The 72,089-nt window shown below is 34.1% G+C and overlaps 4 protein-coding genes, 1 long non-coding RNA gene and 1 pseudogene across 5 annotated transcripts; 2 read left to right on the plus strand and 4 right to left on the minus strand.

Moving 5' to 3' along the window:
- Window positions 1-18,203: 18,203 nt before the first annotated feature.
- LOC131612051 (uncharacterized) lies at window positions 18,204-18,911 on the minus strand. Its single transcript, XR_009287275.1, has 3 exons — window positions 18,690-18,911; window positions 18,521-18,604; window positions 18,204-18,437 (listed from the first exon to the last, which is right to left on the minus strand). It is a non-coding gene; the product is annotated as an uncharacterized LOC131612051 (long non-coding RNA).
- A 12,648-nt stretch (window positions 18,912-31,559) lies between these two features.
- On the plus strand, window positions 31,560-34,327 carry LOC131609510 (uncharacterized). Its single transcript, XM_058881218.1, has 5 exons — window positions 31,560-31,682; window positions 32,035-32,169; window positions 32,283-32,405; window positions 33,738-33,840; window positions 33,972-34,327. Exons 2-5 carry the CDS (start codon window positions 32,075-32,077, stop codon window positions 34,203-34,205), a joined length of 555 nt encoding a protein of 184 aa, XP_058737201.1. The 5' UTR covers window positions 31,560-31,682; window positions 32,035-32,074; the 3' UTR covers window positions 34,206-34,327.
- A 1,831-nt stretch (window positions 34,328-36,158) lies between these two features.
- LOC131614301 (F-box/kelch-repeat protein At3g23880-like) lies at window positions 36,159-37,367 on the minus strand. The gene has a single exon (XM_058885909.1). It carries the CDS (start codon window positions 37,365-37,367, stop codon window positions 36,159-36,161), a length of 1,209 nt encoding a protein of 402 aa, XP_058741892.1.
- A 1,231-nt stretch (window positions 37,368-38,598) lies between these two features.
- Window positions 38,599-40,067, plus strand: LOC131614302 (heat shock cognate 70 kDa protein-like; annotated as a pseudogene).
- A 1,819-nt stretch (window positions 40,068-41,886) lies between these two features.
- On the minus strand, window positions 41,887-49,178 carry LOC131614303 (F-box/kelch-repeat protein At3g23880-like). Its single transcript, XM_058885910.1, has 3 exons — window positions 48,017-49,178; window positions 46,437-46,715; window positions 41,887-41,972 (listed from the first exon to the last, which is right to left on the minus strand). The coding sequence occupies exons 1-3, from the start codon at window positions 49,176-49,178 to the stop codon at window positions 41,887-41,889; spliced, it is 1,527 nt and encodes a 508-aa protein (XP_058741893.1).
- Window positions 49,179-54,530: 5,352 nt separating this feature from the next.
- On the minus strand, window positions 54,531-58,238 carry LOC131609511 (2,3-bisphosphoglycerate-independent phosphoglycerate mutase). The gene is made up of 10 exons (XM_058881219.1): window positions 58,074-58,238; window positions 57,630-57,818; window positions 57,370-57,497; window positions 56,569-56,719; window positions 56,278-56,481; window positions 55,730-56,154; window positions 55,418-55,610; window positions 55,235-55,330; window positions 54,954-55,106; window positions 54,531-54,862 (listed from the first exon to the last, which is right to left on the minus strand). Exons 2-10 carry the CDS (start codon window positions 57,789-57,791, stop codon window positions 54,698-54,700), a joined length of 1,677 nt encoding a protein of 558 aa, XP_058737202.1. The 5' UTR covers window positions 57,792-57,818; window positions 58,074-58,238; the 3' UTR covers window positions 54,531-54,697.
- Window positions 58,239-72,089: the final 13,851 nt, after the last annotated feature.

Here is a 72,089-nt window from a genome sequence, read left to right on the forward strand (position 1 = left end):
GACTTCTAACACAAAAATCTTGGAAATTTGAATTGTGAATGATTGATTTGATTGATTGTACAAATCACTGAGAATTGTACTGTCTGCAGTCTGGCTGTCAACTGACTGTTCGTGTACTGAAGCAGCAGTTAAAGTGAAAAATCAACTGTCAAAGTTAATTTTCTTTTTTGTTGTTATTTTTGTTTTTGTTTGGTGTGAAGCATGAAAATTTATTTACATGACTTGTTAGAAAACAGAAACATAATAAATAACTGATATTTACGGTATGCGGGCAAAATTACCGATAATAACCTGAAAATTGTTTACTGCACAGAAATAGAAATATTTGACTGGCAGAAAACACACAAGTTAAGATTTGATTTTTGAAAAAGAGATTTGAAAAGATTTTGAAAATAATGGAATATAGCACAAAAGTTAGTGGGAAAACAAAAACAATTGTTACCAGTACAGTGTGAGTTTCCTGCTTTTGCGCCTGCAAAAAGATTTAACCCTGCATGAACTGTGTTAGTACTATTTATCTGTAAAATAAATAAATAGTATTTGTGAAGTAAAGAACAGTATTTGGCGTTTGCGTAAGAATAAATTCCACTGTAAGCCAAGTTACTGTGTAAGAAAAATTCTGAAAACCAAGTTCTTCATATGTCAGGATATTTTGAAAAAATCCATGTTTATATGAGACTCTTAATTTTCATATTGAAACTTTCCTGAAAAAAGAAGTGGGCAAATTTTGGGGTATAACACAATGCCTACCTTTGCCTCAATATGTGATCAATAAAATAGAATCTATGTGCAGAACTTTTGTTTGGACAGGTAATATTGCTGCAAGCAGGAAGAGTCCAATTGCATGGAAAACTATTTGCAAGCCCAAAGCACAGGGTGGATTAGGGGTGATCAACCTCACACTGTGGAACAAAATTACAATGCTAAAATGTTTGTGGAATATTTGCATGAAGTCTGACAATATGTGGGTCAAATGGGTCCATATGTACTACTTGAAGGGGCAAGATGTGATGGCAGCTAAGATTACTCAGAATTGCTCTTGGGTGATGAAGAGGATCTTAGATTTAAGGGGGGTAACTCAGCATTATCTCCAGATTTGGACTAACAATCTACACCAGCAAAAATTCAGCATGCATATGCTATATGATGATATGATTGAAGAGTCCCCAACTGTGGAATGGAGGTGACTGTTCCAGAGAAATGCGGCAAGGCCCGGGGCTCGGTTCATTACTTGGCTCCTATGCCATGGTAAATTAGCTAAAAAAGATAGACTCCATCGATTCAATATGATTATGGACACTGAGTGCAGCATCTACCGGGTAATAGAGGAGACTATTCCCCATCTGTTTTTTGATTGCAATGAGAATGCTGCAGTGTGGATTCAGGTTTTACTTTGGCTTGGTATAGTACACCAACCTCTCCCTTGGGTGGATGAATTGAGGTGGGTAATTCGTGAAGTAACTAGGAAAGGATGGAGAGCTTGCCTTCTCAAATTAGCATTCACCGAGACTATCTATGGGATTTGGCAAAGGAGAAATTCCATCGTTTTTAAACAGACGACAAATAGAGATATCTTACAAAGTATTTTAGATAATATTGTATATAGGGGCTGGCAATACAAAAAGACTAGGAAACATATGGCTCTTTTGATGTTATAGGTTGTTTGATGGGTTGGATCTAGAATCACCCTTTGTATTAAACTGTTTTTTGATAGTAATATATACTTTATTTGCTTCAAAAAAAAAAACATTTCAGTCTTGGAAATATTATTTTTGGAAATATCATTATAAGGAAATTATTCACGTCAATTTATTTGGCGAGTAATTTAGCTTCCAATAAACATTTATGAAATATATTTAATATTATTTAGGAGAACACAAGAATAGTTCATATTTAAGACCACATAATAAATTTGTAATCCATGAAACAAACGCCACTTAGACAAAGTTAAAACTATACATCAAGAAAATATTAGACAATTATTTTAAATTAAAATTAAGAATTTTGTATAAGAAATACTTAACATTCACACTTTTCCCACCTTCAAAGTAAAACTCTCAAGTCATAATTGTCCTTGAGGCACATGTTTTTTAAGGAAAAATATATTAATTGAGAAATAGAAAGAAAAAAAACAAACTAAGCTTGAAAAACCAAATCATTCTCACCTAGAACCGGCCTACACTAGCACAAGCAAATGCGTGCAAAAAAAAAAAATAATACCCATCTAAATATGTCTGTAAAATAATCATCCAAAAATATACACCGGTTTAATAGTAGGGACTAAAACTAGATACATAATAATTTTGTATGGACCAAAACATGTTATTTTTTTAATCGGGACAACAGACATAATTTGATAATTTTAAAGGGATCAAAAACATATTTAACCCTAAATTAAATGAGATTCTAGATAATTAAAAAAAAATTGAAATTAGTTTTAAAATTTAATATGAGTAAATATATTTATTATTTAAATTGTATTCTATACTAAGATAAATATTATGTTCATAAAATATTTAATATGTTGACTTATTTAATATTCTTAAAAAATATAAAATCATTATTTGAGTAATTATTTAAAGTTTTAATATAGAGTAAATTGGTTGAATTCACTCACTAACTAACTCAGAATATATATATATATATATATATATATATATATATATATATATATATATATATATATATATATATATATATATATATATATATATATATATATATATATATATATTTAAAATAGTGTTCTATTGATTTGATAACTTAAAATGGTTTATTAATATATCTAAAATTATATTCCAATTAGAACACCCCAAGAAAAAAAACTGGAAAAAGAATACATATATAAAAAAATTAAGCTTTTATTTTAAAATCTAACAGCAAATTGAGGTTTTAAAATCTAACGCAATATATTTTACATTACTTCTTTTTCTCGCCCTCACAAAATAAACTCACACACCTACATACCTATATATTTATTTTTGAGAATATAAGTTCACCTCTTACCAATGTCATTCTCTCACAACAACAAAATAAGAGAAGAAGAAAAATTAAAGGAAGAACTTGTGGGTAAGTTGTATATAAACTTTTTGAATCATTTGAATTTCCATTCACAATTTTTACTAACTACAACTCTAACAAATTTATATGTGTTTTCTTATGTGTATTTTTTTTAATATTCAATTAATTATACATGTTTCACTAACATGTATAAGTGTGGATGGTGTAGACATATGAATCATTTAAACAACAAAAAAAATTCAGAAAAACAAACAAAACATTGTCAAAAATCAAATATAATAGAGGTCTGTCTCATAATATTGTCTTGTGTACTTACCATGACAATACTCCATCTGGCAGGATTTATAAGGTAACAATGAGATGCATTTAATTTATTATATTTTGTTTCCTTCAATTCAATAGATTGAGGATCAAAGGTGCGTCCTTCTTTCTTTTGATATATTTATTCTAATTGTGTAGTACTTCTTTGATCTAGAAGGAAATCTTTTTAAAAGCAAGAGTGTGGTTAAAGCAACATGGGAGGAAGATGGGTTGGTGCTCATGGACTAAATAAAAGTTGATGTGATGATATGTGATATAGTCAGTGTTATTTTATATCTAATCTCTTCTTTAATAGTTAATGAACTAGAGATGTTCATTAATGAGTGTTGTATTTATGTCCATTATGCTTCTCAAGTCAATTATATGATTAGTTCAGAAAATATAAGACTATATATTTCTCAAAGCAAATTTCTTAAGGTGTGTTCGTTTTAAGGAATAAAATTACAATCTTGGAAATATTATTTTGAGAATATTATTATATGGAAATTATTCACCTCTATTTATTTGGCGAGTAATTTAGCTTCCAATAAACATTTATGAAATATATTTAATGTTATTTATATATTTTTTGGTTTCTCACCACCGATATAATCCGGTTGAGGGTCAGTTCTAACATTAAGTGGTTTCAGTCCCCCTCTTACCACAATTTCGTTGAATCAAACGGTAACAAAGTTCAGTGCCAATCACTACTGAACCAACTAACGATTAGTTTATTTAGTGTTATTTAGGAGAACACAAGTACAGTTCATATTTAAGACCACATAATAAATTTACAACCCATAAAACAAACACCACTTAGACAAGGTTAAGACTATATATCAAAGGAAATATTGGACCATTATTTTAAATTAAAAGTAAAAAATTTGTATGAGAAATCTTTAACATTCACACTTCTCCCATCTTTAAAGGAAAACTGTTAAAATTATAATTCTCCTTGATTCAAGTTTTTTTAAAAGGAAAACTATATTAATTGAGAAAAAATTAAAGGGTTTAAGTAATGTAAACTAAAACCAAAAGTGCAAGAAATAAAAAGAAAAAATAAACTAAACTTGAAAAACCAAATCACCCTCAACTAGAACCTGCCTACACCAGTACAAGTAATCGCGAGCAGAGAAAAACATTACACATCCCTTCAAAGGATGATGTAGAGGCCCCTAAAGATATATTCTAAAAATAATTAATTACATAAATTAATTGAGATTCTAGATAATTGAAGAAATTTTTTTAATTAGTTTTAAAATTTAATATTAATAATTTTTTTTAATTTAAACTGTATTCTATATTAAGTTAAATATTATGTTGAAAAAATATTCAATGTGTTGACCTATTTAATGTTCTTACAAAATAATAATCAATATTTGAATAATTATTTAATATTATAATATAGAATAAATTGGTTGAATTGTGTCATAAACTCAAAAAATAATATATATATATATATATATATATATATATATATATATATATATATATATATATATATATATATATATATATATATATATATATATATATATATATATATTTTATAATGATTTATTAATATACCTAAAATTGTATTCAAATTAGAACAAGCCAAGAAAAAAACTGGAAAAAATACATATAAAGAGAAATTTAGCTTTTATTTTAAAACCAAACGACAAATTGAGGTTTGCACGCAATATACTTTACCTAACTTCATTTCTTCGCCCTCAGGAAATAAACTCACACACTTACACACCTATATATTTATTTTTGGAGGATATAAATTCACCTGTTACCAACGCCATTCTCTCACACCAACAAAAAAACAGAAGAAAAAAATTAAAGGAAGAACTTGTGGGTAAGTTGTATATAAACTTTTCGAAACATTTGAATCTCCGTTCATAGTTTTTACTAACTACAACTTTAGCAAATTTAGATGTGTTTTTCTTGCACATTTTCTTTAATATTCAATTAATTATACATTTTTGACTAACATGTATAAGTGTGCATGGTGTAGACATGAATCATTCAAACCACAAAAGTTTTTCAGAAGAAACAAATAAGACATTGTCAAAAATCAAATATAATAGAGGACTCTCTCATAATATTGTCATGTGTACTTACCATGACAATACTTCACCTGGTTGTGAATGGTTACTGACAACCTGGGTGGCAGAAGAACGTGGAATGAAGTCTGATATGGTTTATAAGGTAACAATTAGATGATTCTAATTTATTTTATTTTCTTTCCTTCAATTCAATAGATTGAGGATCAAAGGTGCGCCTTTCTTTGTTATAATCTTAACTTTATAACTATAAAAGCATTCATATATATATATATATATATATATATATATATATATATATATATATATATATATATATATATATATATATATATAAATATCAAATTGATATATATTTATTTATTATGGAGTACTTCTATAACCCAGAAGGAAATCTTTATAAAGTGGGGTTAAAGAAGCATGGGAAAAAGATGAGTTAATGGTCATGGACTAATTAAAAGTTGATGTGATGATATGTGATATAGCTAGGGTTATTTTATATTTAATATTAGAGTTATGTCTAACTCATTCCTACAAAATCGACTTGTAAGGTGAGGGGTGTTATTCTATATAAACTCGCCCATGCTCTATCTCCAACCCAGGTGGGACTTTAGAATCTTTCCTAACACACCCTCTCACGCTCAGCACTATTTTGGGCTTGGTGCATTGATAATAACGGTGGGCGACCCATGGTCCGACTGATTGGATTTGATACCACCGTTGGATATTATACCAAAATTGAAGTAGAATGTTAATTTTACATATAAATACTCCTTCCATGCAGAACTTGATTCTTTGCAAGATTAATAGCTAACTTGTTGTCGATCTACAACACTAGAGGTTTCTTCACTTCGACCTCGATCTCTTCCAGTATATATCTTATCCAAATTTATTGGCATGCAACATATGATCCTGCTATATATTCGGCCTCACACGATGACAATGCCACCACAGGTTGCTTTCTCGAGCACCATGAGATTAGGGTACCAAAGACTTGAAACAAATAACCATTTGTGCTTCTTCGATCTTCTTTATCTCCACGCCAATCAACATCTGAATAACAAGTTATTGAAGCTTCTTTACTTTCAGAGTCTCATCAAAATAGAGTTCTATAGTTTATCGATCTTTTTAAGTATTTCATGATTCTACTTGCAGCCATCATGTGTGATACCCATGGTTCACTCATGTATCTGCTCACTAATCCGACTCTGAAATCTATATCAGGTAAACTTCTGCAGACATACCTCAAAGATCCAACAAGGAAATAATGGATAATTTTTATAAATTAAAATTAAGAAATTGGAATGAGAAATTTGTAACATTCATACTTCTCCCACCTTCTATGAAAAACTCTTAAGTTATAATTCTCCTTGAGTCATGTTTTTTTTAAAAATAAAAATATATTAATTGACAAAAAATCAAAGGTTTTAAGAAATCTAAAGTCAAACAAAAAAAGCAAGAAATAGAAAGAAAAAAAAAGCAAACTAAGCCTGAAAAAACATATCACTTTACCTAGAGCCTTCCTACACCAGCACAAGCAACCGAGTGTAGAGAGAAACACTACCCAACCCACCAAAAGGGTGACGTAGAGGCCTCTAAAGTTTGTACTTTTTCCTTTGTTGATTAATCTAGTGTTTATATATCAAAAAATATATTCTAAAAATAATTAGTTACATAAATTAAATGGGATTCTAGATAATTGAAGAAAATATTTTTAAATTTTGTAAATTAGTTTTAAAATTTAATATTGATCAATTTATTTATTATTTAAACTTTATTCTATACTAAGATAACTATTATGTTGATAAAATGTTCAATATGTTGACATATTTAGTGTTCTTATAAAATAAAAATCAATATTTGAATAAGTATTTAAAGTTTCAATTTAGAGTAAATTGATTGAATTCAGCCACACACTTAAAAAATAAAATATAAATATGTTTTAGACATTACTTATAATGATTTTATAACATAAAATGATTAATTAATATACCTAAAATTGTATTCAAATTAGAACATCTCAAGAAAAAAACTGGAAAAAAATACATATATAAAGAAATTAAGCTTTTAGTTTAAAACCAACTTCTAACACTGATAATTATCATCTAATAGTTAAATGGTAACATAATTACATGTGTGGGAATGACTAAAATATTATTTTTACTTAAGTTGGGCTTAAACAAAGAAATAAGGGTAGATTGGTCATTTCCACCTCCTAAATGGAATAAGGGCGTTATGGTAATTTCCACCTTTTAATGATAGGACTTGGGATTTGTTTAGGTTGAATAACCTCATTCATTCTCATTTGATAACAAATATTTTGAGGAGTAGAGAGAGGAACACGTGAAACAAGGGAAAGAGAGGAAGATCAACTCCAATTTCAAGTGTTCCACTTTCCATGCATCAAAAACTCATCCAAGTCCGAGACTTCTCATCATCCTCTTCTGTTTCAGCATCATCATCATCGTCATCGTCATCATCATCATCAATAAGGTAAGTTCCATTAGTTAGGAACTTGGGTAGGATGTTGGCAACCTTGCATGTTAAGGGTTTAGATTGTGATTAATATGTTGCATGCTTAATTAAATGCTGAAAATGTGTTCATATAATGACTTTGTATGCCTTGGAAAGTTGATACAAATTAGGGTTCATATTGGGATGGATTGAGATGAAATAGGGGACTTTAGAACCCTAATTTCATGTTCTGCTACTGTCAAACTTCGCTTAGCGAACTCTGACTCGCTTAGCAAAAGTCAGCAGACTAAATCAAATTGTGTTTCCACTAAAATGGTCATATCTTGAGTTTTACAACTCAAAATGGAAAACAGTCAGAAGCGTTGGAAAGGTATTTTAATGTTCCTTAATTAAGAATATGCTTAGATATCATGCTTTTAGTTCAGTTATGACATATGGAAAATGGATGTTTAATTGCATGAGGCTGAATACGCATAATGGCCTTAAGAATATGTTTATATGATGCTACCCCTTTTGTTGATTTCATGTCATTAGGTCAAGTCTAGGTATTTCACATTACTAATACTCTCTTGACTTGATTAATGGATGCATGGTTATGGTTTAGTTAGTTATGGTGTATATTTGAAAGTTATGGTTTTTCTGAGTTTCAAGACTTTCACTTAGCGAACTACCCAATTCCCATAAATGGGTTTGTCTTTGTTTGAGTTTGCTGGAACTTTGCTACACCTTGCTTAGCAAACTTCCCTGAACATAATTTTATAACTTCCCTCCCTTAAGTGCAGTTTTGTTCTGTAATGCAAATCAGATGCCTCTTTTGTCCATTATGACAAATGTGATGTATTATGAGATGATTAATGGCGTGTTACGATCACTTGCTATGCTTCTTATATATGTGTGCTTAATGTAATGCACTATGTTGATAAATGCTATGATGTGATCACTTTCTTTGCATGTTTCTCGTCCGTTCCAGTTGCATATTCGGATGAGATTGTGACATGTGATTGCATCGAAGTAGGCCTAAGTTACTAGGTGGTAAATAACTTGCATACTCACTATAGAAATCGAGCAAGTGCTTATGGGGGTCGTATACTATAGGGTGTTTACCCACTTGCGGTAAACACATTAGCATTATCAATTTGGTGTACTTGTGTAGCCATTTAACATATTACAATTGGATACTTACCATAGGTGTGCTTGTGTAGCCATATAGGCGTAACTCACTTGGATACTCACCTAAGTTGTTGATTCGTGTGCTTGTGTAGCCATGCAGATGTTTTGCACTTGGTGTCGCACCCGAGTTGGTGTGCGTTACCGGTGTATCGATTGGTGTGCTTGTGAAGCTATGTAGACGTATTACACTTGGATACTCACCACATATGTGCTTGTGTAGCCATATCGGCATAGATCACGTGGATACTCACCTGACTCGTCGAAAGAGGTTTGATTGTGTAGTATCTTAGTGTTGTGCACTTGGATACTCACCAATGGTGTGCTTGTGTGGCCTAGTTTAGATGACAGATATTACATATGGATTCCTCATACGCGGGTACGGGTCTGCATACTTGTTTGTGCTAACCTTGTGTGAATTGGGGGTAGTTTTCGACAGCAGATAGGCATGTTAACCCGGAAGACCTGACCTTGAGGGTAGCTCCCGAGAGAAGGCAGTTAGGTAAACCCGGCGGTCAGGTAAACCCAGGAGACCTATTAGATTGTGATTAATATGTTGCATGCTTGATTAAATGCTAAAAATGTGTTCATATGATGACTTTGTATGCCTTTGAATGTTGATACATGTTGGGATTCATATTGGGATGAAAGAGGGGACTGTAGAACCCTAATTTCGTGTTATGCTATTGTCAAACTTCACTTAGCGAACTCTCGTTTGCTTAGCAAAAGTCAGCAGACTTAACCAAATTGTGTTTCCACTAAAATGGCCATATCTTGAGTTTTAAACCTCAAAATGGAGCACAGTCAGAAGCGTTGGAAAGTTCTTTTAATGCTCCTTACGAATATGCTTAGATATCATAGTTTTAGTTCAGTTATGACGTATGGAAAATGAATGTTTAATTTCATGATGTTGAATAAGCATAATGGTCTTGAGAATATGTCTATATGATGTTACCCCTTGTGTTGATTTCATGCCATTAGGTCAAGCCTAGGTCTTTTACATCACTAATTCTCTCTTGACCTTAGTAATGGATGCATGGTTTTGGTTTAGTTAGTTATGGTGTATATTTGAAAGTTCCGTTTTTCTGAGTTTTTAGACTTTCGCTTAGCGAACTACCCAAGTTAGTGTGGATTATCCGTATATCGATTGTTGTGCTTGTGTATCCATATAGGCGTATTACACTTGGATACTCACCACAGGTGTGCTTGTGTAGCCATGTCGGATTAAATACTTGGATACTTACCTAACTCATTGAAAGTGGTCTGCTTGTGTAGTCTTCTGGCGTTATGCACTTGGATACTCACCAATGGTGTGCTTGTGTGGCCTATTTTGGATGGCATATACTAATTTTGGATTCCTCGTACGTGGGTACGGGTCTGCATACTCATTTGTGCTAACCTTGTGTGAATTAAGGGTAGTTTCTAATAACAGATAGGCAGGTAAACCCGGAAGACCTGACCTTGAGGGTAGTTCCCGACAGAAAGTAAGTAAACCTGGAAGACGTATTCTGAAGGAAACGTACATCCAATAATATGTTTGCATGTTGTGTGATATGAATATCCCAATTAGGAAGGTCAAGGGACTCCCTAATTGTGATGCTCTGTGTTGTTTGAATTTCTTGTACCTGGCAGTGAGGAAACCCTGGATCAATGGTGGATCAGTTTTGATGCATGTACCCTGTAAAGATTAGAGAATGCGTAGGATAGGGAGACTCACTGAGATTTAGTAATCTCACCCCATTCCAATTATCTTTTTTCAGGCACATATTAGAAGTAGACAAATTGCTAGGAGGTCTGGAATAAAGAATGTTGATGGGCAAATGACAGGAAGACCTTATCAAATCTTATCTTTCCGCTGTGCATTGTTGTAGACGTATGTATTGTATACACTCGTATCTGTATTATTGCAATGTATACGATTTTATTTATGTCATTTTCCTAATTTTGTATGTTTTCATGTACCATATTATCACATCACTGCATATTATTCTAGATGTATATGTACGGGATGTTACAAATTACTTCCAAGCTGGAAGGGGAAAAATTGTAATTCCCACCCAAAGTTTTATTTAAGTGTTTTGCCTCTTTTCTCCTTTCATTATCCATACTTTGCATTCAAGAAATCAGAATTGGGAGAGAAGGAAAGAGAAAATGTGGGTGGAAGATTAGAGAAGGAATAGTGGAGTCAAGTGCTTCCCATGAATGCATGCATGAAGCTTTTTGAAGAACCAAGATTAAGTGCATAATCATTATATCATCATCATTATCTCCATCATCCAGTCATGAACAATCAGAATCTCCATCTCAATGTGAGTTCCATAGTTAGATGCTTGGGTAGGAATGGGGGCTGGATTGCATGGTTAATGGGTTAGTGTGATATTACCTGCAATGAATCTCTGAATGGGTTTTTGTTGGATTCTTGTTATTGCATGTACTGATTCTGATGTGTTTTTGGTACCTGTCATACCCCAAAATTTGCCCTCATATAATTGCAAATGTCATTTTATTTCGATTAAGTGACATAGCACAGTTGGTAAGAATTTGCGGGTAAAAGGTACAAGAGCGAGAGGTCTCGAGTTCGAATCCCACTACTAACATTTTTTCCCTTTTATAAGTTTTTAATTTTACCTCTAACTTTATTCACATTTATTCAAAAATTCACAAAAATTGTTTTCTTTTTATATTTAAATAGTATTTTCGTTTTTATTATTTATTATTTACTAAAAAATATTTTTTTTACTTTATTCACATTTTATTCACAAAAATATCCAAAAAATCATAAAATAAAAATTTTGAAAGATTTTGTTCTCCTTTTCTTTTTTAGATGGTAATCTCTATTTTAGGAGAGAATTTATATAATTGGTTAAAATAATTATAAATTTAAATCAAACAATATTTGATTTTGGATTTTTATTATTTTAATTGATTGTTGATTTTGTTCTCTCTTAATCATTCTAACCTAATATTTTTCCTATATAAACCAAAAATTTCTAACCTATTGGAGGACTTTTTTCCCAACCCTATTTTCGACCTCTCCACTCTCACGGTACAAAATCTCTGCAGCTAACAATTTCAGCCTCTATCTTTTTCAACTAACAATTAACCCTATTCTCTATATCTTTTTCACCAATTTAGATGTACAGTATCACTACCACTATCTCCAACTACAAACCAACAAACCTTAAGCCTCTTCTTTAACCAAACCTTTAGACTCTCTCATGTAGAAATTTCCCCACCACTGTATATTCATTCTTATACTTTGAACAACACTAACCCTTTTTCCATTTGTTTCATGTGCAAAAATTCATCCACCATTTATACCAAAAAAAACCAATTCATAAACCTCACAAAGTCTCACCATAAGCATATTATTTTTTCTTATAACATTTTTTATATTGCAGTCACAGTAAATCAGAAACAGGGGAGGGTGAAAATCAAAGAAAATCCAAATCGTTTCCGCTCCTGTGTTCCCGCCCCAGCCGGTCGACAACGAACAACAACAAACCAAATCGAAACAACCGAGAACCACCGATGAGCCGTCGACGAAACAACAACAACAATCATTGTCATGATTTACAAATGTTCAGATGATGGCAAATTGAAATAAGTATTGTAACTATGCTGTTTTTTTTTGTTTATTGCAGAAAATCAAATCAGAACAAAGAAGAAATCAGGAGGAACAAGAAGACCGACGACAACCACGCAGCCAGATTCAATCACTGCGGCATCATCGCGTGACAGCCCATCTGACGCACCGCACAACCTTCCGCCGCCGACAAGCTTTTGTTGCACACGGCCGCACCACCCACAGATCCGCCACACAACCGCCTTGTTACGGTCTGAGCACTTTGGTCACTGTCGAGTCCGTATATCCAGGTTCTTTATATTTATTTTTAATCTTCGTGTGTGTTGTTGCATATTGTGTTTGTTTGCTTGCTATTAAGTAATATATGTGGTACTGTGTGAGGTGCTATCATTATCTCTTTAAAAAAAGAGGATTATATGCGTAGGATTGATAATGGACCGCAAATAGCACAGGAATTTGTCAAATATTCAAAAGCTGTTTTTATCTGTGCATAGACCATAAAGGGATACCGCCCCTACTCACCATGGCCATGTTTTCTTTTTCTATTTGTTAACGTTTTGGGTAGATATTTTACTGTTAGTAAATGACTAGGATGTAGTTTTAGTTAATTAACTTTTTTATGATGAAATTAATTTAATTAATATTTTTCTAATTAGCATATTAACCATTAATTAAAATTAACAAATTAGGATGAGGGTTTTAGGTTGACCAATCAATTTTTTCCTTAACTTTGACTTATTTAATTTAATTCAATTAGGATTTTAATTTAGCTTTAATCCACTTAATCATAAAAATACAAAAATAAATTAGATTTAGGTTTTAATTAGTTTAATATTTTTAATTAATGAGTAATTAGTTTTTAATTTAGCCTTGATTTAATTTTAAGTTTATAATTAATTAATTATGTTTGTAAGTTTAGTCTTATCAATAAACCATAGGTATTTTGTTATCAACAATGTAACAGTTGTCTATTAAACTGTAGGCTTAGGTTCCCTTAGGTTTTTACCGTAAGCTTTTAAACCCTGTTTTGCCTTCTCAACAAAATTGTTTATTCGCGATTCTCCCCTCATCTTCCACTCCAGTGTATGTCGCATGCCTTTAATTTCAATTGTTTATTTTATTTAAATTTTTCTTTTATTATTTATTTATTTATTTAAATTATGTACCTTTATTTTGCCTTTTTATTATTTTGGATTTTATTTTATTATTCACATTACTATTGCTGGCTATTATTATGTATCTGCCCCAAAGCCTTGTAAAAAGTTTTCTGCCCCACAGGTGTTTATTGTAATAGCGTAGGAATTTTTGTTTTCCTGCCTTTAATTTCTGCAATCTTAAACTGCGTGGTTAGTAATTTAGGGAGTGCAAGACTATTAACTGAATATAGATCACTAACTTATAAGATAAATATCATCGAAGTTAACCACGTGATTGTTGCACCCACACACCTTTAGGGTAATCCCTCTTGTTGCCTGTTGCCTTATATTGTTGCCTTGCTGCCTTAATTATTGTTGCCTAAAAATAGTCAAGTCCCTCGATCCCGAGGATACCTAAAGCAATGTTGCCTTCAAAGTTATTGGAACTCCCTCGAGGTTGCCTTATAAAGTATAATTGTCCCAATTGCTAAGGTATCCTCGCATGATGCCTAAACCGATAAAATGACTATTATATCCTTCCCTTAGACTACCTGCCCTCTTTATGGCATGGGACAGTCTTATGGCGAATGATTTTTCGATGACCCTTAAACATCCAATTGAAAGGCTTCCTGCCCTCTTATGGCATGGATAGATCCTTTCGCCCGAAAAGCTAAAAGAACAAATTTTTAAACTTAGGGTAGTTGCTACTAATTGCTTGCTCTAATTCAAATTACTTTTTACACCTCTTTTCAAAATCAAATTCGAAAAGACTACGCTTATTTACAAGCTAAAGTTCTTATTCAAAATTTCTATTCACACCCTCATTTTCAAACAATTCAAACATTTTCAAAGTGAGCTAAGCAATTAAGAGCCCATGGATAACCATGGATACAAAGGGTGCCTTACACCTTCCCTTTGTATAACTTACCCCCCGAACTCAAAATCTTTCAAAGGTCTTTCCTGTTCTTTTTGCCTTTCCAATTGGATAAAATAAAAGTCGGTGGCGACTCTTGCTTACCGCGACATTTCGATCGATTAAAAAGTCAGTTCACCGTATTACAGTACCCTAAGACTATTGTTGTATGTTAGGGATTGTCGCGGTGAAAAATCAGAGACCAAGCTATTGACTAACTTGACTCGCAAAATAAGAAGTCACAACCAAAATTTATTATTTCCAAGGAAAGGGAAAAGATCAAAACCCTAAATAAACGTACAATGCAATAAGCAAAACTAGAAGCAAAGCACAAAAAAGAGATCAAAGATATGGGGGTTGGTTATGCAAAGGGAAAGTATTAGTACCCTGTGTATTTATAGTACTCTATAGGAACCTCTTGTTATATCTATATTAAGGCTAAAATTATTTTTTTGCAAAAATATTTCGGAGATAAGAAAATAAATGTTTTTTATGATTTTTGTGTTTGGAAAGACATAAAGTCTTATACCTACGTACCCATGAAGGATCAAAACCTCGTAGTTCGAATTCGTGGTAAAAATAAAAAAAGGATTTGTTATGATTGTTTTCAGTTAGAAGAGACATTTTATCATCTTAAGGAGAATGTTCAACTAACCCCCTACAAGTTATGAGATGATGGATCTTTACATCATCATGAGGGAAGGGCTCCAACTTGAATATAAATCAACAAGTATGTCACTAACTCCCTATAAAGAAAAGAATCAACAACATTTTAATCAATACTATGAGGATAGGAGAATTACATCTCGACTATGAAAATGACTCATGCTTAATCTTTTGAGAAAAGGTTTTAAATTGAAAAACCAAGTGGCAAGAAGATTTGAATAAGGTTGAATTTTCTTAGTCTTATGAAAATAGGCTAATATGCTTAAGTATCTTGACATAAGGTTAAAGTTTTTAATGAAAGAGATTCACGTTTGAAATTAGGGTTAAGGTCCACAGAGGTGATAAAGCATATACATAAAGACAAACAAACAAAGATCAACACACACGTGAGTATCAAGTCAACATTACAACCCCTTTCCTTGGATTTGAACACAAACATTAATGCATAAGGTATCTAACAATATAGAATAAGCATCAACCATCATAATCATTACACTCAAGATTATAAATACAAAAGGTCAAAGAGACTCATGCAAACTTTAAGGGATTATGAATTAGGGTTTAAATTTGAGATCATTCACAACAACCAAACAAGTTAACCATGCACAATATCAAACAATCAAACTTAAAGACTAATTTGCAAATAAACATCATTTAAGGAAATGTCTTAAAATAAAGTATCAAGATGTGTCACAAATTCAAATCAAGGGCAATCAAGATCAAGCAACAATCATATAGGACATGATCATATAAACATGGTAAGAACAAAAACCTAATGAAGGTCATCATGTACATAAGTCAAAGATAAACAAGGAGGTCTCATCACACACAAGATCAAAGGATATGGACTAGTAAAATTGTTGACATTGAGTTTCATATTCAATCAAATAAACAAGAGTTAGAATAATATACCTCCTATAAAATTTCTAATTTATGAATTGTACCTCCTACCACTAAGACAATAATGCAGTTACTTGTGTGGTTGTTCCCCTTTTGAACATGGATTTTTTTGGAACTAGGAGTAAAATATTATTCCTTTATGAATTTTTGGTCTTATTCTTTAGTCTTAGTTTTCTCATTCCTTACAACAATTATTTGTTCTATCTAGTTGGCCCTTATATGATACATTGAGAAATGTGTTTCTATGTTCATAATCATCTAGGTTACTTAACAATTTATTTTTTGTTTTTGATGTATAACCAAGTATGTTTCTAGTTTCATTTATAGACTGAATTGCTCAAAAGCCTCTGTTTTGTATTGTATACTCCTATAGAAATGTTATTTTGTTTTCCTTTTTTGGGGGTTTGTGTGGATACCTCTCACTTTGTTAATATGTACATAAATATGATGCACTGATTGTTAAATATGTCTCTTAATATTATGTAGACAACATGTAAACATGTCAAGTATTATTGTGTTTAATGCTTATCATTGAATCTCTGAGAGAAATAATTGCAATATTGCAAAGTCATTAGAAAGTATTGTCTAGGTGGAACTTGAGTTGGAACTACGACTCTTTAAATTTGTTTGGTTTTTTTCTTCATGTGTTTGGCTACAAATTCTTCATTCTAGTTATTGGATTTTGTAAAAATAAAAATAGGATTCTAGAATTAATATTAATAAGGTTTTGAAAGTAATATACATGATAAAAATTACTCTAAAATTGTTATCATGTTACAAACTTTTATATTGCAATAATGAATAATTAAAGTTTAGGTTATGATTTTGAAGTATTTTTTGTTTCTTCCTACAAGTGATGCATTTGTTGTGTGATTGTCTAGAGTTGGGATCTGAATTTGATCAGTCTGAAATTGTATTGAATTTGCCTGAATATAATAGCATGAAATTGTAACTTCATCATTTTTAACATTATGCGCAGGATGCTTATTTTGGTGTTATCATAATACAAGAAGGGATTGATCTTGGATAGTTACTTGTGTTGGAATCACATTACATGAAAAGATCATAGATGATGTTGATGCTAGTTAGGCCTCTTCTAACTTTTGAGATCAAACTTTGTTTTATAATAACCTACATGCATATCTAAAAGTTATGATCTTGTAAATTACTAGTATATTTGAGCTTTTGTGTTTTGTTTCACTACATGTATCATTGTATAAATCAACTTCAACTTGTGTGTGTAGCAACCAGCTTAAAATTTTAAGAAAGAGAGTCGCTACCATTTATTTTTATCCTAAAGGGAAGAGAATTAAATGGATTACCCTAAAGTCAGAGATTCTACGTTCGTGAGTCGGTTAAACGAAGGGAAAGTGTTAGGCACTCTTCGTCTCCCTTGTATTCAAGGGGACCCCTTCTAGGTTTAGGTTTTTATACAGACTTAAAATTAAGATACGGTAAACGTACATTTACCTATATAAAAAAAATGATTTTTTAGAGAATTAAATCAAATGTTAGTGTTTTTTATAATTATACTCGCTAGGATTTCAAAACCCTATGCCTACGTATCCTCTAGTAGGGGTGTTCGCGGTGCGGTTTGGTTTGGTTTTGAGCATAAAAGTCATCCTAACCGCGAGATAAAAATCCATGCGGTTCGGTTTGGTTCGGTTGGTTTTTAAAAATTGATCCAAACCAAACCAACCCAAACCAATGCGGTTAGGATCGGTTCGGTGGCTGCGGTTTACACGATAAAATGAAAATGTACTGAAATGAAATAAAAGGGAAAAGAAAAATAATTCAATGTCAAAATAATATATGATATTATACCACACAAAAGTATGTCCACATAATACCGAATGAATTGAAAATATAATAATAAATAAACAATGGTCCATTGTTCAACCAGAATCTTAAGCACACCAGTAGTACCATTTAGCTACTTAAGTACAAGTTCATTAAATAAAAACATACATCCTCTCTTACCACTTTTCTCAATACCAAAAGAAGTATCAAAGTATCAGACTATATCAATTACATTACACTGTAACTGTAACACTAACACTGTCTATATCAAAATACTAAAAGAAATTACATTGTCTCCAACACTAACATTGTCTATATCAAAATACCAAAAAAAATTACATTGTCTCCATCTCCATCTCCATGACTCCATCTACATATCATATTACACCAAAGTAACAATGTCTCCATCTCCATGACTCCATCTACATATCATAATTGAGCAAATTGTGTCAGATTAATTGACTTAAGAATAAAAAGATTTAAAAATTTGAAAAATCAAACATACCATTTCATTTCCTTTTGAAGCACATCTACTAATCAGATTCAATATCAGAAAGTCCCTCATTCAATTGTGGAATCGGAGCTAATTCTAAGAATGTATCAAATATAACAAAAATTAGACATAACAAACAATTAAATTTGAATAAAATAGAATCAATTATATACATATATACCTTCTTCGAGCTTCTCTAAATCTTCCAAATGCTCCTCAATATCAACTGACAAAGGTGAAGATCTTAACCAATTTTGTGCACAAATTAAAGCTTCAACAGTGTGAGGTGTAAGAGAGCTCCTATAATTACTAAGAACTCTACCCCCTCTGTTGTCATTATATTTATTCATTCATTGAAACTAATTATTTTAGTTTAGGTATTCATTCAATATTAGTTAAGTATTAGCATGACCACTAAATAAATAATCATAATTTTTTCACTAAGAATAGATTATACAAAAGCTGGTGAATACTAAGAACAGTTTATACAAAAGCAGGTGAATAAAAAAATAAATAATCATAATTTGTTCAAATGAGTAAGTATTAGCATCACCACTAAATAAATAATCATAATAGCAGGTGAATAAAAAAATAAAGAATCATAACAAGCCAGGTGAAAAATTTTGTATAGATTCATTCATGAATGGCAGAGATACAATCTTTCCTAACAAAACAAATCGGTGCAGTAGAAGAAATCCACTCGCAAAGAAGAAAAAGATACATAAACACTGCAAACAATTATCATTACCTTACTGTAACTTAGTCTCTAAAATTGACTCTAACAATTATCATTAACTTTCATACTATAACTATTAATTAATTAATAATTAAATGTTACTACTAATTCATTTCTATCTTGAATTTCTATCTTTCTGGTGCACGGGAGCATGATTACAGCAATATTAAAAACATACACAAAATTAGATTCAGCACCCACAAAATCTAAAATACGTAATGCCAAATAAAAATCATATTCAGTACCTGATTTTCCGTCATCGATATGGAATTGGAAGCACCAGCATGAGATCCAACATCAGAACTCACTTCCTTTTCCTTATCAATAATAGTCATATCTAATATCTGAAGGAAAAAATTGCAGAAACAAAAAAATAAATAACTGGGCTGATGAGATATATAAGGAAATTGTAGAAACAAAAATAGAAAAAATTTGCAGAGGAAATGTACACAATCTTTCAGAAAGAAAATTGAAAAAAAAATAGAGTTTCACACTTTCACCTTTGTTGATGTAGAAACGAAATTGAGTGAGATGGAGCCGAGAAACCAAGAGGGAGACGATGAGACTTGAGAGTTGAGACCGCGAGACTGAGTGAGATGGCGAGACCGAGAGGGAGAAGATGAAGCTGAAACGGCGGAGAGCGAGAGTGAGAAGATGAAGCTGAAACGGCGGAGAGTGAGAGTGAGGGATAAAGAAAAACCCTAACGTAAGTGAGAGAATGAAGTTGAATAGGAACTAGGAAGTGAGTCACGTGAGTCATGTGCAATACTGCAAGTGCAATTGGATATGGAAATATATTAAATTAATTATAGAAATTTAAAACTTAAGTTAATTATGCGGTTCGGTTCGGTTCGGTTTTGTAAAATGAAAACCGCAAACCGAACCGAACCGCGCGGTTCAGTACAAAAATCATCCAAATTCATCCAAACCAAACGCGGTTTTTGCGGTTTTCGGTTTGGATTGGTTCGATTTGCGGTTTTACTTTTGGATTGGTTCGGATACGATCACCCCTATCCTCTAGTGCAATGAGGAAGTCAGAGTAATTGTAGTTCATATGTTTGGTTGGTGTTTTTTTTATAGGATTACTTAGAATTGCTTTTGAATTATCCATGAACCTTGTCTGGGTTTGAAAAATGAGTGATCGTAGACGTAGTCCGCAGTTTCGATTTAAAGGTAATTCTATTTAATCCTTTTTTGTAAATATCTTGATTTTTTTTAAGTTAATAGAAAAATGTGTTTTTAATTGGTTAGATATTTTGACTAAGAAAAGAGTTTGTATTATTTATTTGCAAAGTTAACCATTATTAATATTTTGATATTTTTGATAGTATTCTAAATAAACTAAAAACTAGAATTAAATTAAATAGAGAATCTAACTAGATAATAAACTAATTAACTAAGTTACTGTTTTTCATAATAAGTAAAAATAGAATTATATTTTACTAACTTATTTTATACTAGTGTTAGAGTAGTATTGAATGAATGATGATAATAATACAAATGACAATAATAGTTGTTGTGAAAAACGATACCAATAACAAAGTATAATAGGGAATTATAGGGGAGAAGAAGAACACAATAATTGGTTATAACCGTTATTCTTTTACTTTCTCTTTAAAACAAGATTACAAGTTTACAAGAATAACAAATAACCTCTCTCACCCTAAATTAGGATTTGCAGCTTAGCAATGATGAGAGACTAGTATGCTATTTATAATAAAACCTAACATACTAACTAATGGGCTTTTTCAGCAAGGCCCATTACACAAGCCAACTTAATAAACAAGCTAACTTAACAAATTAGGGTTTAAGCACTAAAACCTAATTTAACATGCTAACAACCCTAGCATCTTCGACATCTGCATGCTAGACCCATCTTCGACTACAGCATGCACACTTCGACACCAGCATGTGAACAATCCTTCGACTTCATGCTTAACTGTCGAACCAAGAAGCTACCCTTCGACAATACTAGAGTTCGATCCAATATCTCACAAATCTCCACCTTGGACCTAACTCTACAACGTCAAGGAACAAACTAGCTTTCTTCATGCAGCTTTATCAACTGCATACAGTGGAAAAACTTGCAACTCGGCAATGTCTTGGTGATCATATCAGCAGCATTGTCTTCAGTCGAAACCTTCAGCACTTGGACTTCTCCACGCTCGATTACTCCTCTGACGAAATGCAGCCTCACATCAATGTGCTTAGTTCGCTCATGATAGGCTGAATTCTTCGACAGGTGTATTGCACTTTGACTATCACATTTAACAGTGATACCTCGACCTTGAAGTTTTAGCTCCTTCGCAAAACCTTCAAGCCACAATGCTTCTTTCACAGCTTCAGTTAGGGCAATATACTCCGCTTCAGTGGTTGATAGAGCAACAACCTTCTGAAGTGTTGCTTTCCAACTAATTGCAGTGCCAAACATAGTGAAAACATATCCAGAAATAGATTTTCTGGAATCCATACAACCTGCATAATCAGAGTCGACATATCCTTCTATTACTGCTTTACTATCTTCACCCAAGGCTCCACCATAAATTAGGACTCTATTCAGAGACCCATTTATGTACCTTAAAATCCACTTCAATGCTTGCCAGTGAGCCTTTCCAGGATTCGCCATGTACCTGCTTACAAGACTTACTGCGTATGCTATGTCGGGTCTAGTACAAACCATAGCATACATCAAAGAACCAACTATATTAGCATATGGGATGCTATTCATATAGGCTCTTTCCACATCAGTACTGGGACACTGATCAATACTCAGCTTGAATTGAGGGTTTGTTGGAGTCACAACTGGCTTCGAATTCGACATACCAAACTTTTCAAGAATCTTCCGTAGATATGCCTCTTGAGATAGGCATAACTTCGACTTCTTTCTATCTCTTCGAATGTCAATTCCAAGAATCCTGGAAGCAGCTCCCAGATCCTTCATATCGAACTCCTTATTGAGTTCAGCCTTCACCCTCATCACATCTTCGACACTGTTGCTTGCTATGAGAATATCATCCACATAAAGCAACAAAATAACAAATGAATTACCAGGTCGAAATCTGAAGTAAACACAGTGGTCGAACTGACTTCTAATGAAACTTATGCGTGCCATGAACTTGTCGAATCTCCTATTCCACTGTCGAGGAGATTGTTTCAGCCCATACAAGGATCTCTTTAACTTACACACATAATCATCCTTCCCCTTTTCGACATACCCTTCAGGTTGCCTCATCAGGATCGTTTCATCTAGATCACCATACAAGAACGCAGTTTTCACATCCATCTGTTCCAGTTCAAGATCGAACTGTTCCACCATGGCAAGCAGCATTCGAATGGACCTATGTTTCACAACAGGAGAAAACACATCATTGAAGTCGACACCTTCTTTCTGAGTGAAACCCCTTGCGACTAACCTTGCCTTATATCTTTTCGACGTCACTCCTTCAATTCCTTCCTTAACTTTGAAAATCCATTTACAGCTGACTAACCTTGCCCCAGCAGGTTTCTTGATCAGTTCCCAAGTGTGATTATCATGAAGAGATTTCATCTCATCATCCATGGCCTTCAGCCATTCAGTCTTATTTTGACTCCTCATAACTTCCTTATAATCTCTAGGTTCATCATCAAGAACCTCACTGGCAGAGATTAATGCATAAGCTATAAGATCTGCATATCCAAGTCTCTGAGGTGGCTTGATGACTCTTCTCGACCTATCTCTCGACAATAGGTAGTCATCGTCAGTTTCCTCAACTTCAGCATCTTCTGCTTCTTCTTCGACTTCATCTGGGATATGCAATTCAGCATCAACATGCTCCACCTCAACAGGAATTTCTACCTGTTCTAGCTCTTCGTCAGATGTTTCTGTACTTCGACCAACATCATCAGTTTTCTTAAAAGCCATTTCAGCTTCATTGAAAACTACATCTCGACTGGTGATACACCTCCTGTGACCTGGCTCTAGGCACCATAGCCTATAAGCTTTGACTCCTTCAGGGTATCCCATGAACATGCATTTCAGAGCTCTAGGTTCGACCTTGTCTTGCCTAATGTGAGCATAGGCTACACAGCCAAATACTCTCAGTTTGTCGAGATCTGGTGGATGTCCCGACCAAACTTCTTCAGGTGTCTTCATATCTAACGCTGTCGAAGGACATCTGTTTATCAGATATGTTGCTGTCGAAACAGCCTCAGCCCAGAACACATTCTTTAACCCCGCACTAGTCAACATGCATCTGACTCTCTCCAAAATAGTTCGATTAAATCTTTCAGCCAAACCATTTTGCTGTGGAGTACCTGCAGTAGTTCTGTGCCTTGCAATACCAAAGGCAGCACAAAAGCTGTCGAATGCCTCATTGCAAAATTCAAGGCCATTGTCGGTTCTCAACCTCTTGACCTTCCTGCCAGTCTGATTTTCAACCAGAGTCTTCCAACTTTTGAAATTCTCAAAAGTTTCATCCTTAGTCTTCTGGATGAATACCCATAATTTTCTGGAATAATCATCTACTATGGATAGAAAATATCTTGCTCCTGAATGTGATGCACACCTTGCAGGCCCCCAAAGATCAGCATGGATGTAATCAAGGGATCCATGTGTTCTTTGTTTGCCTTTGTTGAACTTCACTCTGCAAGATTTTCCAAGTACACAGGGTTCACAAAACTTCAGCTTTTCGACTTTGTCTCCACCAAGCAGATTTTGTTTCCCTAATTCGACCAGACCCCTTTCACTGACATGGCCCAATCTCATGTGCCAGATTTCTGTCTTCGACAAAGGTTTCGTGGATACAACATTTGTCGAACCACTTACAACTTCAGCCTCAAGGGTATACAAGCCTTGTTTCTTCACGCCTCTCAAGACTTCCTTCGAACCCTTCATGACTCTTAGGATACTTTTCTCTCCTTGGAAAACATATCCTTTCTTGTCGAATTCACCAAGAGAAAGCAGATTTCTCTTCAAATCAGGAACAAACCTGACTTCAGTCAACAACCTTATTGACTCATCATGGAGCTTGAATCTAATAGATCCAATACCTGCAATCTTGCAAGCCTTGTTGTTTCCCAGCAATACGGATCCACCATCTTGATCACATAATTCCTCGAACAAGTCTTTGTTTGGAGTCATGTGCCAAGTGCAACCTGAATCCATAATCCACTCCTTCTTAGAGTCACTGCTTGAAACCACAAGAACATCAGATGATTCGAAATCATCTTGAACAATGGCAGCGTTGCCATTATCCTTACCTCCATGATATTTCAAGCGTTCAGGGCACACCTTTCTTGTGTGACCCTCCTTTTTACAATGATAGCATCGAATGCCAGATGCTTCGCCACTGTAAGACTTCGACTGGCTTTTGCCTTTCTTCTTGTCGAACTTACCATCCTTTCGTAAGAGTTTTCCTTTAACGGCCAAACCTTCGCCAACAGTCGAGGGTTTATGCTCCTTTCGTTCATTCAAGTCCTTAGAGTACAAGGCTGATTGAACTTCTTCAAACGTCAGGGACTCCCTTCCATACAAGAGAGTTTCTTTGAAGTGAGCATGTGATCGAGGCAAAGAACACAATAGTAACAGCGCTTGATCTTCATCATCGATCTTCACATCAATATTTTCAAGATCAAGAATCAGCTTGTTGAACATATCCAACTGCTCAGCCAATACTTTGTCTTCAATCATCTTGAATGAATACAAAGCTTGCTTCAGGTAGAGTCGATTTACCAGCGATTTGGTCATATACAAACTTTCAAGTTTCACCCATAACCCTGATGCCGTCGTCTCCTTTGATACCTGCCTGAGAACCTTATCACCAAGGCTCAACAAAATTGCGCTGTGTGCCTTCTCAATCATAGTTGTCTTCTCCGCTGCCGTTAATGCAGCATTCATGGCTGCCTCTCCCTTCAACGCTTCCAAACAACCCTGCTGAACCAGTAGGGCTTTCATCTTCAAGCGCCACAGACCGAAATCATTCACTCCGGTGAATTTTTCAATCTCATACTTTGTTGACGGCATCTTCTCCACGCTCACCGCACCAATTTGTTGTGAAAAACGATACCAATAACAAAGTATAATAGGGAATTATAGGGGAGAAGAAGAACACAATAATTGGTTATAACCGTTATTCTTTTACTTTCTCTTTAAAACAAGATTACAAGTTTACAAGAATAACAAATAACCTCTCTCACCCTAAATTAGGATTTGCAGCTTAGCAATGATGAGAGACTAGTATGCTATTTATAATAAAACCTAACATACTAACTAATGGGCTTTTTCAGCAAGGCCCATTACACAAGCCAACTTAATAAACAAGCTAACTTAACAAATTAGGGTTTAAGCACTAAAACCTAATTTAACATGCTAACAACCCTAGCATCTTCGACATCTGCATGCTAGACCCATCTTCGACTACAGCATGCACACTTCGACACCAGCATGTGAACAATCCTTCGACTTCATGCTTAACTCTGTCGAACTGTCGAACCAAGAAGCTACCCTTCGAAAATACTAGAGTTCGATCCAATATCTCACAATAGTAGTAAGAAAAAGAAAGTGTGACTAAAACTTCATGCTGTTTTTTTTTTGATAAGCAACTTATGTATTTAAATAAGAGCACTAGGGATGCTCAAACCCAAATACACCAAGAACGATAAAACGGTATGAGAACCCGCGAACAAAACCAAGCCTACAAATCACAGGAAATCGAGAGGGTGATTACACCACTCATAGAAATTACAACACAAACGATTGGATCCTATTTGAAGCCACCACCAAGAAAACATTACAATGAGTTACAATGAGTTGAATGTGCATAGAGTTCTGATGCGTTAGCAGCTAATTAACTTCATAGCTGTCATAACTGAAGTGTAACAACTAACAGACTCACTATTCTAATCTCTATTAGTCTTTGGACCAATTGAGTTGATTTATAACTGTTCTCCGTTCAATGCATATGTTCATTAACAGTGGTGAGCAAATGCATTGTTCAGTTCAAAAGTTGAACTCGGGGATACTGAATACTCAATGCAACAGTCCTTCTGAATTTGGTGTTGTAGATAGTACATTTTGATTTACATTATTGTATGGTTATTTGGAAGTTATTTAGTGATTTGAGGATACTTCAGAGTATTGTCATCGCAACAGATGTACTTACCCAATCTATTAGCCACCTTTTCGAAAAAAGAGAAAATCCAAGCTTGACAAGGGACTCCATGGATTCTCAACCAAGTTACCCTATCAGTGTCTATGTCTTCTTCCCTCCACCTTCTAATCTCAGAAAACCATTGGCTCCACCAACTCCTTCCTTCTTTGATTAGATCGTTGATGGCCCCATCCTCCGATTCCTCCAACAAACACAGATTGGCACCTAAGGGTGAAACCTTGATATCAAAATACATCTCCAATTCTAATGCTATTATCAAAATTATATGTATGGACATAATGATGAACAAGTTCCTGAAAAAAGTAATAATTGAAAATTTGACAAAAGTTCAGATTCGAACCACCAACCATTTGGTTTGAAAAGCAAGACTGAGCTGCTAGGCAACGTATGACAACTGTTATAATTGTTTCATTGACAGTATATCTTTATTATTTCACTATTATAATTTTTTTGTAATCTTTTTTTCTTTGGGCTTAGGCCCTCCATTTCATCAATAAAAAAATATAAAGAAATTGCACACTGTCAGTTAATCATAGGTGTTAGATTTTTACTTAAGCTTGACTTTTATTTTAACCACCTATAAAGTAATGAAAACAAATGTTGATAGTGCATAGTAATATTATAAAATTATTAAGGGTTAAATATGTTTTTGCCCCTATAAAATTACTAAATTTTGCTTTCGATCCCTATAAAAAATAACATGTTTCGGCCCTACAAAATTATTATGTATATAGTTTTGGTCTTTGCTGTTAAAGCAATTTGTATTTTTAAATGATTGTTTCATAGACATGTTTAGAACATTATAAAAAGTTACTTAAAATAAAGAACTCAAAATTTGATTTCTAAGTTGAGATTTTTTTTTTTGGAAATGAAAGAGAATTTTATTGTCAAAACACAGATAAAAACAAGCCGATCGCAAAGGATCCAGGCTACCTATCAACACAGGATTACACTATGCTAAGATTGGTAGTATTAACATGTCCGCCTAATTTCCGATGTATAACACATCTCAACAAAGTAATCATTTTGATTCTCTCCACACTATTATCATTAGAGCTATTGGAGAAGATAGTTTCATTATGATTTTTCCATATCTCATAAATCGCTTCAGCCGTTACCACCTTTAGGATCTGGCTTTTCCACCTTTTCTTTTTCGTTTTCACAAATAATCCACTCTTTCTCCCTGTTCCAGACAACCGGATTTCTATTGAATCCCACCCAGCCCAACAGGTTCTTCCAAATGGCAGATGTGGTTCCACACTCAAAGAAAATGTGATCAAGCGTTTCCGCTTGTCGACAACAACAACACTCCCCATCAGTGTTAACACCAAACCTTAGTAATCTGTCCTTGGTTGAAAGTCTTCCAAGGAGGGCCATCCACAATATAAATCGTGCACGGGGTCTTGCACCATTGTGATACATCACTCTCTTCCAATTAACTTCATCTTGATTGCCACGAAGTTCTCGATACATACGAGTTGTCACGAATTTCTGATTTTGCACAACTGTGGCCCAATATTCAGTGTTACAGACTGTATCCCTGCATTGCATAATTTTCTTGAGAGTCCAAGAGCAACTAGCTTTCATCTGCCAATCCATAATCTGATGTCCCTTGATATAATAGTTGTTCATCCATTTAATCCACAATTTATCTGCTTTGGCTTGAAGGTTCCAGAGCAGTTTGCTGATAGTTGCTATATTCCACTCCACTAACGAAGTAATGTTTTGCCCTCCTGTTGCTTTAGTATGACAAACCTTATCCCAAGCAACAAGTGCCTTCCTATTGATGACATTTGTTCCAGACGATAGAAACGTTCGACAAATCGCTTCAATTCTATGGAGCACTTTCTTCGGGATCGAGAAGACTTGCATCCAATACGCTGTGGTTGCAAAAGGGACACTTTTAATCAATTGCAGTCTACCGGCATAGCTAAGTAATTTTGCAGTCCAATTCCGTATTCTACCCACAATTTTCTCAATTAGCTTTATTATTATCTTTTTAAATTTTTAAATTCATATTTAATTATTCTCATTTTAAAATATTCTAAAATTTGATAAATAAATATTTAGTATTCTAAATTTATATAAAAAAATTATTCAAAAATTTAAACAATTTTAAAATCTTTTAAAAATAATAAAACTAAAACTACATGAATAAAAGTTTTGTGGGATCAAAAATATATAATTTTTTTAATAAAAACAAAAAACAAAATTAAAAAATACTTATAAGGACGAAAAACAGGAATTTTTACCAACACTGCCATGTTTATAGAAAATATATTTTCATTATACCATTCATTTCAAACATATTTCCCATTATCTCATCTTTCCAAAAAAAAAAAAAAAATTGAATTAAAGTACCTCGGCAAAAGCATTGGACGGATCCTTTGAAAATTAAAAAGCCTCCGCCTATTCAAAGGGCGGAACTGTGTATTGCACTTTTTTTTTTTAATTCTTTTTTATTAAGAATATATATCAAAAGGTTTTTTCTTTACCCACCTCCCTATGGGGGCCACCCCAGCGAAAATCTCATTTTACCCCTGCTTCGGAAATACATTTTCGAAATATTTTTTTTTTTAAATTTTTTCAGACTTCGGAAGTGCATTTCCGAAAAAATCACAAAAATTGAGATTTTGATTAATTCGGATATGCATCTCCGAAAAAACAAAAAAATCTAAAAATTCCAAAAATTAATTTTAGGATATGAATTAATTTATATATTATAAATTTGATATAATTTATGAGTAATAAATAATAATAATTATATATTTTGATATAATTTATTAGTTATGAATAATAATTATTATATATTTCTATTCTGATTCATATTTTAAAATTTAAAATAATTTTAATTAAAAAAATTAAAATAATTTCACTTACAAAATGAGTTATAATTTTTTATTTATATATTATATATTTATAATAATCATTATGTATTTACAAAAAAAATTAAAAAAATGAGTGTTTTAATTTATATATATATAATTATTATAATAATTATCATATATTTATAAAAATTATTATATATTTATATATTTATATAATAATTATTATATATTAATTATAAATATATTTATATATTTATATAATAATTATAAAAATTTAAAAAATGAGTGTTTTAATTTATAATAATTATTATATATTTATATATTTATATATTAATTATTATATATTTATATATTTCACTTTCAAAATTAATAATTATTATTATATATTTATATATTTCTATTCTGATTCATAATTAAAAATGAGATAATTTTTTATTTAGTTTAAAAAAATTAAAAAAAAGATTTTGTCTTAATTTTATTTAATGAATAAATTTTATATTTAATTCTATATAATTCAAAATTTACTTATGGAATTAAAATGTTTTTGATTTATATAAGTTAGTAAAATAATTTTTAACTTTCAAATAGTTTAGGATGTTTTGATTCACCTTGATTTTATTGATTCACCTTCATTTTATTGATTCACCTTCATTTTATACCTATTAATTGTATCGATTCACCTTGATTTTAATTTTTTTTAATAATTATTAATTATTTCGGAAGTGTATATCCGAAACATTCCAAGACCAATTTGGTCTTGGAATATTTCGGAAGTAAGTTCATTTCCGAATTCCTCCAAGGGGGTGCGTTCGGAGATGAACTTCCGAAAACACCACATTTTCTGAAAAGTAACTTTATTTCGGAGATGCATCTCCGAAATTAATATTTTATATTAAAAAAAACACGTTTTCGGAGATACATTTCCGAAAACACTTTTTTTAACAAAAAAAGTACCTTTTCGGAAATGAACTTCCGAAACAAGGGGTAATGTGGTAAATTCACTGAGGTGGGCAAGAAGGTTAGGAGGTGGGTGAAGAAATTTTCATATCAAAATAATGTGAAGCTTTATAAAATGGTAATTACTATTAATGGTGATAATTTTTATTAAATAGAAAATAAAATATGAAGCATCCCAAATATCCTATCACCCTTATTTCACCCTTATTTTTATAATGCTCCACATTATTTTGATTTATAAAAACGAAAAACATGAAAAACATATAAGTATAGCATTATGAAAAAATAAGATAATTTAAGTACTAGGCTGTTGTTCTTTCCCTTCTAGATGTGATCTCTGCGGGTTAAATGAGGAAACGATTTCTCACCTCTTCTTTGTGTGTCCTTATGCTTCTAAGATCTCGTTGTGGATTAAGAGCATTCTCAACATCAACCGTGATTTACTAGGCTGGCCGGATATTTGGTGTATTCTTGGGACAAATGGTTCGGAGCACAATAAGGTAATCACTAAAGTCACCATTTTTTCCACTCTCCACTTGATTTGGAAGGCTCGCAACTCGGTTAGATTTAAAGATACCCCGTATTCTTTTTATTCTGCTACTTCTTCTATTATGGCGGCGGTCTCGATTACCGGAAATGCCATTGCGGTAGATACTCATCTTTCTATGCATGATTTTGAGATTCTTAAACGGTTTAGAATTATCATCCGTCCACCTCGTGCCCCGAATATTCGGGAAGTTTTATGGCAGCCCCCTCCGGAGAATTGGAAAAAGCTAAACTGTGACGGTGCCTCCTTGTCTTCAGGTGTCTCTGCGTGTGGGGTTATTGCTAGAGATAATAATGGTTCTTTTTTGGGCGCTATGGCGTCTCCTTTAGGTGATTCTAACTCTCTCATTGCCGAACTCTCGAGTGCAATGTTTGCCGTAAAGTTCGCTCATGAGAGGAATTGGAATTTGATTTGGTTGGAAACGGACTCGAAGGCGGTAGTCAGAGCTTTCAGTCCCCCTTATAGTGTCCCCTGGTTAATTAGAAACCGTTGGCTTCATTGCATCAACCTTGTGTCGAAAATGAATTTTGTTGTTTCTCATATTTTTAGAGAAGGGAATAGCTGTGCAGATACCCTTGCTAACTTAGGCTTAGCTTTGACCAATACTACTCACTTTTTCTCTATACCTTCGAGTATTAGAGCGGATTTTGTAAAGAATAGGCTAGGTTTGCCTTTCTTTAGGTTCTCTTATTCTTGAGAGGGTTTTGGTATAGTCCCCCTCTCTTTTTTGTGATCCGTTTCTTTTTTATATATATTATCTTATTAAAAAAAAAAAAGTACATTTTAAAACTTATGAAATGATGGATTCATAAGTTATGAGTTCGATCCTTGGCAGCGGCTTAGTCTTGGTTTTTTGTCAAAAAAAACTTATGAAATAGCCTTGGGTCAATTTAAACCAAACGAAGCGAAAGAAAAAATCTCAAGGCATCACACTTGCTTCTTCATCGCACAACACAAGGTCTCTCAATTCTCAAACCCATTCATTTCTATTCTGCTTCCTGTCTTCGTTTTTATCTGTGTCTTCATACTGAACTAGCTCACTTTATTGCAATCTGTTTTCTCCCCGAATCAACCGTGTTACTGTTAATTCATAGGAATTAGGGTTAATTGAATTGTTAATTGATAAATATTGGGGTTAATTGAACTGTTAATTGATGGGTCTTGGGGTTAATTGACTTGTTAATTGATGGGTATTACTATTAGGATTAATTGGATTGAGGTTGGTTTGAAATGGGACAGTTCAGATTTAAGTACAAAGTTTTAATTTTTATTATGATTATTATTCTAATTTTGGTTCTTGTTGTCTGCAGTAGTAAAGGGTGCATTGTAGAAAACAAACAAGGGCTAACAATGTCGTTTATGAAAGGAAATTTGCTTTCCCGAACGAGAAAGCTTGTCAAGGGGTTAGCCAAGGCTGAACCTGTGTGGCTCAAAGCCATGGAACAGTTAATCTCCTTCTGCTCTTTCATTTTTGCACTCATTTCAGATTCAAGTTTGGTTCTTTTAATGTTAATTTTAGTTTTTTATTGTGTTATTTTGTTTTTATTGTGAATTCCAGGGCACCGCCAGCAACGTTTCCGCGACCTGAGGGGAAAATTCCGACCATCACGCTTCCTGAAGATGTTTATGTAAAAAGATTTTATAAAAAATATCCAGAATCTAAATACCATGATCCCATCAAGTATTGTCCTTTTTCTCGTCTCTCTTGTTTTTTCTTATACAATCTTCAACCATGTTATTGCGGTTTTTCTATAGATATGAACTTTGCCGGCTTGTTTATTTTATGAGTTTGGTTTCTCTATAGTGATATGATATCATCATTAAGGATATTTGTAGTTGGTATTCTGAAATCTGAATTCATGAATGGGGAAATGTTGGACTTTAAGATCCAATCAGTATTATCAAATATCCGCCATGGCGGATTAACATGGCGGTTTTTGCGCTCGCCGAAATGGTAAAAATCGGCCGAAATTCGGGTTTTTTCGCTATAATCTTCTATAACAATACCGCAAAGCGCCCTGTATGGTGGGATTTTGGCTCCTGCCATGGATAACACTGGATCCAATTTGATTCTTGGTATATTACTAAGAAGAACTTTAGTGCTTTTTCCTAACTATATAGCTTCTGGATGAGAATTTATAGATTGGTTCTTCCTCTTTAAACTCATTATTTATCTAAATTTCTAAATAAGCATGTTAACTACTTAGTTTGGTTCAATGCCTATTGTTAATAGCTAAAATATTTGTTAACAAATTTCAGGTCTGTTTCTATATGATTGTTACTTGTACCTGATATGGTTCTTATTCATTTCTGATGTTTATTTTATTGGTTCAGAGATCATGCTAACCCCTTGTGTGACACAAAAACTGTTATGAATTAGATCCGTCCTGTTATTTTTCAGTAGCATTTGGAATTTGGTTATGTTCTCTAGTTGTAATGAATGTTTCTCTCATAACGTAGCTACCTTTTAATTGGATTTGAGTCTATAATCTCAAGGCAGGGTTAAAAGTAGAAATAACTAAAATTTCTCTCATTTTTCTTTCTTCAATCTTGTGGACCTGCGCTTTTAGTGGCTGAACTGAGTTCTTAAATATCGAACTTGTTGTGTTGTGAATTCTTAGTTAACTGTTTCACAACTTCACGCTCGTATGAAAAGAATGTATGTCTTGCGAATCTGTTTCCTTTTGCTCTCTGTTAATTCTTAGCTTATTTGTATGTTCTGTCGATGGACACGCGATCGTCATGTTATTTTTCAGCAAAATAGGGTATGATTTATCAATTCACTAAGAATATGTCAATACAATAGCTGTTACTAGTTGATAGAGCGCGCACACACACTCAAGATTGCAAAGTGGTGTGTTTTTTTCCTCTCCAGATGTTTCCGCCCATTTGAGAAAATTTGTATATTTTCCATATTCCTTGTCTACTTGTCCGTGGTAATAGTAAAATTGAAATATAAAATGCATTATTTACCTATTAATATGTATGATCAATGTTTCATGTTCAAAATCAGGTTTAATGCTATCGATCCCCCTCCATCTCGTTTATTCGCCTTAAGGGTTCTTGAGTTGAAAGAGCAAGGCATTATTGACGAAGAAGCAATGGAAGTAGCAGATGTACGTAACCTAAATCGGTTCCTGAATATTTTCTCTCTGCAATTTGATTGACCCTTATTTTCTCTCTGCAATTTGATTTACCCTTTTGCCGTCTAATAGTCACTTTTTGCCTTTTTATTTTTGCTTCGTAGATGGAATATCTAGCAGAGAAAAAGGCAAAGAAGAAAGCGTATGCCCGTCTTAAGCAAATTGCGCGCCTCCAAGGAAAGAGACTGCCTCCAAACCCATATCCTTGTCCTATCAAGGAGATCCAAGCTGAGGAGAGGAGATATGTTCGCGACCGATTCTTCAATCCCAAGATACTTGAAATTGTGAAACAAAAGAAAGAGGAATCCATGCAGAGATTCGGAAGAGGCGATTGGTGATTTCGATAGGGTAAAGTTAGAACATTATATTGAATCTTTGCCTCTTGAGCAAATAATATGTGACAGCCTGTTACAAAAAAGTGCATACATCTGTTCTAAGATTAAGTATTTGTTATTTATTTTTTTCCGAAAAACTCTATTAGAAAAGGGTTAGTGTTAGTTGAAAAGGGTTATCAAATATCAATTCTTCTCATCCATATTAATCACTCATATTTCAATACACAAATTAACCATCATATAATATATTTTTGTATGTTATATTTCAGTGGGGCATTAAACATATTAGGTACTCCATTTCTGGTGTTAAATAAGGAAAAGGGTTATCTTTTCACCAAACTCCTTCATCTAACTTAGGGTTTTAAAAAAAGGTCGCGGTCTCGTCACTGCGTAAAGGTTTTTGGGATTTCGGCCGGTACAGATGTTGCGACATTGATTGCGGTTATCGCGGTATGAATTAACCATAATTTATTCTTCAATATAGAAAACAGTGATAACGATATTGACATCCGCATCTGCCAAAACCGCTTTGTTGCAGCCATTTTCAGGGTTGCGGACAGTTTTGTAAAGGCTTTATTTTTCTGGTGGATCACAAATGTGGAAAGTTGAATATACACTCTAGTTTGAAGGGGAGCTACTATAATTTTTCTGTAATTTCCCTTAATTATGTAATAAGTTATTGGATAACTTTAGTTAGTTAGAGGTAAATCTAATTAATTTGAGATTTTCACAAATTAAATCTAATTAGAGATTTTCATCCCTATACTTGTTTGTTGAAAAATTAAACTGCCATGTAAAGCTGTAATGGCCAGATTTTTCACAAGTCTACAGTTTCAATGACTGTAGTATTTGATTCGACCATAAGTAATCCTCTTTTGAAGCTTGAAACAGATTGATCCAATAAATGCTGAAATATAATTTTTGATATTTTGTTTCACAAACCTCCATAAAGTTTATGGCTTAAAATTAATCATAAAGATAGTTTTGTTTCTAAGGTTTCACTTCCTCTTTTTCTTTTTCTTTTTAATTTTTTTTTAATTTTATTATAGAGTGACCTCCTTCCTTCCGTACCGATTAAGCATACCCTTTATCAAATATTTGGTATTGTCGTATTGGATGATTTTCTTTGGAACCAAGAATAATATATATAATTTTCACACTCAAGTATTCAAATATTTTTAACATTATTTTATCAAATATTTTATCAAACATCGTATCATATCATCAAGAAACATCCAATAGAAAACTTCACTTAAGCAAGCATGGCTAAAAGAGAAACAAACACATTATAGAATAACTAAATTTGAACCATATCATCCACCTGTTGATTAAATATACAATGTATTTGAAAAAGAAAGGATACTAATTAGTAATCAGTTTATATGGAATAGACAAAGCATACAAATATTTATAAAAAAAACTAAAATCCTCTTAATGATCTATAGCAACAAACCGTTAAAGAGAAATTTCAATTTCAAAATCTTTTCTTTAGTTGTTGGTTTTGATGTTTCTGTTGAATACATAGCTACTACACCTGGCGGTATCTCCATGCTCAGTTTGACCAACCTGTGTAAGAACAAGAAGAATCAAAGATGTACCATAAAAGAACAAAGAATGATGACACGATTGACAAGTAACAATCAAAACATAACAAAACACATTTTATTTATCAGAATTCTTCCGGTGTCCACTCCACATTCTATGTTGAATATTTCTTTTCATTTTAAACTAAATGTTTAATTTCTAGGCTCTCTGTCTGCCTATATGGAGAGAAGCATAACAGCATATAAGAAATAATGCAGCAAATATCATCTAGAAACATGCTCATATGTTTTATTGTAGTACTAACCATATTGATTTTCTCAATATAAACCATATGCTCAACATAAAATTAACTTAAGCACGATTCACGCAGTCGGTCGATTATTACATAGAAAAAGATATACAAACACAAACTCAAATAAGTAAACCATTGAAGACAAACTTACATTTAGAAATTGGAACTAAGCTTTCAACATAAACTTTGGCATCCTGCCAATCTAAATAAGAGCCGGTTCTACTACCAATAATGTTTGTTCGAGTTACTCTATTATCTCTCCAATTATAGAGAATTGCCTGAGATTCATTATGGCTCGTCAGTATTAGTGTATCATCAGACAAAAGCAATGGCACCCACGGATGTCTATCAATATAGTTATAATCTATTTGAATATTTAGATTATTAATTTTAAGAAATTCAGTCCAAGAATCTTTAACTCCAAATCCTTTCGTCAGCCATATGACGAAATCCTTTTCGTTGTAATAAGAAAAACAAAGGCAGCCTTCCAACACACCAAGAACTGGATCGGGCAGTTTCCAAGAGACTTGATTAAAACCACAAGGAACTTCCATTTCCTTGTATGTTTCTGTTCTCAAATCAAATGAAATAATAACAAACAACTCAACCATAATATCCTTACGCTTGTGAATAGCCAACCAGTTAATAGTTTCACCCAAATACACATAATTTTGCGGAAGAATAACATTCATGAAACATTCAACATTTCTCCAAACATAATCACCTAAACTAAGAACTCTCACCTCGGTTTTAAATTCATCTTCAAGGTAAGAGAACGCCACTATTTTATAAGTGTCGTTTGAATTATCACAACCAAATGCAAAGTTGAAATTGAAAGATAGACCCGAAGATTCAAATCTTTCAGAAGTTTTCCGGGTGGCTGGGTTCCAAACATAGAGCCAGTAACTTCTACGATAAGACTTTATATTAAAGTCGTAATCGGAAAGTATATCCGAAAAAAGAATTAAACCATTGCATGAACCAACTATACGTTCACATCTGCTGTATTTCAAACGATGGTCAGAATCATCAAAAAGGTTGAATGAGGGGTTATCAAGTAAACGGCATATAGGATATGGAACAATACGGCGATCAAACTCTTCTGATGTTACTAATGTTAAGTATTGATTTCGTGTTTGTGATCTCCTAAGATGCAACTTCACGAAGGAATGATCGGAGATAAGGGTTTTCCAATGCTTACTGACACACTTAAAACGAACAAGAGATTTCACCGGAAGAGCAGAGAGGACCTCTGTGACGAGATCGTTGTGGAGGAATACCGCCGCTGAATTCATTACATATAAGGATTCTGAACTTTTTCCTTTCATCTACGTTCTTTTATTATGGACCGTGTCAATTTGAACCAACCCTAGTAAATAAACCAAAAAATATCCACGTAAAAGCATGAAAATTGGATATTAGGATGGTTTGAAAAATTAGTAGGATAGACCCAATCAATTCAGGGGTCCTATATATTTTAATTTAAAAAATCTTCTAAATTTTATAAAAAATATATAATTTTAATAATTAAAAATACAATTATATATTTTTTTTTTACTGGAGGTGAGTGCAAAACACACGTACAAAGTTTTTCATAAGAGATGCTATTAATCAGTACAAACTGATGCTGCAGAAACAACACAAATTCACGAGCAACAAAATGAATATGCTATGCAGAACTAAAGTTACATACAAAAATAGAGTAGAGCAACACCCAAGAGCCAATTTTAATGCAGAACATAATGGCCACAAGCTGCACCATAACAACAGGCCAAACCAGAAGCAAAGTAAAGCCAGAACCATTTTGAGATAAGCTCTTGTACATTAACTGTTAGAACTATTTTGTATGGCCAAGCTGTGTATTTGAGTTAAATAATATCAATTTTTTAGACTCAACTGAAGTTTGTTCTTTCTGATTATAATTTATCGAATATAATGATAAACATGTAAATGTTAGTCATCAAGAGAGTATTGAAATTGTTGTAATATGAAGTGTAAATTGAGTCTAATAAATTGAATTTTTTTGTCTCAAAGCTAAATGTTTGTTTTTTTGTTACAATGGTGAATTTAGTATTAGAGTTCAATGTCAATTTTGAAAACAATGCCAAAATATCACACTGAGCCTATTATTTGAAATTGATAATCACTTAAGTTTTGTTGCATTTTGAAACAGCGTAGATGAGTATGCAGCATGTTAATTAGAGAGAAGTCAACTTGTGAAGGAGAATGTGAATATAAGAGAGCTCAAGTAAGATGTTAGCTCAATTCAGTTGTACATATCCAGAACACAGAGGTATGTTAAATCAAGATGTAACATATCATTATTTTTGTGTTATTTGGAAAAAAAACTGTTGTGTGTATTTGGTGTGTAACTATCGTATAGTAATTGATAGTGAACCTTATAAAAAAGTTCAAAACATATAATAAACAATTATACAAGATATAAATGTTACTTGTTCAATATAAAAGGAGCAATCTCCTTTGGAGTGAAGAAAACCTACAAACCTATCTCTTTTGACTTGAGTTTTTCTTGAGCTTCTATAGTTTACTTTAAAGATGATGCCAAAGAAGTATGCTGGGCATTCCGTGGGAATCGACCTTGGCACAACGTATTCATGCGTTAAAGTGTGGCATGATCTACATGGGAGAGTTGAGATTATTCACAATGACCAAGGCAACAGAAGCACTCCTCCTTGTGTTGCTTTCACCGACAAACAAAGGTTGACTGGTGAAGCAGCTATAAATCAAGCTGCAACCAACCCATAAAACACTATCTTTGGTAACTTCTATTCTCTTACTCTACTCCTTTATATATTTACCGTTATTATTGTATTGTTGAATTAGTACATTTCATCTATTAGAGACCAATTAAACGTTCATGTTTTTATCAATGTTGATTGGTTCGGGCCTCTAAATAATTGTTAATATTCTTTGTTTTAAATGCAAAGAGGTTAATCGGTAGGAAATTCAGTGACGATGTTGTTCAAAAAGATATTAACATGTGGCCATTCAAAGTCATTGCTGATGTAAACGACAAACCCATGGTTGCTGTTAAGTACAAGGGTCAGGAGAAGCACCTATGTGCTGAGGAAATTTCAGCAATGGTCCTCACAAAGATGCGCCAGATTGCAAAGGCATATTTGGAATCACCGGTTAAGAACACAGTCATTACAGTGCCAGCTTACTTCAATGATTCTCAAAGAAAAGCCACCATGGATGCTGGTGCCATTGCAGGCCTTGATGTTATGCGGATAATCTTTTTCTTTTGACACCACTATTGAGGTAGATGATTTATTTGAGGGTATCGATTTCTTTTCATCAATCACTCGTGCTAAGTTTGAGGAAATTAATATGGACCTTTTCAATGAATGCATTGAGACAGTTGAGAGTTGTCTTACAGACTCTAAGATGGACAAGAGTTGTATAGATGATGTTGTCCTTGTTGGCGGCTCTTCTAGGATTCCCAAACTGCAGCAGTTATTAGGGGACTTTTTCAATGGAAAAGATTTGTGCAAAAGCCTCAACCCTGATGAGGCGATTGCTTTTGGTGCTGCTGTGCAGGCTGCATTGCTAAGTGATGACATTAAAAATGTTCCAAATTTGGTATTGATCGATGTTACACCACTGTCTTTAGGTTTTAGAGTGTATCCTAATAGTTTGAGAGTAGTGATTCCTAAGAATACTATTATACCTGTCAAGAAGACATATATTGTAATACAAGAGTAGATGACCAAACTGTAGCTGGGATAAAGGTTTATGAGGGTGAGAGAACGAAAGCCAGTGACAACAATTTTATTGGTTCTTTTGAACTCTCTGGGATTCCAGCTGCACCACGTGGCCATCCTCTATCTGTAAGTTTTTCTATTGACGAAAACTGTATTTTAGCAGTTTGTGCCAAGGAAGCATCCACGGGCATCAAGAATGAGATTGTGATAACCAATTATAAAGAGAGGTTATCTGCAGAAGAAATTCAAAAATTGATTCGAGAAGCGGATATTTATAGTAGGGGTGGCAATAAAATCCATTAAGGGAAAATCCATCCAATCCATCCAATAATTTATCCATCCAATCCATCCATCAACCAAATAACTATTTAACGGATTGGATTCAATCCATCCATTTAACTATATGGATGGATTCAATCCATCCATCTCATTTAATAAATCCAATGGATTTTTTTTAGTTTCACTTAAAATTTTCATCTAACAATTGCATTTTTCATCAATAACTGCTGTTAATTTCTTCTCATTGTTCAAGTAAGTTACTAACTTTTAATGATAATAATAATAATTTTATTTTTTATTTCCACTATCATGAAATTACTCTTTCTCTCTCACGTAAACAATCATGTTCATCACCAATTAAATATCACCATCAGTTTTTTCACTCACTTTTGTATATATTATGTATATACTTTTGTATATACTTTGAAAAGCACCAATTCATTTGAATTGGAAATCATATTTCAAAATAAAATTGAAAAAATCTATAATTCAACACAGTAGTTAAGTATTGAAGGAGAAATAAGAATGCAAGGGTGTCATAATTTAACAACGAAGAAATATATCATTCTAATTATTAAACGAAATTGTAAATTCATACAAAGATAAAAAAATTAGAAACAACATTAGAAAAAAAGAGAAAAATAAAACAGAATAACACTAACAAATAATTATCAAAATTTATCTATCAAATATTATAAATTATAAATAAATATAACATAAATATATTATATCTATATATTGTAAAAATATTATTATAGAGAAATTAAAAAAAAAAGTTTTTGTAAAGTTTTAAAATCTAAATTATTATAAAATTAATTAAAATATTTAAATAAATGTTTTGGATGGATGGATATCCATCCACTATAAAGATGTTAATGGATGGATTGGATTGGATTTTAACCTTAATGGATGGATTGGATTGGATTTTTTAGATGAAGATTTAATGGATTGTTAATGGACTAATGGATTGATTGGATCCATCCATTAACAATCCAATCCATATCCATCCAATCCATCCATTTTGCCACCCCTAATTTATAGTGCTGAAGATAAGAAGTTCTAACAAATGGCTGAAGTGAAAAATAAAGCTTTTTTCTCCGATAAGATTTTAAGTGTCGTTTTCCTGTTTTATTCGGAATGCATGCAAAATCTTTACCTTGATCTATTAATTAAAGTTTGAGTTGGTTATATGGTTTAAAAGTAGCCCAAAGTCCCTTGAGTAGAGAACAAATTTTTAGCATGACATGGAAGGTTATGCATTTTTGTTTTCCCTCTTATGAGCATTTATCGTGCTAGTTATAAATTTGTTAATGCATGCTTGGGTTTGTGTTTTTGCTGATGGTAATTTCTGAAGAGGTTCAATGCTTCTATTATCTAAACGGTTTCAGCATTGTGACCATTATTTGTCATGAGATTATCATCCAGCATCCTGAAGTTTGTGTAGTGAGTTTCTCTAGAGAGTGAGCTTGTTCAGGGATTTTTCTAAGAGTGAGCTTGGATAGTATACCTTCATAGTGCTGATGAGACATCTTACTTGTATTATTACTTGGTTGGAGATGTAGTCTCCGATTCTCTTGGTGGTTTTCAGTATGTTGTTGCTTCGAGTGCACTTGATTTCTCGACTCTAATTTAAGAATACAACATAAAGTTATATCTTTTATAGAGATTCTTCACCACTATAAAAATAGTTCTATTGTAAAAAGAGAAAAACTATTACGGATCAAGTCAATTTCTTGTAAAACTATCAAAAGATCACGACTCTGTTTGAAAGAACTATTAAGAGTAGACAAGCAAATTCAACAAAGAGCGTTCAACTTACTGATGTACGGGTGGAAATTTATTTCTACACATGGTTTAAAATTGTGGTTGTAGCTGTAGATGTGATTGACACCAATGCGGTTATGGCTGCTGTCATGTAGATTGCGAACGCTGCAGCGTAAGTTTATATTTTATAAACATAAAATATTTTACTTTATTATTTATTTAATGTTTCACATGTCTTCCATTTCCTATATAAATTTTCATATATATCATATTATCAATTCTCCATCATTTTAAATATATTTAATCCTTTTAAACATATTTTAAATTTATGATAAATAAGAAAGAAGATAGACCAAATCATTTTTACGAACATTGCATAATCTCTTGCGGCTTGACGTGGTCGGGGGGGGGGGGGGGGGGGGGGGGGGGGGGGGGGGGGCGGGGGGGGGGGGGTGGGGGGGGGGGGGGGGCGGGGGGGGGGGGGGGGGGGGCGGCGGGGGGGGGGGGTGGGGGGGGGGGGGGGGGGGGAGGGGGAGGGGGGGGGGGGGGGGGGGAGGGGGGGGGGAGGGGGGGGGGGGGGGGGGGGGGGGTGGGGGGGGGGGGGGAGGGGGGGGCGGGGGGGGGGGGGGGGGGGGGGGGGGGGGGGGGGGGTTACAGAAGTTTTATTTAACCCACATTTTCAAAGTTTCACCTAACATTGACTTGAGATGGAGAATTAACCATTTGCACATCATATGTTCACCGGAAAACAATAATCATCATATCTACACGGTGGTCATCTTCAATATTTCATCTATTCCTGATTTCAGTACGTACACTTTGGATGTCATAAACCAATTATGGGTGTTTCCTATTCAACTATGCAGTCATTTGAAACTTTTTGACGTGTAACCACTGCTAAATTTATATGGTGTAATTATAAAACAAGACAATGTTGTTCTTTTGAAACTCTTATTTGTGTTATAAAGGTTGCAAGCTTAACCTTAAATTAAAGTTTGGTGGGTTAATTATGTTGTAAAAGTTTTGTGATAGTAAAAATTTCAAAGACCTATCCTTGGGGAGTAGAGGACTAACAAAAGGTACATTTTTAGATTTTTAGATAATACATGTAAAACAGAAGAATCAAAATGTATCAAAAAAGTGTCAACAATTCTTGGCTTGATACTTTTCTCATTATTATTTCTCGTATATATAAAGGTTACATGGCTATCGGTAATTACACTAAATAATTACATTTTAAACTAATTCCTATTCACACCCCCCCTCAAATTGATGCTGCTTGTCAATGAGCATCAATTTGCTAACAAGAAACTGATGACGTGGACGCGGAACAGCCTTGGTAAGAATATCTGCAATCTGCAACTGAGTACTGACATGAGGAAGTGATATTATTCTGTCATCATAAGCGTCACGGATTGAGTGACAATCAACTTCAATATGTTTTGTGCGTTCATGAAAAACAGGATTCGCAACAATTTGGATGGCACTTGTATTGTCAGCATAAAGTGAAGTTGGCTCTATTTGAGGAAATCCAAGTTCAGCCAAAAGACCACGAAGCCAAATTATTTTAGAACAAGCAGCAGACATGGCACGATACTCAGATTCAGTAGAAGATTTAGAGACTCTCGCTTGTTTCTTACTTTTCCATGAGATCAATGAAGAGCCAAGAAACATGCACCAACCAGTGACAGATCGTCGAGTATCAGGGCACCCTGCCCAATCGGCATCACTATAAGCACTCAATTTAGGAGGAACTCCAGTAGGAAAGAATAAACCACGATGAGAGCTTCCCTTCAAGTAACGAATTATATGACGAACTGCTGCCAAGTGAAGGTGGCGAGGAGAGTGCATGAATTGACTTACTTGTTGAACAGCAAATGATATGTCAGGGAGAGTAATAGTCAAGTAATTAAGGCTACCCACGAGTTGACGATACAATAAGGGATCATGCAACAGCTCACCATCATCACGATGATATTTAACATTAACCTCAAGAGGAGTATCCACTGGATTAGCCGATTGCAGACCAGCCATAGAAATTAAATCTGTGGCATACTTGTGTTGATGGAGGAATATGCCCTTGGATGTAGAATGAACCTCAAGACCAAGAAAATAATGCAAATTACCAAGATCTTTCATATGAAACGCTGCTTGTAACTGCTGTTTAAGGCTTTGAATGGAAGCATGATCAGAACTAGTAATAATCATATCATCAACATACAGAAGAAGTAGGACAATTCCAGTAGATGTTCTATGAATAAATAGAGAAGAATCGTACTGACTCTGAGTAAAGGAAAACCCAAGTAGAGTGGAGCGAAATTTTTCATACCATGCTCTAGGCGCTTGTTTCAAACCGTATAAGGAGCGTTTGAGCTTGCACACACCCTTAGATGACGGAAATAAACCTTGAGGAGGAGTCATATAAATATCTTCCGCCAGGTCACCATGAAGAAAAGCATTTTTCACATCTAATTGATGAAGAGCCCACCCGTTAGAAGCAGCTATAGAGAGTACCGTACGAACAAATGTCATTTTCGCAACCGGTGCAAATGTCTCATCATAATCACTTCCATATTCCTGCTTGTTTCCTAAGGCAACCAAGCGAGCCTTGAAACGGTTGAGGGACCCATCAGAATTCAATTTCACATAATACACCCATTTGCAGCCAATGGGTTTAACATCAGGAGGACAAGAGACAATATCCCATGTGAAATTCTCTTGAAGAGCTTGAAGTTCCTCATTCATTGCTTTTATCCAACGTACATCTTTAACAGCCTGTGAATAGCAAGTAGGAATAGATATGCTAGAGAGTGTGGCAGTCAGAGAAGTATGTGAGGAATCATACCTGTCTGGTGAATATCTATCTGGTGCTCGAGATATTCGACCAGATCGTCGTGGTTCAACCGTTACAGGATCAGGTGGCGGTTCAGCATTGGGAAGGGGTGTGGGAACCTGCTGTTTGTGTTTTCTGACATATACATGACTTGGTTTATAGCGTTCTATAGATTGAGGCATAATAGAAAACTTAGGAAGAGTAACAATATCATTCATGACAGGAGAAACACATGGAAACATAAACTGATTATCAAAAAATGTCACATTCCTAGAAATGCGAAAACGATGGTTAGTGACATCATAACACACAAATACCTTATGAGAGTGACTATACCCCATAAACGCACATTGAACAGACTGCGCTCCAAGCTTATGCCTTTCAAATGGAGGTAAGTGCACAAAACAAACACATCCAAAAGTATGTAAATCATTATAATTAGGCTGAATTTTAAAAAGACGAAAAAAAGGAGAATCGAGATCAATAACCGTAGAAGGAAGACGATTGATCAAGAAGACAGCTGTGGAAAGAGCCTCCACCCAAAATCGGGGTGGTACAGAAGCTTGAAGAAGTAAAGTGCGGGTCACATCAAGCAAATGACGATTCTTGCGTTCTGCCATCCCATTTTGTTGGGGGGTATTGGGACAAGATCGTTGAGACAAAATGCCTTTTTGTTGAAGAAATTCTTGAAACTCACGAGACATGTACTCACCACCAGAATCAGAGCGAAATTTTTTCATTTTCATGAAATTGAGTTTCAACATATGTTAGAAATTTCTTAAACATAGAAAACACTTCAGATTTAGACCGAAGAAAATATATCCAAGTAAAACGACTATAATCATCAATAAATGTGACAAAATATTTATAGCGAGCATGAGAAACTACAGGAGACATACCCCATACATCACTATGAATCATTTCAAAACAAGAGGAAGCCCGATAAGCACCAGACGGAAAAGGAAGTGTTTTACTTTTAGCTAATTTGCAAACAGAACATAAAAGAGAGGCATTAGAAACAACATTTCTATTTCCCAATAAACCATTTTTAAATAAATGAGATAAAACAGCAGAGTTAGGATGACCCAATTTTCTATGCCAATCCTCATAAGAATTCAAGACATTATTACAAACAAGAGATAAATGACTAGAAATAAACTGAAGTGGAAACAGTCTTCCCACTTTAGGCCCCTTCGCAACCACCTTCCCCGACACCTGTTCCTGCACAAGGCAACCATCACGAGAAAAATTTACATTACAATTATTATCAACCAATTGACCAACAAATAATAAATTGGAAGCAAGTCCAGGTGCTACAAACACATCCCGAAAATCAGAGTTGATGTCACCAACATTCGTGATAGAGAGAGCATTACCATCCGCAATTTGAATTTTCTGATTACCATGGTAAGAATGTAAATTTTGCAAGTATTCAGAAGAGGCTGTCATGTGATTGGATGCACCAGAATCAAGAAACCACGGGCAGGAAACATTCGAAGACTTACCCTGAATTCCCAAGGTTGAAAGAGCGGAAAGTACCATCTGTTGGATTATTTCAGGTTGGAGAGCACCACCATTAGATGGATTGGTGATGGAAGGACCAACTGCAGAGCTTGTACTAGCAGGAAATGCTTGCACCGAACGTTGTGCTGATCGTGGAGGACGGGTGGGACAATCAGAGATAATATGGCCCCGCTGCTTGCAATAATTACAAAACTTCTTACTGCAACTCTGAGCAAAATGTCCAAATTGTTTGCAAGAGAAACATTGGACATGTCGAATATCACGACCTTTACCTCTACTCTGAGGAGCATATGCAAACATAGCAGACTCGAAAATGACAACATCGTGAGACATGGATCCTTGAGTAGCAAGACGTTGTTCCTCTCTGAGAAGTTCACCAACACATGTATCTAAAGAAGGAACAGGATTCCTATTCAGCAAAGCACCTCTGACAACCTCAAATTTTGCACGAAGCTTCATGAGAAATTGATCTCGCCTACTAGTATTGTAGACCTCTTGGACATCCGCGAGAGAACTCTTGGGAACATTAACATGTATAATCGCAGAGTGTTCTGTCCACAAATTCAAAAAACCAGAATAATATTCTTGAATAGACAGATTGCCTTGTTTGTAATTGGCAATGTCTAGCTCCAACTGAAAACGTTTGGCCGCATTGTCTAGGTTATAGATACGCTTCAAGTAGTTCCACATTTCTTGGGCAGTGGAAAAAGATCGCAAATTATTAATCATGTGAGGATCAATAGTACCGAGAATCCAAGTGATAATCTGAGCATCTTCTATTTCCCATGCATCTAAGTCAGTTGTCTCTAACGGTGCCAAAGAGACATCATCCAAGTGACTCCATAATCCTTTCCCTTTGACGTACATCCGAAACTGAAATTCCCAAACAAGATAATTATTTCCGGTAAAACGAACACAAATATGATCTATCTCTTCTTCGGAAGCCATAATATCAGATATGACTTAAGAACAATTTTGTTAACGTAACAATTTTGTTAACGTGAAACAAGAAACACCAACGGATCACTGGAGAAAATACTTGCCGACACTAAATCAATACCCCAATTCAGGATACTCGCCGACACCAAGTCAAAACCCTAATTCAGAATACTTGCCGACACCGAGTCAAAACCCTAATTCAGAATACTTGCCGACACCGATACGATAACACGATCAAAGCAAACACGATTTGTAAGCACCCGAGATTAGAATCGCAATCTTGGAAGAGATTACTGAGAACCGAGATGATTTCAATTACCGAGAAACGAGATGATTTCAATTACCGAGAAACGAGATCTACCGAGACGATTTCAAGAGCGACCCAGTGGGGTGTCGCTGAATAAAGCCAAGATTAACCTAAAACTCACAGGTTTGATCGAAAACCTACTGATACCATGTCAACAATTCTTGGCTTGATACTTTTCTCATTATTATTTCTCGTATATATAAAGGTTACATGGCTATATCGGTAATTACACTAAATAATTACATTTTAAACTAATTCCTATTCACAAAAAGAACCAACAATGATGACTAGTCAGAATTTATCCAATGTCCACTATGGCTATAAAGTTTAACCTGCGGGTAACTATGACAATAAAAATTAATTTCTTGAGAAAGAAAAATAGAGATAATCCAAAATCTGTCCTAGATCGAGTTGTGATACAGTGCAAATATCATACAGAAACATGCTCATATGTTATATTGTAGTACTAACCATATTGATTTTCTCAATATAAACCATATGCTCAACATAAAATTAACTTAAGCACGATTCACGTAGTGGATTATTACAAAGAAATAAATATACAAACACAAACTCAAACAAGTAAACCATTGAAGACAAACTTACTATTAGAAATTGGAACTAAGCTTTCAACATAAACTTTGGCATCCTTCCAATCTAAAGAGCTGCTTCTACTAGCAATAATGTTTGTTCGAATTACTCTATTATTTCTCCAATTATAGATAATTGCCTGAGATTCATTATGGCTCGTCAGTATCAGTGTATCATCAGACAAAAGCAATGGCACCCACGGAAGTCTATCAATATAGTTATAATCTATTCGAAGATTTAGATTATTCAATTTAAGGAATTGAGTCCAAGAATCTTCAATTCCAAATTCTTTCATCAGCCATATAACAAAATCCTTTTCTTGATAGTAACAAGAAAAACAAAGGCAGCCTTCCAACCAGCCAAGAGTTGGCTCCGGCTGTTTCGGCAAGACTTGATTAAAACCACAAGGAACACCCATTTCCGTGTATGTTTCTGTTCTCAAATCAAATGAAACAATAACAAGCTGGTCAACCCTTACATCCTTACCCTTGTGAATAGCCAACCAGTTAATAGTTTCATTCAAATACACATAATCTTGCGGAAGAATAACATTCATGAAACATTCAACAGTTCTCCAAACATAATCACCTAAACTAAGAACTCTCACCTCGGTTTTAAATTCATCTTCAAGGTAACAGAACGCCACTACTTTATAAGTGTCATTGGAATTATCACATCCAAATGCAAAGTTGAAAAGTTGTTGACCCGTATATTCAGTAAATTGACGAATATACCCAAAACATTCAGAAGCTTTCCTGGTGGCCGGGTTCCAAACAGTGAGCCAGTAAGTTCTAATCCAACACTCTATATTAGAGTCAAAATCGGAAAGTTTATCCGAAAAAAGAATTAAGCCATTGCATGAACCAACTATACGTTCACATATGTTGTATTTCAAACGATGGTGAGGTTCATTAAAAAGGGTGAATGAGGGGTTATCGAGTAATCTGCTTATAGGGTATGGAACAACACAGCGATCTTTTACGTGAGATGTTACTAATGTTAAGCATTGATTTCGTGTTTGTGATCTCCTAAGATGCAACTTCACGAAGGAATCATCGGTGATGAGGGTCTTCCAATGCTTACTGACACTCTTAAAACGAACTAGAGATTTCACCGGAAGAGCGGAAAGAACTTCTGTGACGAGATCGTTGTGGAGGAATACCGCCGCTGGATTCATTATTTTAAGGATTCTGAACTTTTTCTTTTTTTCCGCGTGCTTATATATTACCAAATGGAATGTCAATTTGAACCAACAATAATAGCTACTGAGCAATTCTTGCATGGACACGACCCTAAATCCACATTCTTAGGCACAACCAATAAGAAAGAGTCTTTTTTTAAATTTATTTTAATTTTAATTTTGGTTTTAATTGGATTCATGGGGTGGTTGAGATTATGAAGGAGAGAGAAAAATCAATATTTATTTTTTTAATTAATTAAAATTCTGTGATTGGTTGTGTGTAAAACAATTTCTTAGGTATGTGTCCACCTAAGAATTTTCCATAGCTACTAGTACGCTCCAAAAAATATCCACGTAAAAACATGTAAAATGGATTTCAGCATGGGTTTGGGTAATTATAGGACCCGTCAATGAGGTTTTGTTTTAATTTAAATAATAGACTTAAATTTTAAATAAACAAATATAATTTTAATAATTAAAAGTAATAAATTAAAAATACAATTGCATATCAATCAATTGAAACAACAACAAAATTAAAGTGTTGTTTAGATTATAAATTATTTTATACAAATTTTTTGTTTTTAATATCTTTCATGTTTTTAGATTTTTTTGTCTAATTCTAAAAAAAATTGAGCCCCTAAAATTTGGAGTCCGATACCGGAGAGTTTCTTGCACTTGTGCAGGGGTGGTAATTATCCTTGAAGTAAGTAGATATAATTATCCATGGAAGTAAATAGGATGATTTTTGCTAACATTTTGTGCTTTGAAAGAAATAAGCCATTCATAGCTCAAAAGAAGCAAGTTAACTCAGATCTTCAAGATTTGAAGGATTTTCGATCCTGAACACTGGAAAGAACAACTTTGAGCAAGGTCAAGGTTTTTACAATGTGGTGTTGGCTTCAAAAGTTTCTCATAAGCCTCTACGAAAGCCATCGGTGGTTTTTTTATGTGGATTGCAACACCCTCTAACCCCATATAAATAATATTGCATAAGCAAAGTTAAATAGTATGCATATCTCTAGAGGACATCATATGTATTTTCAACAAAAACAAACAAAACGACATAATAAGATACTCATGGTCATAATCATAACACATATTTAAACTTCATGTTTCATATGCATGTCACAACGGAATTCATTCATTTCTCAATTGATACCAATAATCAAGTCTCATAATATAACCATGGATCAAAATATTAGGCAACATAGGTCAATCATCACATAATCTCACTACATCATCAACTAGAAGAGAGTATATCAACATCTCATAAACAAACATGAGTTCAAATAAACCCCCGTATTACATGACCAAAGCATTGACTCACTACCTAGTAATAGAATTAAAGCTACTTCTCCAACTAATCCTCGTGAGAAGCACCGCTACCTTCGGTACCTGAGCGATGTCGTATAAAACATCATTCCAATATGAGGGTGAGAATTCATATCATTATAGAAATATATAGTAATAAGTAATGCATAACAAACATTTACCAAATCGAGTTCATCACACTTCACATATTCATGCATTCAACACATTTCAATACATCTCATATATCCACATGTACCACATTGCTCAAGGATTCAAAATACCAAAGATAATCAATCACAATTATCACAATGTAGCAATCAATTCAATTATCACATATTGCACACCAAAACACAAAATTCACATCGACACATGTGACTCCAACGCAACTTTATGCAACTCATGCATGTGGTACCAATCATGAACATTAGGTTCACCTCGCTCCAAATTTGAGCCACCAACAAGAGTATAAGCTTCCCGTGGAAGAATAAGCTTCCCATGAACATATAGTTCGGTTCCAGATTCCCATTAGGACTAGAACCACCAATCGGAGTATAAGTTCCCCATGAATGCATGTGCAAAACAACTAATATATGCAATTAAGACCATCACCAAATCTCATTCATACAAGTATATATCACATAATCCATCATACATGAATTATCTCACCTTTTTGCATAAACAAACATATATCATGTTATCATCACCAACAATGCATTCACATAGTATTAACCATCTCAACATATCACAAATACACATAGCAACAAAGCCATACAATGTTATTTCCATTAATCACCAATTCTCAACATATATATACACACGCATATGTCATTTTATACCACAAAACAAATATTAAATCACCTACTTCTAAGAAAACTTTTTTTATTGAAAAGAATGTCGCGCTTGCTTCCTAACGCTTTGAACGGGGACTCTAACGGAGTTACGGTTCAAAAGTTATGAATTTTTGAAGTTTTGAAAAAAAATCTGCCAGACTCAGTGGTACCTGATTCCCTCTATAGTGGTAACTGATACCATCCTTTTAAAACACCCAAAAAGACCATTTTTCAAGCGGTAACCGATTCCCACTGTACCAGAACCAGAAAAACCAGATTTTTATATTTCTAAACTCAATTCCAAAGCCCCAAACATCTTCTATCAATAATCAAATATTTCATATCATCAACACAACATATATGCATCAATTACTAACATCTAAACATGTTTCTAACTTCAATTTCATGGACTCTCAACAAAACCTAAATGTCAAAAACCTAAAAATTGAAGAACAAAATCCTTAAATCATGTAGTTACTCATTACATACATCATTATATAAACTCATAATAATGGAGAAACCCCACCCTGACCTTAGGATTTGTCTCCCCTTCTCTCTTTCTCTTCTCTTCTCTTCTCATCTTTTTCCTTTTTTCTTCTCTTTTCTTACTATCTTTCTCTTCTCTCATATTTTTTGAAACCCTTACTAAGTCTTATTCTAAATGGGCTTACTAATTAACACCTTCACTATTTCTCATGCTAACACAACATTAGGCCCAAATGATTATTTTTTTTCATTTTCACACTTACTAACTCAAACACATATATCACAAATTAATTCAAATAATTCATATATTCACAAAATCACACAATTTAATTAATTACTATATCATATAATTATTAAATAAATAACTAAGAAAATAATTAATAAATGAAAAGCGGGGTGTTACATGGATGATGATGCTCTTTTAAGATTCCGGAAAACATTCACTTGTCTAGTGCTCAAGCCAAGAATGACTTATAATCTCTAGAATATTTTCAATTCTGAAGGCCATCTTTTTATAAAGGTTACTCCGCTCGGGGCCAACATGTGTTTGTTAGAAGTCCTTGTTAAGGGAGTTTTGCACCTATTATTGAAAGAGGAAGAACAGTGGATGAAGCAGTGGTTTAGAGAGCTTCGGCCTTGGAATCCCACCAATGTCAATAATGCGAGAATAGCTTAGATTTGATGTTACAAATTCCTTGCCATGTCTAGAATGCATTTATTTTTGAAGCTTTGTTGAAACCTGTGGGTGTACTCCCTCTGACCTTATTTATAAGCAAAGATTCCTTTTCTAGGTTTCTTGAGTAATGAATGCATTTGGTATTCATAATAGACCAAATACATTCATTACTCAATGAACCTAAAAAAGGAATCTTTGCTTATAAATAAGGCCGGAGGGAGTATATAACTATGCTTAGATGACAACACTAAGCTTCAAAAGAAAATGGATATAGCACATTTATTGGTCAGAACAAAGCAGTCTGAGGTCATTGATGAAGTTTTTGAGTTTGAGCTTAATGGTTGTCCTTTTGATCTTAAGCTTATTGAGGACTCATAGTGTCCATTGCGTGAAGTCAAGTTTTCGTATTATGATTTTGAGTCGGCTTCGAGTGAGGCATCAGAAGATGATACTGGAGATTGAAAATATGAGGAAGGGGTTGACGTCTAAGATTAAAATCTGGAAGTAGTTCCTTGCTCCCTAGAAAATGAGAACAATAAAGACATTGTAGTTCTTTCCCCTTTTATTCAAAATTTGTTGGTTCCCCAAGAAAAGGTGGTAAACCCTATGTGTTCTGAGTTTCAAGGAGTGGATGCGGCAGAGTTGTAAAAGTCAGAAAAGAATAAGTCAAATCAGATGGTACTAGATGGAGTGTATCAGGAAAATCAATTCCAACATGGGAGGATTAAGTCTCTCTTAAGAGTTGAAATTAACCGTGTCAAGATTTTTGGTTCAGAATAGCATTTTTGGCCGCCCTGCAGAAATGGGCCTCCAAGAATCGGTTTTTAAACCCCTTTTCTCCTTTAGTTGAGGCCCATTTGGTTAGAAAGACCAAGAGGATTTGTGAATTGGATATTCCTCCTTCCAAGTCAGTTGTTACAATTCCCTGTTCTTCTTCTTCTTCTTCTTCTTCTTCTTCGCTCCCCATAATTCATGGAAACTTCTTCTCCCATTGCGAAATCCTCATATTTTGCATTGTTAAGAAAGTCGAAAAATTGTCCGTGAGAGAACTATAAACCTAATACCTTAAAAAAATTGTGAAGAGGTTGTGTCTCTTTCACTTTTATAGCTACTCTTGATTTTTTTATATTTACTTGACTCAATAGGAGTGTTACTCTCATAATCCACTAAAATTTAAAATAAAATAAAAAATTATAGAGTTTAATTGCTATGCACTGTTAGTGTAGAACTTTTTACACTATCAATGCATCACAACCACTCAATTATATTACTTTTAAAATAAAAAAATCAAACAATTCTAACAAATTAACAGTTGTGATTCACAAATGGTGTAAAACTTCTTTACATTCGGTGTATTCCAATTAAATTCAAGTAGATATTAAACTTAGTACCCAAATACTATCAACCCAAAAAAACTTTCTAAAACAAAATTAGGTGTAATGTAATAACATATTGTAAATTTGACACACATCAACTTATCACATGTAATAACATATTTTGAATTTGGTACACATCAACTTATAACATGCAACATATTTTTAATTTGATAGTATCAACTTGCACATAAGATTCCACCATAAAACAAACTTGCACATGACATTTACTAAAGAGGGATGAAGCATGCTGTATAATCCAGTCCAATTGGTTTGTTGAATAAAAAATATCAATTTAAATTTGATACTCTAATACTTGAACATGCTGTATAAAAGTCCATCTGGTTTAATGGTAGACATCCATTTCTTTGGTTACAATTTTTTTTTAAATCAACTGTTTTCATGATTATTATTTTCTTTTATTTGGAGCATGAAAAGATGCCATTTTTTCAAAGCATCATCAAGACAATAATAGTAGTATGTCTCTTCATAAAAATGAAAAGACAACAAACCAAAAAAAAGGGTATTCAAGCGTGACATCACAGTTGACAAACATGACTGAAATTGAAGAATCTTATTCTATGTTCTTTTTTTGACAAAAACGTTTGCTAAGCTTGTAGTACTTGAAATCTGACTCAACGGTGCCTAGAAGTACTTTGACAGAAGACAACAATTAAAGTTCAAAAGTGTAATTAATAACTATAATGTTCTGTCAACCGCAGACTGATACAGCCATTTCATAAGAACAAAAGTCCACAAAAACATATGTGGAGGTATGAAAAGTTCAAAATTATTTGAAAACTGCTGAAAATTTGTAATTCATCATCATCTATTGTTTTCTCATTTATCAACTACTTCTATGAGGGTTGTCTCATAGTCACTTGGAGCCTCAAATCCATGAAGATTCATCACAGTTGCAGCTACGTTGGCCAACCCGCCGGTGGGAACATCGTTGCAGAACCTGACACCTGGAGCCAATCCAGGACCTCCAATGGCAATTGGCACCTTAAAAAACAAAGAAACGTATAAGATTTTCTAGTAGATAGACACTATTGTAATTCTTAAATGACTGAATATATTTGGTTGTAAAACTTACTGGCTCAAGAGTATGAGAAGTAAGAATCTGCACTTGTCCATCCTTTAGCTGAGGCTTTCCTGACTTGTCCCTCTTGACCATATCTTCTGCATTCCCATGGTCAGCAGTGACAACATATATTCCACCCACTTGCTCAATTGCGTCAAGAATCAACTGCAATTACAGGATGGCATCAAGGAATTTCAAATTTTCAGCTAGAGCACGAAACACATAACAAAGGGTATATTTATTATTTACATAAATTTTCCAGCTAATTTCGAAAATTGAAGTTCAGTTCATACCTTCACAGCTTTGTCGGCTGCCTTACAAGCCACGATTGTTGCTTCAATGTCTCCTGTATGTCCCACCATGTCACCATTTGGTAGGTTGACACGAATCTACACAAGAGGAAAAAATAAGATAGAAACTAAAAGTGTATCATTAGACAATGAATCTTAAAATCACCTGAATAATCGTTTAATTACCTGATCAAATTTCCCGCTAAGAATTGCATCCCTTGCCTTCTCAGCAATCTCCACAGCCTTCATTATTGGTTTCTCATTGAATGTTATTCCAGAGTCACTTGGAATCTCAACATATTCCTCCAGTTTCTCATCAAAATACCCAGACCGGTTCCCATTCCAGAAAAATGTGACATGACCAAACTTAACAGTCTCACTGTCGAAGAAGAAACTCATAAGTGACTATGATGGCAATCATTTACCAAGTTCAAGGATTCGCATGAGTGAAACTATTACAGTATCAAGAAAAAGTCAACAGATTAAACAATAACTCACCTGCAAGCAAAAGTGCGGACACCATTTTTAACTAAATATTCTCCAGAAGTCCTTTCAATCTCTGGTGGAGAAACAAGGTACTTGCGTGGAAGCTTCAATTCACCATCGTATTCAAGCATACCAGCATAACGGATTTTAGGGAAACGTACTCTATCAAATTTGTCAAAGTTTTCGTATTCAAGAGCCTTAGCAAGCATAGTCATACGATCTGCCCGGAAGTTAAATGTAACAACGGCATCACCATCAACAATAGGACCAACAGATTTTCCATTCTCGTCAACAATAACAAAAGGAGGCAGATACTGATCATTGGCCTTTGGTTCTGCCCTCAGTGTCTTGACAGCTTCAAGAGCACTTTTGAACTTATAAGGTGCTTCACCAAGAACTTGAGCATCCCATCCCCGTTTCACAACACCCCAGTCATTCTGCAGGTTGTTTTGAAATCATTTATATTATTCATATATAACATATATGTATACACAGGTACAAATATTTCAAGTCAAAAAAAATTACTTGCCATATAAAAATAAGAATTTGTAATATAATACCTCATAACGATCCATTGTGACATTCATGCGACCTCCACCTGATGCAATCTGGGCATCAACACCTTTCTCACGCAATTTTGCAAGATCGTTTTCAAGGGTTTCCACAAAAGCTATACTTGAGCCATCCAAAACATCGCGACCATCCGTAAGAATATGGAGACGGACTCTCTTAACACCTCGCTCACTAGCTCCTTTAAGCAACAACTGTACAAAAATAGTTACTTAGAATTATCCAGGCATAAAAAAAAAATGCAAACGTGAAGACACAAAAGTTTGAACATATTAAATCACCTGCACTTGATCAAGCCTGGAGTGAACTCCACCATCACTCAGTAGTCCAATGAGATGCAACGTACCAGTTTCAAAACTTTCCTTGATGTAATTGAAACCTTCTCCTTCGAAAATCTTTCCAGATTCAAGAGCAAGGTCAACAAGTTTTGCACTACAATAAACAAACATAAATCAGTACATCCCAATCATCATGTGTGCTAGGAATATGATAGCACAGTCAATATGCATAGACAAAAGGAAAGCATCAGAGAAACATTTCAAGATGGTAAGTATGCAACACCCAATCCTAACACCATTAAAGAAATTTATTGACATCAAGACACAAAGCCGTTTCCATCCAAACAGACGTTGATGATTGTGTTGAATCTAAAACTAAAATACACATGAGTAGGGTGCAAACATACTATTTAAGAAGCAGGGTGCACAGAACAAGACATAGCAATCCACAACATAAAAGAAAAGGCACAGAAAATCCAAATGTTTACAAGACACAAAATTGGTTCAAACATACTATTTAAGAAGCATGGTCCTAAAACACAGTACAAGAAACAAAATTGGTTCAAAGATCTCAAGATTAACGATTTGGATAGAAACATGGTCCAGAATAAAACATTATGGCGGAAGTTGATCCATGTAGTCGATTCGACTAAGTGGGATAAGGCTTGGTTGTTGTTGTATACTATTTAAGAAGCATCGAAGACCACGTCCTTACCAGGACACAAGTGTACAAATGAAAAAACATACTAAAGAAAATATGAGGCCAAACCAAATAGATTGAGATTAGAAGCTATTTCAATTTACCCTTGAGCAAATATACGTCCGGCACCGAGTGCGTTGTGACCAACTTCACTATTTCCCATATCATCCTCTGTTGGAAGTCCTACAGCTTTTCCATGAGCCCTAACCAATCTCCAATGTTCAGGTGCACCCTACAACATAACAACAAAAAAACCACCACCATTCATTTTCACCTTCAAGCAAAATACAAAAACAGCAATGGATCTAAGCAGATTCAATCCAAACAAGTTCAAGTTCAATCAAAAGAGAAATTATTATTATACCTTTTTAAGGGAATCCATGGTGGGGGTTTCGGCGATATGGATACAGTTGTACTCATTAGGGTTAGCCTCACCCCATCCATCCAAAACAACTACAGCAATAGTCTTTCCCTTTGGAAGCTTAGGATGATCAGGTAATTTCCATGAGAAATCTGAGCTACCCATCTTTCTTCTTCTTTTCTATAACAAACTCTGATTCAAAAAACCAAACCCAAAAATCCAATCTCAGCAAACTCATCAACAACAAATTTCAACGCATATTCTCTCTATTTAAACATCACAAATTAATTATATTGTTTAAATTAAGTTAAATTAAATTTAACCATTAAATTTAGATCTTATGCGGTTCCCAAATTTAAATCTAAGAATTAAAATTAAATCTGATTTGATAAAATAAACAAATCGAAGGACGAGATTGATGCATGGAAATCTCAGACAAGGACATACCTAAGGATTTGTGGTGGAACCGCAAGTAACTGCACAAATGTCACAGTGATAACCTAACAAAGACCAAACCCTTTGTCTTTTGAATTGTGTTGTGTTGTGTTTGCTTGGTTCGTCTGATATAAATACAGTTTTTTCTTTTTCTTTTGGGGTTTATTGGCGTTGATATTTTTAGTTTTTTATTGTTTTTCTTTTTGTTTTCTCTTTGTTTTAGTTGCGTGAATTTAAGAAGAGTCGCTTTTGACGGAGAAAATAAGGGAAAAGTGAAAATGGTTAGTTTCTCTTTTTCAAATATAGGTAATTTTTTTAATTGTTTTTTAAAATTTGTTTAATCTGTGGGTTTCTAAGTTTACGGTTTTAAAAAACAGTTAACTAATTCAGAAGTAGAAATTTTATATTATAATAAAAGTTTTAAAAAAAACTAATATATATTTAGAAACTTTTAGGGGTGTTTGTTTCAGAGAATAAGTTTGTTTTGATTTTTTTTTAAATAAATTTTTAGTAAAAATTTTAAAAAATAATTTTGAATATTATTTTAAATATTATTTTAAATAATTAATCATTTTTAAGATAAATTAAATATTAAAATCATTTAATTTTGAAACTATTTTAAACAATCTTTTATAAAATTTATTTTTTAATTTTTAATAGTATATATTTATATTATAAATGTTAAAGTTAGTCTTTTATTTCATGAAGAAACAAATTTTAAAAAACTAATATTTTAAAAAAAATTATAAATGTTTTTGAGAAGTTAAAACAAATTGAATATATATTAAAATTAAAACAAACAAGTCTAAAACTATAATACGGAAAAAAAATTGAGAATATTATTATTAGAAATTTTATTCTCATCTATTTATTTAGTGAATAATCTAATTTTTAAAAATATACAAAATATATTTAATTTAAATTTTAAAATTAATTAATTAATTAAAATGTTTGGAAACTAAAAATTATGAATAGCTTCAAATTTATTAAAATTTAAAACAAATATGAAAATAAAAAATATTTCAGTCCACCTTCTTGAAAATTAATTTGCAATTTAAAAAAACAATTCAGTCCACCTTATAAAATATTTATTTCTTTACGGAACACTGAAGAAAAACGGTGAAATGTTTTTGACTAAAAGATGCGGTTAGCATGAAGGGGAAGTTCGCTAGAAGTTTTTGTTCTTGGAATATGAATATTCGAATATGCCATTGCTCCCCACGGTGACATGTTATTTTTCATCATTTCTCATGCTTTTTTTCTTTAAAAGAATAAAATAACAACTTCAACATACATACAGTATTTTTTTAATGCATATTTTCAAATATTTTTTATTAGTTAAAATTAATATGGGTCCTATTAAACATATAATTAGGTTTCTTTAATAAGAACTTTTTTTTAATCCATAATTTATATGACAATAAAAGATCAATTTATTAATAATATTTTTATCATGAGTTTATAGTTTATTTTTTTAATTTATCATTTATTTTTAAGACGTTATTTTATAATTCATAGTGTATCCTTGTTATTTTAACTAAAATTCATTACTATCTATTATAATTTATTTTAATTTAAAATAAAATAATTATATATTAAATATTTTTTATGTCATTTTAATTTATCAGTTAATTAGATCACTAATTTTATCAAACATTTTAATTAACTTATCAGTTATAAGTCATCAATCATCGGCTATATTTATCAGTCATCGGTCATAGACTATAAACTAGCGGTTAACTTATCAATCAACTGTTATTTTTATCAAACAGAGCCTTAATATGGATTTTTCATTGCCTTGTTATATGCAACAAGAGAAAGCAAATAACAGATATGTGAATGACTAGTTTATTTCTTGTAAAAGTGAATCAAATAAGTTCTGGTGCAATCTTTTCACGATACCTAACCACTTTGCAAAGGAGTTTTGTTGAGGGTTTTAACAAATCAGAAGGGTTGGCTTAAGAGTTCCGGTGACATTATAAGATAAGAGAACTTACTGATTCAATTTCTATTTGTAATCTGTCTATCGGAAGAGTTGCTTGAAGAGTTCCGGGATGAAAGAAAAAATTTTATGTATCAGAACACTTGAGAAACGAGATTAAAGAAAAGTGAAACTTTCTGAAAAATAAATTATTTATAGGCTTAAATAGTGTTTTCGTCCCTGTAAGTTAGCGTGTTTTTTAATTTAGTCCCTATATCTTCTTTTTTTATCCAAGTCCCCATATGTTCAAATCGCTTTGGCGTTAGTCCCTGCTGTCAATAGAACGTTAAAAAAAAGGCTTAGGTGGCATACATTGATGACTTGGCATACTCCTTAGCTTTTCTTGTATTATTTTCTTTAACACACGTGGATATAATATTTTCTACCCAGAATATGTTATGAAAAAAATGATTTCATGTTTGGTATTTAGTCCATGTAAATTAGGGTTCACTTTTAGAAAGCATTTCAGTGAAGGTGGTTGTCTGGGTGAGGCATCTGAGGTTAACGAAGACTCAACCTTGTTCGAGCGACCTCAATTTCATCTTCCATGTATGAGTTTTACGGTGAATATTCATTATGGGGGTAAGTTTTGTAAGGAAGGTGTGGTGTACTACTTAGGTGGGGATAAAGTGTCAGTAGACATTGACCCTGATATATGGAGCTTCTTTGAAGCAACTGGTATTGTGAAAGATCTTTGCAATCTTGAGTCAACTGATTATTGGTTATGGTGGTATAACATTCTATCGGGTAAGCATGCAAGGATGGTTAGTGATGTAGATGTTGCTGAGGTCTATGAAAATGTTGTTCAAAGTAGTTGTAGTGTGGATTTATATGTTGAGCATATGGTAGTTGTACCTAGTGATATACTTAATGATGATGCTAATGTTAATGCTGAAACTGATATTGTGGAGACTTCTGAATTTGATAATGCTGAAATTGATGCTAATGATAACGTTGATGAAACTGGAGCTAATTATGTAGTCAATGATAATGTTGATGAAACTGATTATGGTGTTGCTGAAAATGATGATGATATTGAATCTGCAAATGATAATGAAGATAGTGAAAGTGATTATCCTTGTTTAATCCTAAAATATATTCTTAAAAACTGTTTGCCAATGGATATTGATAGCTTCACTTTGTATGCAGAAAAAACCTAAGAAAAATGCTACACAATCTATACCAATTGTAGCAGAACATGCTGAAACTCCTACTGAAGCAACAGAAACTCAAGATGATCCTCCTACTGAGCAGCAACAACCTCAAGATGATCTTCCTACTAAGGAGCAACAACCTCAAGATGATCTTCCTACTAAGCAGCAAACAAATCATGGTGATTGTGATGTCGACCAAGAGTTTGAAATGCTTGCAGCAAATCTGTGTGCAACTTTTGAAGCAACACAACCTCAACCCAATGTCAATGATATCACTACTTAAGTTCCACCTCAAGTTGCTCGTGACCATGTTCCTGTTAGAACAAGATTTGTTCTTATCAATTATCTTAGTTTTGATGATAACAATAATATGAATTTTGCTTAAGATAATATGGTACTCTAATCCAATGCAATTTCCCTTTCAGGAAATATATATAAAGAGTACGCATAATTCAGCGCTCAGAAGTTGTGTCTCAAATGGTTCAGCATGCAACATCAGAACATGGTCTGGCAAGACATCAGAAGATGGTCGAAGCAGAATCAGAACATGGGTCTATGGAAGCATCAGAAGAACATGAGATCAGAAGCACTGAAGATCAGAAGATGGTATCACGCTCAGAAGCACTTCAAGGTCAGAAGATCAGAAGATGCTATGCACCAAGCTGTTTGACTCTGATGATATTCAAACGTCGTATTCACAAACATCAGATCAGAAGGAAGTACAGGTGGCAATCTACGCTGACTGACAAAAGGAACGTTAAAAGCTATTCTAGGCTACGTCAGTAGACACAGCGTGAACAAGGCTTGAGGTAGTTGACAAAAGCGTATAACATTAAATGCGATGCTGTACGGAACACGCAAAGCATTAAATGCATTCAACGGTCATCTTCTCAACGCCTATAAATATGAAGTTCTGATGAGAAGCAAGGTTAACGATTCTGCACCAAAACAACTCATATCAAACTTGCTGAAACGCTGTTCAAATCAAAACTCAGAATCTTCATCTTCATCAACTCACTACATTGCTGTTGTAATATCTAAGTGAGATTAAGCTTAAACGTTAAGAGAAATATCACAGTTGTGATTATCGCTTTTAAGAAGCATTTGTAAACTCTTAGAATTGAATTACATTAAGTTGTAAGGAACTAGAGTGATCGTGTTGATCAGAATACTCTAGGGAAGTCTTAGGAGTGAACTAAGCCTAGAGTGATCGTGTTGATCAGTAGACTCTAGAAAAGTCTTAGAGGGTATCTAAGCAGTTGTTCCTGGAGTGATCAGTGTGTGATCAGAAGACTCTGGAAGACTTAGTTGCGGACTAAGTGGAAAACCATTGTAATCCGTGCGATTAGTGGATTAAATCCTCAGGTTGAGGTAAATCATCTCTGCGGGGGTGGACTGGAGTAACTTCGTTAACAGCGAACCAGGATAAAAATAATTGTGCAATTTATTTTTATCGTCCAAGATTTAAAGTCACACTTATTCAATCCCCCCCTTTCTAAGTGTTTTTCTATCCTTCAATTGGCATCAGAGCGCCGGTTCTAAGGTGCAAGCACTTAACCGTGTTTAGAAAAGATTCAGGAAGAGAAAAACGCTTCAGTAAAAGATGGTTGATGAAAGTGAAAAGTCTACACCTACACCTGCATCTACATCTGGCTCTGCTGAGCAATACAACGGTAACAATGGTTATACTAGACCGCCGGTATTTGATGGTGAAAACTTTGAATACTGGAAAGATAAACTGGAAAGTTACTTTCTGGGTCTAGATGGTGATCTATGGGATCTTCTGATGGATGGTTACAAACATCCAGTAAATGCCAGTGGCGTAAAGCTGTCAAGGCAAGAAATGAATGATGATCAGAAGAAGCTTTTCAGGAATCATCATAAATGTAGAACTGTTTTGCTGAATGCTATCTCTCATGCTGAGTATGAGAAGATATCTAACAGGGAAACGGCCTATGACATATATGAGTCCTTGAAAATGACTCATGAAGGAAATGCTCAAGTCAAGGAGACTAAAGCTCTAGCCTTAATCCAGAAGTATGAAGCCTTCAAGATGGAGGATGATGAAGACATTGAAAAGATGTTTTCGAGATTTCAAACTCTGACTGCTGGATTGAGAGTTCTTGACAAAGGATACACCAAGGCTGATCATGTGAAGAAGATCATCAGAAGCTTACCCAGAAGATGGGGTCCTATGGTGACTGCATTCAAGATTGCAAAGAATCTGAATGAAGTTTCTCTGGAAGAGCTGATCAGTGCCTTGAGAAGCCATGAAATTGAGCTGGATGCAAATGAGCCTCAAAAGAAAGGTAAGTCTATTGCATTAAAATCAAATATCAAGAAATGCACTAACGCTTTTCAGGCTAGAGAAGAAGATCCTGAAGAATCAGAATCTGAAGAAGAAGATGAACTGTCCATGATTTCCAGAAGAGTAAATCAACTCTGGAAGAGCAAGCAAAGGAAGTTCAGAGGCTTCAGAAGTTCAAGGAAATTTGAACGTGGAGAATCTTCTGATGAAAGAAGATTTGACAAGAAGAAGGTCATGTGCTATGAATGCAATGAGCCTGGACACTACAAGAATGAATGTCCAAATCTTCAGAAGGAAAGTCCCAAGAAAAAGTTTCATAAGAAGAAAGGTCTTATGGCAACCCGGGATGAGTCAGAAGATGATTCAGAAGATGAGCAGGCCAACTGTGCGCTGATGGCGACAGAAGATGACGGATCAGAATCTACATCAGAATCAGATTCTGAAGAGGTATTTTCTGAACTTACTAGAGATGAGTTAGTTTCCGGATTAACTGAACTTCTGGAATCCAAGTCTCAGATTTGTATTAAATACAAAAAGCTGAAAAAGCTATTTGAATTTGAAACAAAAAGGCTTGAGTTGGAAAATTCTGAATTGAAAGATAAACTTTTAAAATTATCCAATGATGTTGGATCTCCTTCTAATTCAGAAAAATCCACTCCTAGTCTAAACCATATTCTGAAAGAATATGATTTAAGTTTCAGGAAGTTCTTATCTAGAAGTATTGGCAGAAGTCAGCTAGCTTCTATGATATATGCTGTGTCTGGAAACAAAAGAGTTGGCATTGGTTATGAGGGTGAAACCCCATACAAACTTGAACCTGTTGATGAAATGAAACTCACATACAAGCCATTGTATGATCAGTTCAAGTATGGCCACTCTCATGATATTAGGCACACTTCACATGCACAAAGTTTTCACATAACACACACCAAGAAGCATGTGACACAACCTAGGAAATATCATGAAACTCACATTAAAAATTATCATGCTGTTCCTCCTATTGCTTATAATGTTAAACCCAAGTTCAATCAGAACTTGAGAAAATCTAACAAGAAAGGACCCAAAAAGATGTGGGTACCTAAGGATAAGATTATTCCTATTGCAGATATCCTTGGCTGCAAGAAGGACAAAGCACAACATGTCATGGTACCTGGACTCTGGATGCTCGCGACACATGACAGGAAGAAGGTCTATGTTCCAAGACCTGGTGCTTAAGTCTGGAGGAGAAGTCAAGTTTGGAGGAGATCAAAAGGGCAAGATAATTGGCTCTGGAACTATAAAGTCTGGTAACTCTCCTTCCATTTCTAAAGTACTTCTTGTAGAAGGATTAACTCATAACCTCTTATCTATCAGTCAATTAAGTGACAATGGTTATGATATAATCTTCAATCAAAAGTCTTGCAAGGCTGTAAATCAGAAGGATGGCTCAATCCTATTTACAGGCAAGAGGAAGAATAACATTTATAAGACAGATCTGCAAGATCTTATAAGTCAGAAGGTGACTTGTCTTATGTCTGTTTCTGAAGAGCAGTGGGTCTGGCACAGAAGATTAGGTCATGCTAGTTTGAGAAAGATTTCTCAGATTAACAAACTGAATCTTGTCAGAGGACTCCCTAATCTGAAATTCAAATCAGATGCTCTTTGTGAAGCATGTCAGAAGGGCAAGTTCTCCAAACCTGCATTCAAGTCTAAGAATGTTGTTTCTACCTCAAGGCCATTAGAACTCTTGCACATTGATCTGTTTGGACCAGTCAAAACAGCATCTGTCAGAGGAAAGAAATATGGATTAGTCATCGTAGATGATTATAGTCGCTGGACGTGGGTAAAATTCTTGAAACACAAGGATGAGACTTGTAACACCCTTCTAAACCCCGCGGAAATATAAATAAATCAGAGTAAATATACAGCAAGGATGTTACAATTAATAAAATAAATAAAATACCATGTTGTTTGTCATGCTTTATTAGAATTAAACCAATATCAAACATGTGTCTTGCACAGCGGAAACTCATTTTTACAACGTTAAGAAACATATCCAAACAAATCAACAATACATAATCCATAACCAACAATGGCAACAACGTATATCGAGTAACTCTAAGACTATCGACCCCCAGTGTTACAAGATCAGAGCATGACCGACACGACTCCACATAACCGGATAAACTCTACGAGTCATCCTCACCGATTGCTTAAATCGCTACTTCAATCTGAAATCATCAAAGTAAGGGTGAGACTACATCATAATTGAATAGCATTATAAATCATCAGATATAGAATTTCATAAGCAATTATCCACCCTACTTAGCATATTCAGATTAATCAATTCATACTAATCACAAGCACAAAGTAATAGTATGCACCAATAACACAACACAATCATAACACCGGATTTCATCCTGACATGTCACAATTTATACAAAGACCATGCAGACTCTTATGCATGTGGTACCAAAATTCGTGAATCACATTCACAGGACTTCTCTCTTTGATACTGCCCTCTAGTCGCTCACACCCCACATGGGCACACGACTACTGCCTCATCGCTCACACCCCACATGGGCACACGATGACTTCCTGCTAATCTCCGCACAATGGGAATTAGCCTTCCAATGCAAATGATTTATGAATGAATGCACACATGTCACATACTTATATCATCATCAACCTGATGCTTAACATCGCTTCATCACATCTTACCAATAACGTCACAACAAGTATGTACATGTATCATGCATCATTCAAAACAAATCAATCATCATCATTCATCAAAACACATGATAACAACATTTACCATGAATAACATCCATCTGCATCATCATTCATCAAAACACATGATAACCATATTTACCACGAACAACATCTATTTGCATAACAAGCAAAAGCAATCACATTATAACAACACACATCATTGCACATATTCAATTATGCAAACAACAATTCATTGCACCTCATCAACTATGCAAAACAAGAAATAACCACATTTGAAGAAAACGATACTTTTCAAAATAAAATCAAGTTATTATTGTTTTCTTTATTTCATATGGTAAAGCATTCAATTTAAGGAACAACGTCCAAAACGGCATATAAAACGGACTTACGGTTTGAAAATTAGAAGCTTTTAAAGTTAGAGTAGTTTTCAAAACGTGCTGCTGGAATTTGTACTGGAACCCGGTTCGTCCCACATGGGAACCGGTTCCTGGACCCAAAAATGATGTTTTTAACGTTCTAACACAGTGGAACCCGGTTCCTCCCACATGGGAACCGGTTCCCACGAACCCAGTAGCTGAAAAACATGATTTTTAAGACTTTTATGCATCCCAAACACATACCAACTCATACCATTATGGAATTGATCATCAATAACATCAAAATACTCCAAATACATGATTCTAATGCACAAACAACATACCCCAACACCATATAACAATACTACATCATCAATTGCAGTCAATTCATCAAATCATACATGTCAGTGTTGGTATTTCATAAAACCTAACATCCCAAATAGAGATTCTAATCCCTTAATTCAATCCTAACATCATCAAAATCATAATACCATATAATTAGAGTAATCACCCCTTACCTCAGAGTCGAATCTTTGAAGGTCTTCTTCTCCTTTGGCTCTTCTCTCTTTCACGTACTCTTCAGTTCTCAGACTTCTATTCCTTTTTGCCTCTAACCTTCTCTTTTCCCCATTTTCCTTTATTTTCATCATTTCACTATTTTATAAAAAAAAATAGGATAATTAGTTAGTAAGGCCTCTCCATTGGCACCTCCCTTTTTACTAACTATGTCATGGCCCAATAACAATAATTCCCGTAATTCTTCCCAAAAATCCAATTTTATTTACTGAATAATTAAATAATTTCCGAATAATTAATTTAACTTGATTAAATTAATTCATGAAATTACGGGGTGTTACAAGACTCATTCAGTGTTCTTTGATTTCTGCATTCAGATTCAATCTGAAAAAGAGTGTAAAATCATAAAGGTCAGAAGTGATCATGGTGGTGAATTTGAGAACAGATCCTTTGAAGAGTTCTTCAAAGAAAATGGTATTGCCCATGATTTCTCTTGTCCTAGAACTCCACAGCAAAATGGAGTTGTAGAGCGAAAGAATAGGACTCTGCAAGAAATGGCCAGAACCATGATCAATGAAACCAATATGGCTAAGCATTTCTGGGCAGAAGCAATAAACACTGCATGCTATATTCAGAATAGAATCTCTATCAGACCTATTCTAAATAAGACTCCCTATGAATTGTGGAAGAATAGAAAGCCCAACATTTCATATTTCCATCCTTTTGGATGTGTATGCTTTATTCTGAACACTAAAGATCATCTTGGTAAGTTTGATTCCAAAGCTCAAAAATGTTTTCTTCTTGGATATTCTGAACGCTCAAAAGGCTACAGAGTATACAATACTGAAACATTGGTTGTAGAAGAATCAATCAATATCAGGTTTGATGATAAGCTTGGTTCTGAAAAACCAAAGCAGGTTGATAATTTTGCAGGTTATGATATTGACATATCAGAAGTTGTTGAGCCAAGAAGCAACGCATCAGAAGCAGAGCTTCTCAGAAGCAAAGAATCTGAAGATCAAGTATCAGCTTCTCTGGAGGATCTAAGTATTTCTGAAGAACCATCTGTCAGAAGATCATCTAGACTCATCTCTGGTCATTCAGAAGATGTCATTCTTGGAAAGAAGGATGATCCAATCAGAACAAGAGCATTCCTTAAGAACAATGCAGACTGTCAATTAGGTCTTGTATCTTTGATCGAGCCAACTTCTGTTGATCATGCTCTAGAAGATCCAGACTGGATAATTGCTATGCAAGAAGAACTGAATCAGTTTACAAGGAATGATGTTTGGGATCTTGTTCCTAGACCAGATGGATTCAATATAATTGGTACAAAATGGGTCTTCAGAAACAAGCTCAGTGAGAAAGGTGAAGTGGTAAGGAACAAAGCCAGACTGGTGGCTCAGGGTTATAGTCAGCAAGAAGGGATTGACTATACAGAAACCTTTGCACCAGTGGCCAGGTTAGAGTCTATTCGTCTATTAATTTCTTTTGCCACTCAACATAACATCACTCTCTATCAGATGGATGTTAAGAGTGCCTTCTTAAATGGTTATATAGATGAAGAAGTTTATGTCCATCAACCTCCTGGTTTTGAAGACTCTATGTCTCCGAATCATGTGTTTAAACTAAAGAAATCATTATATGGATTGAAGCAAGCTCCCAGAGCTTGGTATGAACGCTTAAGTTCTTTCCTTCTAGATAATGGTTTCACTAGAGGAAAAGTGGACACTACTCTCTTTTGTAAAACCTTTGAAAAGGATATTTTAATCTGTCAAATATATGTAGATGATATTATTTTTGGAACATCTAATGCTACACTTGGAAAGGAGTTTGCTAAGTCTATGCAGGCTGAGTTTGAAATGAGCATGATGGGAGAACTCAAGTATTTCCTTGGAATACAAATAAATCAAACATCAGAAGGAACGTATGTTCACCAAACCAAGTATGTGAAGGAACTTCTGAAGAAGTTTAATCTTCTGGACTGCAAAGAAGCCAAAACTCCTATGCATCCAACATGCATCCTAGGTAAGGATGAGGTAAGTAAGAAGGTAGATCAGAAGTTATACAGAGGTATGATTGGATCTCTTCTATATCTGACTGCTTCTAGACCTGACATTCTGTTCAGTGTTTGTTTGTGTGCTAGATTCCAATCAGATCCTAGAGAATCTCATTTAACTGCTGTTAAGAGAATTCTAAGGTATCTGAAAGGTACTACTAATGTTGGCTTAGTTTACAGAAAATCTAAAGAATACAACTTAGTAGGATTCTGTGATGCTGATTATGCTGGAGACAGAATTGAAAGAAAAAGTACTTCAGGAAGTTGCCAATTTCTTGGAAGTCATTTGATCTCCTGGTACAGCAAGAAGCAAGCAACTATTGCTCTATCAACCACAGAAGCAGAATATGTCGCGGCTGCTGGTTGTAGTACACAGATGCTCTGGATGAAGAGTCAGTTAGAAGATTATCAGATATTTGAGAGTAACATTCCTATATTCTGTGATAATACTTCTGCTATATGTTTATCTAAGAATCCTATTCTTCATTCAAAAGCTAAACATATTGAGATTAAACATCATTTCATAAGGGACTATGTTCAGAAGGGTGTTATATCTTTAAACTTTGTTGATACAGACCATCAATGGGCTGATATCTTTACAAAACCCCTGGCTGAAGATAGGTTTAAGTTCATTCTGAAGAACATCAGTATGGATTTATGCCCAGAATGAGAAGATGAGAAGTTCTCATGTATGAGTATCTTCTGAAATGAATGTGGAACATTTTTTTTAGTCAGAAGTTCTGATTGAAATCTTTTAGAAATTATGATTCGGTTATTACTAACGTCTCATTGTCTAAGTTGATTCAGAACCTCTTTTAAAGCAAAACAGCTGTAACGTTTTATCTCGGGATGGTAAACCTGTCGTTACTATTCATGGATAAGCGCGCGTGCAGTTGAAGGGACGCCGACCATAGGTAACTGTGCCAGTCACCTCATTTGTCTTTATTATCTCTCCTCACGTCACGTAACATTAAATGCTATTCATCATTCGTTTCATTTTTTTTTAAATACTCTTCAAACTCTTCTCTTTCCCTCTCATCCTTCTCTATCTCCTTGCATTCCTCATCAAGTTTTTCTCTCTCTCTCTTCCATATCAAATCCTACCTGTTCATTTTTCTGCAAACCCATCATGAACTCCTCATCAAGCCCAGGAAATAATGAAAATGATCAAAACAACAAAAGAAAAGCTGTTGAAACATCACCTTCCAAACCCAAAAAGATCAAAATCACCTATGATCCTCTCAAGGTGAATCCATTCGAAGCAATGTTGTCTGGAAATTATTCTAGACGAGTGTTTCATCCTCCTGGTGAAAGCCCTCCATCATCTCCATCTTCTTCCTCATCTTTCGACCTTCAAGACTCAGCTTCCTCTTCATCTAACCTTTCCTCTCCCTTAGTCTCCTCTGAAGAAATCTCTTCATCTTCACCTGCTGGGAATGCTGTCTCTGGTAAAGATGGTAGAAGATCTCCATCAGAACCAAATCTCCCTGACTCCTCGCCTGAAAGCCCGAGAAGCAGTCAATGAAGCGTTTCACTCCTTCATGGCATGCTGGCACAGACGTTGTCTTAGCTAGGGTCCTAGGATTTGGTCTTTGTAGTTTTCCTTTCCTTGTTGCATCTGTTTTCCTGCATTTCTGTCTTGTAAACCTTTTTGATTATCAATGAAAAAGTTTCTTTGATTTACATTCCAGTGATTCTTTTGTCGTTTTATACATCTGAATTTTTTTTTAATATTCTTTTTGATGTTATGACAAAAAGGGGGAGAAGATAAATGATAAATGATTTGATTAATCTATCAGTTGCTGGGTAAAAAGGCTCCCACACATTCTCTAACAAGAACTGCAAGTTCTATATGGTTTAAGTGTTTTGCAGGTACAGAGAAGTGAAGTGAATCTTCAGAAGCAAACACTAGAAAGCGAAACCATAAGAAGCGTTATTCTGTAAAAGGAATAAGCTCTTGGAAACTGAAGCAAGCTGAGTGCTGTCAAGCTTCAGAGATCAGAAGCAAGAAAGAAGAATGAATCAGAAGCACTGATAATAGAATTTGAATATCATTGTCTATCTTGTTCTGACAAAATTCTATTTGCTCTGATACATATAATGTTATGGCTGTGATACATTATTTGCTCTGATACATTATTTCAGCCTATATGGCTCTGATACATATAATGTGTTCAAACATACATTTTATGTTCTAACTCGTTCATGCTGACTTTTGTCGTTTAGTTTTTGTTCTGTAACATTTCAGGATGTAGAGATGCTCTGATGATGCTCTGGTACATTCAACAATGTTCTGATACAAATCTAGCATGAAGTGATGATTGGTAGACATTCAAAGTTCTGAAGCTATCCGAGGGAAGCAGAAATCAGAAGATGTGAATGTTCTAAAAGATCCAGAAAACTCAAGTTCTGAAGCTGTCCTGAATGGAAGCAGAAGTCAGAAGCTGTGAATGTTTTGAAGATCAAAGAAATTCAAGTTCTGAAGCTGTCCACGATGGAAGCAGGAATCAGAAGCTGTGAGTGTTCTAAGGATCTAAAGAAATTCAAGTTCTGAAGCTGTCCAATGGAAGCAGAAGTCAGAAGCTATGAATTCTCTGAAGGCAGAAGCTTATATGATCGTCTCTACCGAAATAATCAAGGAAGTCTTTTATCAAAGTTCTTCGAGTATTTATTTCAGGGGGAGATTATTTATCTCAGGGGGAGATTGTTAATCTCAGGGGGAGACATATTCATATGCTTATGCTATAGCTGTGTAATTTGTCTTTTGCCGTCTATTCTTTCTGATCGCAAATTCATATCATTTATATATGTTTTTGCCATCATCAAAAAGGGGGAGATTGTTAGAACAAGATTTGTTCTTATCAATTATCTTAGTTTTGATGATAACAATAATATGAATTTTGCTTAAGATAATATGGTACTCTAATCCAATGCAATTTCCC

The sequence above is a fragment of the Vicia villosa genome, linkage group LG6 (genome assembly GCF_029867415.1).
Source record: "Vicia villosa cultivar HV-30 ecotype Madison, WI linkage group LG6, Vvil1.0, whole genome shotgun sequence".
Classification (NCBI taxonomy): Eukaryota; Viridiplantae; Streptophyta; class Magnoliopsida; order Fabales; family Fabaceae; genus Vicia; species Vicia villosa.

Bases quoted from the DNA above. Each gene is read 5' to 3' on its own strand.
- LOC131609510 (XM_058881218.1), top strand. From the start codon at position 32,075: ATGTCGTTTATGAAAGGAAATTTGCTTTCCCGAACGAGAAAGCTTGTC. The intron at 32,170-32,282 runs GTTAATCTCCTT...TGTGAATTCCAG, and splicing joins TGGCTCAAAGCCATGGAACA to GGCACCGCCAGCAACGTTTC. The intron at 33,841-33,971 runs GTACGTAACCTA...TTTGCTTCGTAG, and splicing joins AAGCAATGGAAGTAGCAGAT to ATGGAATATCTAGCAGAGAA.
- LOC131614301 (XM_058885909.1), bottom strand. From the start codon at position 37,367: ATGAAAGGAAAAAGTTCAGAATCCTTATATGTAATGAATTCAGCGGCG.
- LOC131614303 (XM_058885910.1), bottom strand. From the start codon at position 49,178: ATGAATCCAGCGGCGGTATTCCTCCACAACGATCTCGTCACAGAAGTT. The intron at 46,716-48,016 runs GTAAGTTTGTCT...ATTTGTGGACAG, and splicing joins CTTAGTTCCAATTTCTAATA to AACACTCTGCGATTATACAT. The intron at 41,973-46,436 runs GTAAAGGTCGTG...CTTACGCTGCAG, and splicing joins ATATGCTCCTCAGAGTAGAG to CGTTCGCAATCTACATGACA.
- LOC131609511 (XM_058881219.1), bottom strand. From the start codon at position 57,791: ATGGGTAGCTCAGATTTCTCATGGAAATTACCTGATCATCCTAAGCTT. The intron at 55,611-55,729 runs GTGAGTTATTGT...CTTCTTCGACAG, and splicing joins GTCCGCACTTTTGCTTGCAG to TGAGACTGTTAAGTTTGGTC. The intron at 54,863-54,953 runs GTAAGTTTTACA...TTGTTTTTTAAG, and splicing joins CTTCTCATACTCTTGAGCCA to GTGCCAATTGCCATTGGAGG.